Genomic DNA, 72089 nt, shown 5'->3' on the forward strand with positions numbered 1-72089 from the left:
TGTGACTCCCGATGATGTGGACAGGATTTTGGGGAGACTTAGTGCGGCCACATGTTTACTGGACCCGTGTCCCTCCTGGTTGGTACTGGCCTCCCGGGAGGTTACACGAGGCTGGCTCCAGGGTGTTATCAACGCTTCATTGAGTGAGGGTTACTTCCCCGCGGCCTTGAAAGAGGCGGTGGTGAGGCCTCTCCTCAAGAAGCCGTCCCTGGATCCGGCAATATTGGCCAACTATCGTCCTGTCTCCAACCTTCGCTTTCTGGCGAAGGTTGTTGAGAGTGTGGTCGCGCGACAGTTTCCGCAATTCCTGGAGGAAACATCCTATCTGGATCCGTTCCAGTCTGGTTTCAGGCCTGGGCACAGCACGGAAACGGCATTGGTCGCGTTGGTTGATGATCTCTGGAGGGCTCGGGACAGGGGTTGCTCCTCTGTTCTGGTCCTATTAGACCTCTCAGCGGCTTTTGATACCATCGACCATGGTATCATGCTGCACCGGTTGGAAGAGTTGGGGATGGGGGGCACTGTGTTACGGTGGTTCTCCTCCTTTCTCTCCGACCGGTCGCAGTTCGTGTTGACAGGGGGGCAGAGGTCGACCTCGAGGCCTCTTATATGTGGAGTGCCTCAGGGGTCGGTCCTCTCGCCCCTCCTGTTCAACATTTATGTGAAGCCGCTGGGCGAGATCATCCGTGGCTTTGGGGTGAGATACCATCAGTACGCTGATGATACTCAGCTGTACATCTCCACCCCAGGCCACCCCAATGATGCCCTTGAAGTGATGTCCCAGTGCCTGGAGGCTGTACGGATCTGGATGGGGAGGAACAGGCTCAGGCTCAACCCTTCCAAGACTGAGTGGCTGTGGTTCCCGGCATCCCGATATAGTCAGTTGACTCCATCACTGACTATTGGGGGCGAGTCTTTGGCCCCCACAGAGAGGGCTCGCAATCTGGGAGTCCTCCTGGATACACAGCTGTCCTTGGAGGAACATCTGACGGCTGTAACCAGGGGGACCTTTTATCAGGTTCGCCTGATCCGCCAGTTGCGGCCCTTTCTTGATCGGGATTCCCTGTGCACAGTCACTCATGCCCTCGTGACCTCTCGCCTTGATTACTGTAACGCTCTCTACATGGGGCTCCCCTTGAAGAGCACCCGGAGGCTCCAACTGGTCCAGAACGCAGCAGCGCGGGTAGTGACGGGAGCAGCATGGCGCTCCCATGTAACACCGCTCCTGCGCGAGCTGCACTGGCTCCCAGTGGTCTTCCGGGTGCGCTTCAAGGTGTTGGTTATCACCTTTAAAGCGCTCCATGGCATAGGGCCTAGCTATCTCCGAGACCGCCTGCTGCCACCGACGACCTCCCATCGACCCGTGCGCTCCCACAGAGAGGGCCTCCTCGGGGTGCCATCAGCCAAACAATGCAGGCTGGTGACCCCCAGGGGGAGGGCCTTCTCTGTGGGGGCTCCCACCCTCTGGAATCAGTTGCCCCCTGAGATAAGGAGAATCCATGACCTCAGTGCCTTCCGCCGTGCCCTTAAAACCTTCCTTTTCCAACAAGCCGGACTGGCCTAATTCTTTTTAAGTGTTTTTAATTGTTTGGTTTATTGTTTTAATTAATGGGGCCAAATTTATATATATTTTTTTAACTGTATTTTAATATTTGTATCTGATGTTTTTATTTGGCTGTTCACTGCCCTGAGTCCTCAGGGAGAAGGGCGGTATACAAATTCAAAAATAAAATAAAATAAATAAATAAATAGAACCAAGAAACTATGAGTTCTAGTCCCACCTTAGGCTGAAAGCTGGCTGGGTGATTTTGGGCCAGTCATTGTCTCTTAGCACAACCCACTGCACAGATAGGTTGTGTGGAGAAAATTGGAGGAGGAAGTAATATTAAGAATCTTCATCTCCTTGGATTATTTATAAGAAAAAGAGTAAAACTGAATGAATGAATGAATGAATGAATGAATGAATGAATGAATGAATGAATGAATGAATGAGATAGTTCCAAATAAATGCAGGTATGTCCCAAAGGTGCTTTTTCAAGAGGCAACTAGATTTTCTGATTTTTCTTTGAAGATATTTCACTTCTAATCCAAGAAGCTTCTTCAGCTCTAACTGGATGGTGGTGAATGGAAGGATTTATACTCCTTGCAGACAGCTGGTTATTTGCATTCTTTTAGAGAGTCGTTAAAGTCACCTGGAGGTTTATCTGTGTCATCAGGGTCACCTGAGTGGTGTAAATGGGAGCCTTCTTGGAACCGTTGAAAGGAGTGTGTTGTAGATTGTAGACTGTGTTGTAAACTGTGTTTTAGACTGTGTTGTAGACCATGTTGTCCTTTCAACAGCTGCAAGAAAGCTCCACACCCATTTGCACCACTCAGATGACCCTGATAACACAGATAAACCTCCAGGTTTTTACTCCCAAATTTTCACATACAACTATTTTTGTAGAATTTCTCTTCTACAGATAAGTTTCTTATTCAAAAAAAAAGCTGAATATTCCATTTATGAAATATCAAAAACCAATATGTTCTATGACTTAAGAAAGAATTCAGTAGTTATCATTACATTGTGACTGACAACATTTGAAAGAAGAAATTTCTCCTGTTAAATTTTTTTCTTATTCCAGTCAGCAACAAGCCACTATGTAAGAATGAAAAGCCAGGAGTATTGGCCTCATTATCAGCCTAAATGCAAAGGCATATAGATGTGTACTATAAACTGGAACTGAAGAAATAGGGAGCACAATCAAAATAAATTTAACAAAAATGTCACTTCATTTTCCTAACTGAAAAACATGAATATATCTCTGTGATGTTTAAAATTAGCTTCTGAAATTTCTTTGCAGCAATAAAAACATCTTTTTTTAAAAAAGTGATACTAAGATACTTTAATCAATCATTAATTTTATATTATAGTTTATACTGTGCATAAGAACAAATGGTGTTTCAGAAATAAGGTAAAGTACATGAATTGTTAATGATGATTTTTCTGCATTTTGTTTTTATTTTTATAGAGTCTGTTACAGAATTTGTGCTCTGTTACAAAATTGACCTCCCCAAAACAGTGGAGAACTAAAGTCCCCTTCTTGGGAAAGTCTACATCACTGTCAATGTCAGTATTTCCTTAACCAATTGTTAAAAAGTATTGAAATCTAGGCCTGTTGACCTGTAAGACTTGTTAACCAGACAAAGAGCTAAAACAGTCTGAAGAAAAGAGATAATTTTGGAAGTGGCTCAGATAGATGCCATCTTGATTCACTGGAATAAAAGAGTGAGGAAAAGGTATGGCCAAGAAGACTTGTAAGATTTTGTTATTATAGCCAATCCCAATAAAATCAGTTTTAGCCTTCCTGTGAAGCTGATATCCTGGTCTGGTCTACCTAGTGAGGCTGAAACTTCCCTTTTCTGATAGGTTTTTTCCCCTCATTTACTAGGCTAATCTAGAGGTGTATGGTTTCTTTATGGCCTCCTATCCAAGCATTGATCAAATCCAACTTGCCATATTCTTTGATTTACAACCAATGTTGGATTGATGCTGCTACCTGTACAAATAAATCAACCTGGACACAAAGAATACGGTAAAAGTGGAAACATTTCTATAATTATCTATAATTATAATTACCTATTTCTACTGGAGATCTTTTTCCAAACAAATATGGAACACATACATACACAGACACACAAGTATTACCATATTTAGCAGATTTTTGTTAAAGAATGTGTAACACAGAAAATAAAATAAATGTTAATTTAGTCCTAAGTTAATAAACAAAAAATATTCCCCCTTTCCCCAACCTTATAATTTAATTTAATTTAATTAGAACAGCATTAATTGCATAATTCAATGCAAATTATTATACTAATTATAAAGTATGGAAATTAATTTTTCATCAAGCTGTTTCACATCATAAACACACGCTGTAATATATAGATATAGAGAGATAGGGATTTTTGATTAGGCTCTCCACCCTATTGACGGAACTGTTCACAGATATCTGGTTTCTGAAATTTGTTCAGAAGGCAATTGAAACCCTGTTTCTCACTTATCCAGACCCATTCTCATCACAAGGATTGTAAACTTTCAAGGTTGCTGAGGTGACCCACTGGAACCATGTTTTGTCTGGCCGAATGAAGCATAAATTGACTTTTTCAGAGAGAATTGGAAGGAAGAAGATGACATGGCAAGTAATCGCACACAGAAAACAAGAAGAAAGGCTAAATATTCTCTTGGTCATTTATGTTCAGCAAGGGAAAACAAGAAGAGAAAGCAGTGGAAAGCATTCCACAAGGGCTAATTATTCTGGCATTTTCTCACTGCAACCCACAGAAAAGGACACCACTGAGACTTTGCTGGGATGAGATACGAATTAAATCTTCAGAAAGTGTCAGAAAATATTTGTAATATTTATAAATGGCTTGGGTGTATTTGCATTGTAGTATGGAAAGAAAGAATGATTGAGTAGGAATGAGTCAGGAATACTTTCATTTTACTTATTTTATTTTTAAAGACATCCCTGTTATTTTAAAAAATAAAAAATCATGTTTTAAGGACATCCCAATTTAAATCCTCACATTGAAGCACTTGGTCCTGAGGCCAATGGGACAGTAGTAAAGACATTTGCTGGGAGATTAGTGGCTTCCTTGTGGAGGTGATTGGTCAACAAACCTGCTGGACTAGATAGGGCAGGAGTCCAATCCAGCAGGATATGCTTATGTTCTAAGACCAGATATATCATTTCATCTGCTGATGCTTGGATTTAAGTTATGATATAGTTAAACCTGCAATCAGAATGTTTGAGACATGTGCAAATAATGGCCCCTTTTATTTTATTATGCTCTAAAAATATGCTGAGTGCCAGTATTATTATATGACATGAGAAGAGTTGTTCATCTCCCTGAACTTCCTTTGGCCTCCTACAGATATCCCAATCTATTTATCTGGAACTATAACATGAAATTAATTACAATACTGTTCTATGTCTTGCCCACAAATGAAGCATATGTTTTTGATGCTCTTGATGAACTAATTAAGACTCCATATTATCACACAAAGAAAATGAATGTGCTGGAGGGATGGAAGACAGGTTTTAATAGAATTGGCTTTGGGAAACATAACTCATACAATGTTATGTGCCTCCCTGAATTCTCATCACATTCATATAATAATATGATAATTAATATTAGTCTACATTAATTAAAACAGCATGCCAGAACTGCCTCTCCAAGCTTAATGCCTTCTTCCACGGGCAGAGCATTTAAGATATATTTGGTTAAGGTACCATACCTAGACTGCACAAATCTAAGTCACAACTGGATGGTGGCATAAAGTTTGAAAGAGTTTTTTTTTTAAATCTCTGTGCCATCATCTAGTGATGGTTGGGATTTTTCAGTAACCAAAACCTTAAAACTCAGGGGAACTCTATGGAGAAAAAGTAAACACACACACACACACACACACACACACACACACACACACAATCTATCTTAATAGATAATAAAATAAAGTTTGAGACAAAGTTAAAATACACTTGTAAAGCAACCTATCTAATATCTATAAGCAAGGTCCAGGAAGCAGCCTACAGTACATTAAATTACAATGTCAACAATAAAATTATATTAAATATAATAACATCTAAACTTACAACCAAGTGATATTATCTAAAAATTCAAATGAATTAAGTTACATAGAACGAGTTGTGAATGGAAGGCTCCAAGAGATCTGTGCTGTTGCACAAAACCTAGTGACGTGTGCTGTAACACAAGATTGTTTATGAGCAGCATCTGGGCATAGCCTGAATCTGGTGACCCACGATTCAGAGATGGGCAGAAGCATCTGTTTAATAATCATGTGGTTGCATGAAGTGAAGGAAGCCCCTTATTATTCTATTCTCACTGACAGATAAGATTAGTAATAGGAACACATTTTTATGCAATCATGTAGAATGATAAACTGGCATAAAAATAATTCAGGGAAGGGTCACTTTTTTTTGATAAATGTCAAAATCAAATCCTAATTAAAGTTGCACAAGCATTTCCTGCAGTTTGATAATGGGGCTATGCAAACAATGGTTCTAGGTCCACCTTGACCCTTCATGTGCTTTTCCTAAGGGCTTCAGGCTACAAGCAACCCATTCACAAAAGTTGTCTTTACATGGAAGAGGAGGAGGAGGAGGAGGAGGAGGAGGAGGAGGAGGAAGAGATGCACAGAGTGAATTTCAGAAAAAGAGGGAAAAGGGAAAAAAAAAACAGATGTGACCTTGCTCCCTTTGAGTTCTGTCATGTCCAGCCTTGGTTAACCCCACCACCACTGTCTTGTAACCCAAACATTTTTTTGCTTTTTTAATCAAGTTTTTTATTTTATATTACATATACATATCAATGCATGAACAGTGTGACATCTGGGTGTCATACATTTCAGTACAAATAAAATAATATTATTAATCATAGTGATCACATTCATCCATCTTATACATTTCTAATAGTAATACACATTTATATCTAATTATAATCTTTCATTATTTCATATTGTTTAAACATATATAATACTACTGCTGTTCAATTTCTAAACCTCTCTCTTATCATTACATTTTCTTATAAAAATTCTAATATCCCCCCTTTCTCTTATTTCTGTCTTTATTCTAACTTATATTCATGTGACCATTATATTAAAAGACGTTCCCTTTATATTACAATACTATCCTTCATTATTTCATTATTCAATATTTAAATATGCATTTCTAATACCAATCACAATATTATTTAAACATACAAATTAATTCTATTCATATTCTTCACATTCATCCAATCTATATGATTCTACTATTAATACACCTCTTTATACTAGTATTAAAATATGTTTCATCATTTTACTAGTCATTATTTATCCTTCATTATGTCATTATTCAATATTCTAATATATTATTCTAATGCCAATCATAATATTATTTAAACATACAAAATAACTCTATTCATATTCTTGCTTTCATCCAATCTTTATGATTCTAGTATTAATACACATTTTATATTAAAATATGTTCTTTTAATTATTTAATTGCTCAATATTTACCAATCACAATATTGTTCAAGCTTGCCTATTCTAATTTTTCCTTATAACACCATTATAAAAAAAGGAAAGAAAAAGAAAAAAGATTTTTTTCTTTCTTCTCTTTTCCTTCTTCTTTTTCCTATCCGCCTTCTATCCATCATCTCTTGTCCACATCAATACTTTAATTCTTATTCTTTTTTTAACTTGCCTCCCATATTCTTCTCTTAAATCTTTATCTCTGTCTGTATTTGTATCTACATCCTACCTAGCAGTGGTGAAATCCAATTTTTTTTCCTACCAGTTCTGTGGGCTTGGCTTGGTGGGCATGGTGTGGCTTGGTGGGTGTGGCTTGGTGGATGTGGCAGGGGAAGGATATTGCAAAATCTCTATTCCCATCCCACTCAAGGGAAAGGATACTCCAAAATCTCCATTCCCACCCCACTCCAGGGGAAGGATACTGCAAAATCTCCATTCCCACCCCACTCCTGGGAGAAGGATATTGCAAAATCTCCTTTCCCACCCCACTCGGGGGCCAGCCAGAGGTGGTATTTGCCGGTTCCCTGAACTACTCAAAATTTCCGTTACCAGTTCTCTGAACTGCTCAAAATTTCCACTACCGGTTCTCCAGAACCTGTCAGAACCTGCTAGATTTCACCCCTGCTGCCTAGTCAATCTACAGTAAGTGTTTCTCCCATCCCTACTCTTTTCCACTGTCTAGCTTTAAAGTTATCAGCCCTAACCTTTGTCTCCCTTCCCAAAGTATCTTCCTGCTCCTTCCGTTCTCTTCAGATCTCTTAAATTATTTTCCCCCTGGTTTGATTAATCAAACATTATTAATTTTATTAATGACTCCTCATTATCTTCTTTCCGTTGATTCCTCAATTCTGTTTTTCCCTCTATTCCTTCTGCTAGCTCCTTCCTTTCCTGGACATCTTGTTCATTACTCATAGTCCTTTGTATGATGTTTTCCAATTTTTGATCTATGCCATCCATTAATTCCATCATCACTTTATGCTCTTTCTGTATAAAATTCTTTATGCTTTGAAACTGTCAGATGTAAATGCCTTATTCTCTAATGTGTAAATAATATATGAACGGGGTATCAGGGGTTAACCTATTCTTCACTTCTTAATGTATTCATAATTCACCACTCCCACTTATAGCTCCACCCATTGTATATATAAGGAGCCACCTACACCCTTTTCCTCGCTTCTATCTGTGAATATTCAGTGAATATAGAATGCCTATTGTAAATAAAGGAAATATATTTAAACCTTTAACTCTTACTAATATTATTGAGTCTGATCCTGAAAATATTGCAACAAGCTGGTAGCAGAGGATGGTTAATTGACTCAATAAAAAACTTAAAAATGTCTAAGAAAGATAGGCCCAACACCAGGGCCTACAGCAAAGAAATGGAAACAGAACAAGAAATAATCAACGAATCCACAAACGCAATTTCGAGAGAATCCGAAGAATACACCACTGAAGACGAAGAAATAATAGATGAAATTGATGACCAGAAGGAAATCAAAATAGAGAATAACGAACTCAGGTCAGAGATATTAAAACTATTAAAGAGCCAGAAGAATGATGAAAGCCTCATCGCGAAACTCCAAGATATGCTGAAGAACAGCGGAGCAGCGAGAGAGAAAAACATCACTAATGAAAAGTCTAAAGACCCAAAAATAGTGAGTGATATGACTGCAGAGAAAGTCATTACGAAGAAGAAAAACGGTGATCCCGCGCGAAATTTTGAATGGCAGCCATCTTGGTTTCAACAGGCCTCCAGGGTGAGCGAAGCAGAGCCAATCAAAATGCTCAATTCAAAATTTCTGGCGCGAAAAATGTTATCAAACAACGAAAATGAAAAAGAAGATTCAAACTCCTCAGAAGAATCAGAATCAGAAAGTGAAGATGATTCAACAAACTCCCAAATAAAATCAGCAATGAAAACGCTTTTTGCTGCATTTGGGCCAAAACTAAAAATTAACAAACAGCTACCGAAGAAGCGAGCGAGCAAGCCGATGCTTCAAGACCTGCCCGCTCCCATCCTGACTACGAGAACGCCGACGCCCGAACCCAGAGAGCCCTGCCGGTACCGCCCTACGCCACAGACCGAAGTAAGCACCAAAGCCCTCAGGGGAAGAGGAAGAGCAGCCGCCGTCGTCAAGACTCCCAAAATCGAACCAGAGACCGATTCATCTGAAGAGGAGCAGAACGAGCGAGCCACAATGGAGAGAACCTTCCACGACGACTCCAAAGAAGAAATGGACAACGCGCATGCGCAAAACTACGCAGACGGTCCGGGAAGACATGAACTGGCGAGGAGACCATGCAGACTCGTTGCGAGCATCCCCATGCCGTTTTGCAATTTTCTACACTTGCGAGACCACGGACTACCTCAGGTTGTAAGTAATGGACACAATAATGTCGGAAATTTACCCAGTGACTTCCCAAAGCTAAGGGTTGATGGCGTTAATTTGCAAGAATGGTATCAACAGCTCCAGGTTGTCTTTATGAAGGAAAACTTATTATTTTTTATCACTAGTCCCCCAAAAAGACCTTGGACTCTAAAAATAGATTGTTTACACCATAGAGCATTTTTCTTAATAATATCTAGTGTGTCTCCTGCAATGTATCATAGCATTAAGCCAAATCTGACTGTTTCAGAAATCATTCAATGCATGTTTAATTTGTTTCACAGTGACAGTGTAGCTACCACCACAAGGATGTCTAAAGATTTCTTTTCATCTAGGGTAAAACCAGGGGTTTCCATAAGTGAGCATTTAATATATTTAAACAAAATAAGAGCTGAGCTGCATTTGAGGGGGGAGGTGATTTCAGACCAAACAATGAAAAGTGTTATTATCAACTCACTTGATTCATCATGGGACAATTTTATGTCACATTTAGACACTATCAATCTAGGATATTTATCCATAGAAAGTCTATCCAATAAATTGATAGCAGAAGACAATTCAAGAAGGAATCGTTCTAGCAATCACACAGAACACAAACCATATAGGAAAGTAGCTTTCCAAGAAAAATATAATGAAACATTTAAATGCCACAATTGTAGATCCAGGGAACACAATAGAAGAGACTGTCCCAAAATTTCAAGAGAAAGGCATAGGTCAGAATATAGAAACAAATACAATTATAGACAGTCTTCCATAGATAGACATAGATATAGGAGCCCACCAAATTACAAAGAAAATAGAGGGGGCAGAGATAATTCAAAGGATAGAAAATCTGGCTCACTGAACGGGCTAAATAAACAAGACAACACTAACATACAGCAAAATGAGAACAATAATTGGCTTATTGATTCTGGAGCAACTAATCACACCACTAATAACAAAAATATATTGTCTTCATTTGCAGAAGATAAATTTGTAATAAAGGTAGCTAACCAAGAAAAGGTGCAAGTATTAGGTAGAGGGAATGTAACCTTGCCTGGTCTAGGAAAAATAGAGGGGGTATTGCTAATACCTGAGATACCTCATAACATACTAAGTGCCATAAAACTAAGTAGAGATTCTGACATTAACATTGTTTTTTCAAAAGGAAAAGCGATTTTGGAGAAGAATAAAATAAATATAGGCACAGTGATGATTAAAGGAGGCCTACCTTATCTGATAACTAAGGAAAAATGGTTGCATAACATTGACTCAAATATGGAAGATTGTATTGAAGTAGATGATGAAAATATTAGCAATAGTGACAATGATGAGTGTAAAACATCTCATGATCACAAAGATGCACACAATGAAAAAAAACCAAAAATAGGTAAGCCAATTCATGATGAGTGTGCTCACATCTTACATAGGAAGTTAGGACATGCCAGTTTTCCTGTAGTACAAAAAATGACTGAACACGCAGAAGGTGTTAGAATAAAAAATTGTGAAAACTATTTGGAATGCTCAGTATGTAAATCTACAAAACTAAAAACTAGCCCCAGGCCAAGAAAATCTACTAGATCAATTAACAAAATTTTTGATTTAGTACACATGGACTTAGTTGGTCCATTAACTCCATCAATCACTTATAGAAAACGTTACTTCCTGACAATAGTGGACGATTATAGCCGCTATGGGTTTGTTTATACATTAAAACACAAAGATGAAACATTTCAAAAATTTAAAGAATTTTACAAACGCATAGAAACACAACACAACATCAAAATAAAACAAATTATGACAGATAGGGGATGCGAATTCATGTCTAAAGAATTCTCCCAATGGTTAAAAGACAAAGGAATGTTACATTACACATCTAGTCCATTTTCTGCGTTCCAGAACGGGATTACAGAGAGGAAAAATTCCACATTACAAACCATGATTAGATGCACATTGGAAGATGCTGGCTTAAGCAAACAATTCTGGTCAGAAGCCTTACATTATTCAAATTACACACAAAATAGAACATGGTCCAGCATTGTAAATAAGACACCATATGAAGTGATGTATAATAGAAAACCAAAATTAGCACACATGCATATATTTGGAGTCACTGCAGACGTACACATACCTAAACAATTAAGAAGAAAGGGAGAAAACGTATCCAGAAGACTCAGATTTATGGGATATGAAACCGGTACTAAAGGGTACAGATTCATTGATAACAATAACAAATTTATAGTCTCCAGAACAGCTGTGTTCCATGAACAGGCTAACTGGTCTAAATTACATCTTAATGAAATATTTCAAAATAAATATAAAGGTACAAAATCTCATGAAGAAGGGATCATAGAAAAGCAAAATATCAACAAAAATAAGAACAAAACCAAAATTTGGACAAATAGCCAACACAAAATTAAGACAGACACATTAACAAAAAAGGAAGCAAGATATTTGCATGATAACGATAGTAAACCTGAAAAAACCATTAGAAACACCAGAAATCAAATGCCAAATAAATACAAGGATTACATAATGCATATGGATGGTGAGCCAACAACACCCAATACATATGAGGAAGTGTTAAAACTCCCTCGTGAAGAAAAGGAAAAATGGGAATTAGCGATGAAAAAAGAGATGGAAAGTTTACAAGGATTAAATGTATTTACACCTGCAATTGCACCTAAGGATAAAACAATTATTGGTACCAGGTGGATATATAAAATTAAGAACTTAGAGGGAGGCAATACTCTATACAAAGCTAGACTAGTTGCACAAGGTTATGCACAGAAATATCCGGAGGACTATACTGACAAGTATTCCCCCACAGTAAGAACAGAGAGTGTCAAAACAGCACTCAACCTTGATGTATTTCAATACGACATACAGACTGCGTATCTACACGCTAAACTAGATAAAGAAATATACGTAAGAGCACCTCACAGTCAATACACAAACAAAAATGAAATTTGGTTGTTAAACAAGAGTTTATACGGGTTAAAACAATCTGGTAAACGATGGTATGATTGTTTAGTGAAAGTACTTAGAACCATGGACTTCAACGCTACTACTGCTGATAACTGCTTTTTTGTCAAAAAGGATGATGATTACATTGAATTTGTATTGATTTATGTGGATGACATTTTATACATAGGAAAACATAAAGAGAGAAGAGAAACCTTTGTAACCAAACTAAATGAACATTTCTCGTTAAAATCTCTAGGTAAAGTAAACAAATATCTTGGTGTCCAAATTAATAAGACTAGAAGGGGATTCAAACTTACTCAGAGAGATAAGATTGTAGAACTTTTAAATAAATGCAATTTAAACAATGCCAAACCTTGTGATACTCCTATGCAAACTGATTTTCTAAGAAATACTGATGAATCTTCCCCCGAATTCAAGGATAACACATTTTATAGATCAATCATAGGTTCACTTCTTTATATATCTAATTGGACTAGACCAGATATCGCCTTACCACTCAATCTATTATCCAGACATGTCAGCAAACCAACAATGTATCACTGGGAAGCTGTTAAAAGAATTTTAAGATATCTGAAAAATACACTAGACTTTTGCTTAATATTAGAACCTAAAGACAATAAAGAACCAAAGCTTACATGTTATGCAGATGCAGACTGGGCTGGAGACACCTCATGTAGAAAAAGTACATCTGGTTATATATTTCTCTTAAATGACTGTCCAGTTTACTGGTACACTGGTAAACAAGAACTAGTGGCCACTTCAATGACAGAAGCGGAATATGTTTGTTTATCCAAAGCTGCAAATAACCTTGTATGGTTTAATGATTTAATTTCAGATGTTTGGAAAAAACCTGTTTTGCCTTTTGTTATGCATGAAGATAATAAAGCAGCCATTGAAATATCTAGATCTGATGCCATTGGACAAAGGTCCAGACATATAGATATAAAATTTAAACATGTGAGACAATTATCTCAGGATGGATTTATTAAAGCAGTGCATTGTGATACCTCAGAACAATTAGCTGACATATTGACAAAGCCTTTACCTTCTAAGCAACACAAATATTTAACTTCTAAGTTATATGTATTGTATTGTCCTGAATCTGAATGTAATTGGTGTTGTATAACGAATCGGCATTTAGAGGGGGATTTGTCAGATGTAAATGCCTTATTCTCTAATGTGTAAATAATATATGAACGGGGTATCAGGGGTTAACCTATTCTTCACTTCTTAATGTATTCATAATTCACCACTCCCACTTATAGCTCCACCCATTGTATATATAAGGAGCCACCTACACCCTTTTCCTCGCTTCTATCTGTGAATATTCAGTGAATATAGAATGCCTATTGTAAATAAAAGGAAATATATTTAAACCTTTAACTCTTACTAATATTATTGAGTCTGATCCTGAAAATATTGCAACAGAAACATCAAATCCATTTTGATCAAAGTTCCGCTCATTTGCTCCTTCTGTTGCATCTTATCTTGTTTTAATAAATTCCACTTTTAGTCAATAGCCCAAGAACCATACGAGACTGCCTGCTGCCAGCAACAGCCTCCCACGGGCCAATACGCTCCCACAGAGAGAGGTTCCTTAGGGTGCCGTCGGCCAGACAATGCTGACTGGCGACACCCAGGGGGAGAGCCTTCTCTGTGGGGGCACCAGCCCTCTGGAATGAGCTGCCCCTTGAGATTCGTCTGATCCCCGACCTGTGTACCTTTTGCCGCGCCTTGAAGACCCTCTTGTTCCAACAAGCTGGCCTGGCCTAATGCGAATTTTAGAATGGGTATATGTGTGTTTTAATCTATGGGCCAAATTTTTATATATTCAATTTTAAATTGTTTTAAATTTTGTATATTTATATGTGTTTTAATATGGCTGTACACCATCCTGAGTCCTTTGGGAGAAGGGCGGTATAGAAATCAAATAAATAAATAAATAAATAAATAAATAAATAAATAAATAAATAAATAAATAAATAAATAAATAAATAAAATAAACCATGGGCTTATTCCAACCTGAGGTTACTCTTCAAAGTCTCCGCTGATCACAGTTCTTTATGTTCCATAAATAATCAGTCAGGTCCATTTATATACTCCAGGGAGTTATCCAAGCCTCTTTTAGTCACCTTTCTAGATTCAGTCAGATAGCTTAACATTCAGAGGTCACTTTAATTAAATGTGTTCTCATGTTTAAATCTCCAGTGGTCATAAGGTAGATGTATGTAGTCCTGTAAATATTTTCACAGTCCTTTAAATAGGTATTCCCAGGCTTGTATATTTTCCTTTCATCAGCAGGTGGCACTCTTAGGTTAATTTTCACTATTACTAAGAATCTGATTTTAATTATTTTAAATTGTAATTCAATTATAGAACCAGTGTTAATTTTTAAATCTGTAATTCCAATATTTTAAATTGCCTTCCCAATGTCACATCTTCCCAATTTGAAAGTCTAATTTCCTGCATTTTTAAAGAAAAAAAAGTTTCCCCCCTCTCTTTAATCCTTTCCTTCCAGTCTGGTAAATTTCTTAAAGTGTCTGATCACCACGTTCAATAGTTCTGAGTAAATCCTATTTCTCTTTTGGGGTTAACATTTTTTTAAAAAATCCTCTCACCCAGTTCCACACTGTTCACGAAAATTCACCCCAGCTCAAACCTTAGGTGGTCATCAGCTATCCCAGCTTCATGGCAGCCATCTTAGGCTGCCTCTTCTCCTCGTCATGGCTGAGAGGAAAAGTAAGCCCGGGTCAAGCAGGAGAGCTGCAACTCTCTGAGACCTTGCAGGGCGGTCCTCTTGGCTTCACTGCCCCTCCAAAGCGGCTTTGGCTCCTTTTGGAACCCATCAATGGGGAGAACTCGGCATGGGAGCGCGGAGACCCGCTCTCCATGTCCAATCTCGCTGCGACATCAGCCGGAAGTCTTGTAACCCAAACTTTTGTTTGAGGGGAAAAAAATATAAGTAGTTTCTCCAAAGAAAACTCAATAAATGCCTCTCAAGCTCTTCATCAAACCATTATCTTGCTGTTTTCGTGTCAATTTAAAACTATTTAGAAAGGATTGTCTAGAAACCTTTAACAGTATCCCCAAATGACACCTCTTCACTTTTAATGTTTCTTAAATAAAGTACAGGTATATTCAGAAGTAAATCCACTGACTGCAAATGTCAAAATATTGCAGAAATTGCCCCAGGCTTTTTGTTTGGAACAGCATCTACTTACAGGTGTTGGGCAGATGATGCTTTCAATCATTACCAGTTAGTTTTGTAGCAACTTGAAAAATCTTCATAGTTACCAGGTGACATCAGATGTCTTGGCACTTGGTCATAGTCTTACTGTTATTCATTTGTAACCTCATTTCTATTCTTTCAACTCATCCTAAGAGCTTCTTCAATAATCATGACTGCAATGTAACTAAATGCAGAAATGATTTAGATGTGGGCACATTAGTTTAGACATGGGCACATTTTTAATTTTGGGCCTGTTTCTGCTAATTGCTGAGGTATTTGGAAAATATGCAGAATTAATTGTCTTAATTTGGAAAGTTATCTAATGACATTTGAATTAGCAGATGGAGTCACTTTGAGATAATGCTTCCCTGATGAGAAAAATTTTTGCTTTTGCTACAACATAAAAGGTAGAAGTTGAATATAATTGGTTGGCTGCTTCTCATTTGATAAGCAGTCACATACATCAGGAAAAATAATTAAATATACCAATCTCAGCATGAATCTCTTATTGTTGATAACTTTGTCTTTTGCTGTTAGTTACATCATTACGGTGAGGTTTAATAGGTATGTATGGTCTTCTTGAAGAATTAGTCTTCTTCTTTACTTCCTCTTTTATTGCTTCAGGTGTTGAAGGAGATACAAAATTTCCGTTCTTACTCTACCATTGTTATTTGATGCTGTTGTAGGTACTCTATCTTCTTCTGGGTTTGTCTCATGTTCTTTGACCTTCTTCTCTTTTTATATATGTCTTGTACAGTATGGAATTCAATGACATCTTCTTCAGATGAGCAAATCACTTTATTTGCTGTTTTTGTATGTAGTTTAAGTATGGTTCTATGCAAATGTTTTCTCTTATGATTTCATTTCTGATTTTATATCGTCTGGTCACTCCAGCAGTTTTCCACAAATATCTCATTTCTATGGTGACTAACTTTCATTTATGTTCTCTTGTAAGCGTCCAGGTTTGCCACTGGTAACATAGGGTAGGGATGACCATACTTTGCATGAGATGCTTCTTGGTGCTGATAGGTACTATCTTATATTGTAGGAATGGAGCCAATATTTGGTTTGCCTTACAACATCATTTGGTACCAAGAATGAGTATCAAAGGAAAATAAATCTTGTGTGAATTGCTTTTATGGTTAATGATAAGAATGCATGAGAACTGTTTCATTTTACCTGCAAAATAGAACATAGATATGTAGATTTGCCCATGTTTTTATAAATGGTTCTGCACTATGCCCATGCTTCTTACAGTTTAACATTTTTTTAAAAATTGTCTGCTTTCTAAGAATTTCTTAACAGTGAATCCCTCTTCCTGTCAACCAGAGGCTCAGCATTGCTCACAAATGCTTCTAACAGAGGATCCCCAAGTAGAGACCATAAAACCATGGCTTCCAGCTAGTGGCAGAATTCTGGGAGCCTGTCATTTTGCCAAAGCCACAGTTTTATGTTTCCGAATGTGCACCCACTTCCTCTCTTAATCACTTCTGGAAATGGCTTGTTAACTGCTTTTTTTTTTTTTTTTTTTTTGAATATTAAGAAACTTCAGAGGGTCAAGTTTGATTACAATGGTGATTCTTCTTTCTCTACAATCATTAGAGAAAGAAGTTTCATGTAACTTTACGAACTTAAAGAAAATTAAGGAAATTCAAATAAACAGCCAAGGGGGGCTAGGAGGTTGAGTTTTGAAAGTTACAAATAGACTAAAGAACCAGATTGAGCAGAAATAAGATCCTGAAACTAAGGACAAGCCTCCTTCTTGTGATTTAAAATCCTACTAAAATATATGGAGATTTTGAATCTCGATGTAAGAAATCTTTCCTTGAAAAAATGTTGTGGATTAGAGAAAAACACAATAAAAGGAGGCTTTAAAGGTTGGATAGTAAAGATAACCAGAAACAACTGAAGTTTACAACTAAAAAAGAGATCCCATGATATGAAATGGAGAAAAGTGAAAGAATTTAAGGCTATTTGACAAAATTAACTCAGAACTTCCCATTATAAAAATGGCTTTAGGAGGAGAGATAGAAGAGGATTCAACTAAGGAAACAATAGTCAGACTGTTGTTTTGGATATAGATTTTACAATGACAGGCAATAAGAATAACATGAACAAAGATGTCACACAGGGCTTATAGACAAAACTAGCTGATTTTCTTAATAGCTAAAAAGGATTCACAAATAATAAATTTGAAGAATGATTTGTATGTGTGAATTTCAACTCCGAAAAGTGAATTGGACAACTTTCTTCTCTGGAACTTACAGAAGAGATGTATTAGGAAGGAACTCCTGAATAAAGATAAAGATAGACTTTTGCTGATTGAATAGGAGACTTTATTATTTGTTAAGAGATAAAAGATGAGACATGGGATGGGGAGATCTTGGTTGAACTGTTAGACAGAAATTTACTGAATTTACTGAAAGTTACTGAAATAGTTTATATTTATCTTGAAGGGGGAAGCCATTTCTTTATATATCTTTCTTTTATATTTTCCTTTTTCCCTTTTTTCTCTCTGCACATTTTATTTTTTAAATATTTATACTAGTTTTTAATCTTTGTATTTTAAATTTTTAATAAAATTATTATATGCTGCTGCAAAGAGGATCACAATGATAACAAACGCTGGAACTTCTAGTGACATAAAAAGTTCTAATGCAATGTAATTTCTAATTAGGCAAAGAACTTGAACAATAACTTGGACACTTTGTTGCTTTTTTAGGAATAGGAATTTAGACTTGAATATTTAACAGTAGTTCTATGCTAGATTCACTTTTGAAAATTAGACCTTGTAACTTTCAATATTTCTTTCTCTTGTCGAACATTAATATTTGATTTGCCAAAAAGGTCTTCCATGTGTGCTAGAGGCATCAGCAAGTGCTAACTAGAAAGCTACACTGTGTTTCATAGCATATATATTTTAACAAGCATTGGCTGTAATAATTATTATTAATGAGTTTGCAGCTCTTACATTGAATTGGTATCTTTAAAACATTTTCTCCTTATTATGTGGTTATTTCTGCAAATATATAAGAAGGAAAATTGAGGACTAGCTAATAAGCCAGGGGTTATAAGAAGGTTATTCCCAGAAAGGACAAGCTTACATATAAGCCTTGTCAACTTTTTTGTGTGCCCTCACCCTCTGCAAACAACCCATGTTCAGATCCAGCATAGTTATATCAGTTCACAAGGGCAAGTGGTCATCTGGTCATGACAAGCCCAGAACCACAGAAATGCAAGTGTAAAAGTAAGAACTAGTTGTTTAAATAGACCAGAATTGGATATTTTTTCCTTTGTTTCAGTGGAATTTCTATATATTATAGGCTTCTTATTGGACATTTAGAAGAATGCTATGCTATGCTATCTTTTCCTTTTCCTTCTCATCTTAAAGGGATAGAACAGATATGTTTCAAATATCCATTGGAGTGACACCATTGAAGATATCCAGCTGATGCTTGATGTAGTTAATGTCTTCTAAACAGTCTAACGTCTTCTCTAGTTTCATCCTATCCAGCCCATAACAAAACTGCTGCTTGGAAATTTGATGATTTCTTCATTCTAGCATGTGATGAATTTTGAACAGGCTTGAACTGAATCAGTTTGTCCATGAAAATCAAATCTCAATTTTGAATCAAATAACATCCTCTTTAAATTTTCAATCTCCTTTCTGAAACTGAAGACAATCCCCAAACAGTGGCAACTAACAAGATTATTGAGTAACTGAATTGAATCAGCAGTTTCTGAAGGACTAAAGTTTAACAGTCACAAAAATTAGCATTTACTAAATTAGCATCTTTTTTTCTCCAATGGATAATACTGCCATTGAGGTAGCACTTAAATATGTTCAGAGCACAGTGTTAAAATACCGTTTCCCTGTGTTAAAATTATGGTCTTCTGTTCTTATATTAATTATTTACAATGGAATTAGACAAATTGTGATGAGTGTAAATTTTTGGGAAGATAATATTTATTTATTTATTTATTGGTTCGATTTATATGCCGCCCTTCTCCGGAGACTCAGGGCGGCTTACAATGCGTTAAGCAATAGCCTTCATACTTTTGTATATACCTGCTTAGTAGGGCTTTCGGCTCCCCTTAAGCAGTGTTCTTTTTTATACAAAGTCAGCTTATTGCCCCCACAATCCGGGTCCTCATTTTACCTACCTCGAAAGGATGGAAGGCTGAGTCAACCTTGAGCCTGGTGAGATTTGAACTTGCAGTAATTGCAGGCAGTTGGTGCTACTTAATAGCACTTTAGTCTGCTGCGCCACCATGTATTTTTCTATGGATGCATTTCTTCTATATCAGGGCTGTCAAACTCACAACAACATGTTGTCGGCACATGGTGTATTGCAACTTTTCCCTGTTTGTTAAACTGGGAGTGGGCAAGGCCAGTCTGTGACACATCCGGCCCTGAGTTTGACTTCCCTGTTCTAACAAGACAGACACAAACTTCAATGGATAATTAGAACTGCAGAAACAATAATTGCTTGTCTACACTAGTAGAACCCTGCTTCCATTGATCTGATGCTTAGTGCCTACTCTTGTATTGCTATGACCAATGCTGAGCTCAGAAGCTAAGCATATTTGGCCTTCCTTGGTGAGGAAGACTGAGAAGACAAACTTCCTAGAAGAGGAAAGAGGTAACCTTTATTCATATTATTGCCATGGAAATTATGCAAACATTTTGAGATTTTTAATCCTTCTCCATCTTATCTGTATATGAAGATAACTTGTTATTTATATGAATATATGAGTTAACAGGAGAATGGTTAGTTTCTGTTATAGTACCGGTATACCTCAACTTACAACAGTTTGTTCAGTGACTATTTGAAGTTACAATGGCACTGAAAAAAGTGACTTATGACCATTTTTCAGTTTTATGACTTGCAGCATCTCCATAGTCACATGATCAAAATTCAGACACTTGGCAATTGATTCTTATTTATGACATCACCATGTCTGGGGTAAAGTGATCACCTTTTGTGATTTTCTGACAAGCAACTGCAGTGATTCACTTAATAATTGTGGCAAAAGGGGTCATAAAATGGAGCAAAACTGACTTAACAAATGTCTTTCCTAACAACAGAAATGTTGAGCTCCATTGTGGTCATAAGTCAATGACTACCTATATTTCCTATAAATCTTTGGTTTCATGTTTTAAAAATCCCTGCTTATAAACCAAAGTTCAGGCTGAAGTAACTTGGCCATTACATAAAACTGGGAATATCCTTTTATTATAAAATAGATTTTTTTCCCTCCAAGAGTGGTAATAAACTATGTATATCTGTGGACATCTGTAGGTTGTCCAAAAATAAATCAGCTAATAAAATATTCATTTCCCCAAAGCTACCAGTTTTACCACCAACTGTGAGTATTTGATGGAAGCATTTGAAAAAACTGAAAGAAAATATATTTGCTTTATTCTAGTAAATCCTTCACACTTAATTCAAGTATCAGCGTATGGCCTTTTGAAGTGATTTATAGAACATTGGAAATTGGCCTCTTTCCTAACAAGTGATTCAGCTTCTGCATTACTTACTCTGTTGCAATCTCATTGACTTTAATTTGATCACTTACACCTTTGGCATTAGTTTCAGATCACTCCCTAGTACAGCAATATTCGAGTTGAAAGCTCAAAAGGGATTTTTCATGCTACATTGTCCTCCTCCTTAGTGTCCTTCAGCGTTGTTGTATATCTTCAGCCATTAGACTGGGTCATTGGGGCATTTGTGCAGAATTAAGCTATCGAGGACAGAAAAGGTGAAATGTTATATCAGTCAGACCAGATCAGACTAATAATCTATCAAGCACATCTGTTCCGTGCTTCACAGTAACTGGTTTCAGATGCTACAAGGAAAACGGGGGCCAGAGAAGTCGGCAGGCAGATTATCATCGGAGGTATTGCTTCTCCTTTCATTCGCTTTATTGTGAAAAGGAATGAAAGATATCCAACATTAGGGGCTTGCTGTATAAGAAAGGCCCAGGGAAAGGGAAGATGCAAATGTGTGAGTAGGCAGGGGAAAAAAAAAAAAAAAGGATGCTTTTAATAAAAACATAAGATAGCTAGATCAGCAATGATGATATCACAAATTTTGTGTCTGTGTACATGACATTAGAAAACAATTTAAAACATCTACAATAAATTTTAAAAATAGACATAATGCCTAAATTAAAAATTCCCCCAATCCTGTAATTTTGGCATAATGTATCATAATGTGGCATAAAACAGAGATACATAAATACGGTGCAACCTTTTATTTCTCTTTTACATTACACTTTGGGATGAATAATTTGCCTTTCATCATGTTCTCTCTCACATGTGACATTGGACATAATTCAAATAAAATTGCATACATCAGTCTGAAATTTTGAAAGACAAGAAGCGATTCTCAGCATGAATACACCATGAACTGCATTTGAAAATATTTTAAAATTTATATTGAAACCTTTATTTTCTTATTATACTTTTTAGTTTATGCACTGGGAAGTGTCTCCTTTTTTAAGCCTTTCAAATGGCTCAACTGAACAAAGCTTATAACATTTTTCTTTAAATAAAAATCTGTAGAAAATGTTTAGTGTACTTTAAAGAAATTACTTTTAAAAGTACCACCTCTTCTGCAGTTTCTCATTAAGTTTGCATTACCCAGTGTTTTAAGTACATCCCTTTTTCAGTACTTAGATTTAGATAATAGAATAGAATAAAATTCTTTATTGGCCAAGGGTGATTGGACACATAAGGAATTTGTCTTGGTGCATATGCTCGCAGTGTACATAAAAAGAAAAGAGACATTCATCAAGAATCATAAGATACAACACTTAATGATAGTAATGGGGAACAAATAAGCAATCAAATCATATTAGGAAACAGTCAATATAAATTGTAAGGATACAAGCAACAAGGTTACAGTCATACCGTCATAAGTGGGAGGAGATGGGTGAAGAAGGAGGAGGATGAGGAGAAGATTAATAGTAGTGCAGACTTAGTAAATAGTTTGACAGTGTTGAGGGAATTATTTGTTTAGCAGAGTAATGATGTTTGGGAAAAAAATGTTCTTGTGTCTAGTTGTTCTGGTGTGCAGTGCTCTATAGTGTCATTTTGAGAGTGGGACTTGAAACAGTTTATGTCCAGGATGTGAGGGGTCTGTAAATATTTTCACAGCCCTCTTTTTGACTCATGCAGTATAAAGATCCTCAATGGAAGGCAGGTTGGTAGTAACTGTTTTTTTCTGGCATTCTAATTATTCGTTGAAGTCTGTGTCTGTCTTGTTGGGTTGCAGAACCAAACCAGACAGTTATAGAGGTGCAGATGATAGACTCATTAATTCCTCTGTAGAACTGAATCAGCAGCTCCTTGGGCAGTTTGAGCTTTCTGAGTTCGCACATTTTTTTCCTTGTTATAAAGTTATGTCCATACATGAAACACACATTGAGATCAACATCTTAATCAGGGGTGAAATCCAGCAGGTTCTGACAGGTCCTGGAGAACCGGTAGCGGAAATTTTGAGCAGTTTGGAGAACTGGTAGCAGAAATTTTCAGTAGTAGAAGAACAAGCAAATACCACCTATGGCTAGCTCCAGAGTGGGATGGGAATGGAGATTTTGCAATATTCTTCCCCCAGGAGTGGAGAGGGAATGGAGATTTTGCAGTATTCTTCCCCTGCCATGCTCACCAAGCCATGCCCACCAAGCCACACCCACAGATCCAGTAGTAACAAAAATTGGATTTCATCATTGATTTTAATGCTGTAACCTTTTTTTTTTTAAAAAGAACCATGTGTCACATATAGCTCCTGAAAGATATAATTAAGTAGCTTTGAAACCTAGATTAATGATTTTATGACTTCCCCACTTTTTTTGGTGACCAAGTTTATTGTTTGGGAATTAATAAGTAGCAAGGACATGAAAACAGATATGCAGGAAAGCAGCATCAAAAAGTCTATAAGAGTCTATAAGCACTCCTATTGAAAAATCTTTGGAAATTTGTGAGTAGGATTGTGTCGAGTATCTCCTGGGGTTATGCTACTGTCTGCCAACCTGAGAATTGTGATTCAGTAGAATCAAAATACATTGTTTTTGTCTCTCATCTTGTGCCTGTTCACAATGCGCTCCATTGAGTCAGTGTTGACTCCTGGTGACTGTCTGGATTAATGTTTACACTTTTCTTAGTAAGATTTTAGAAGTGGTTTGCCGTTGCTCCCTTCTTAGGGATCAGAGAGCTGGCTCAAGGGCACCCAGCTGATTTTGTGCCAGAAATGGGACTAAAACCCCTCTCCTCTCCCATTTCTAGCCCAGTGCCTTAATATCTACACCAGACTGCTCCCTAAAAGTAAGCATAAATAGGTGTCAAATTGATTTTTTTTTACTTGCATAGTAGAGCAGTATGTCTCTATATGTGTATGCAGGATCAATATCTTTATCTCTTCATTGTCCTTACTATCAACTTAAATCAACCACTGCAAGATGAAGGCCTCTTCATTAAAGGGTATGGACCGTATTCTACCATTTGATCCAAAGAAGGTTGTGTGGGAAGCCCCACTCCTAGAAGAATGAAATATTTTGAGAAATATTAAAAAGGCAGAATAATATATTTTCTTAAATGAGAAATGGAGAACCATGTTTTTTTAGAGGCAGGAAGCAGCCCCCAAGTCTCTCTGCCCCCAAGCAGAAACTGAGGAGGCAGCTTTTAGAAATGCAAATTTGGTAATCCATTCAAGACAGGACAGAAACTCTGAAGTCTGAACAAAGGCAGAAGGGTAGGATTAGAAGCAGCCTCTAGAAGCCCATTAAGACACAATAGGAATTGCCCAATTCCATTTCAGAACACAAGGTCATTGCATGACACCCCCCCCCAGACCAGTCCAAACTTTACCTGGGAGCTCAGATAAACAATAAACCGGATTAGCTCAGAAAAACACCTAGGATTAGCATTTCCTCTTTTGCCTATAGACCCAGATATGATCCCTATATGACCCCATATGAATCTGACAACAGCCAATAGAATAGTAGAGAACATGTTGTTGCACAGGAACAGGAAGCTCAAATACAAAGCCCAAAGAAGGTATAAACCACCCCCCTCAACTCCATTTTGTCAGATGCATCAGAACCACAAACCCTGGTGGTTCTGTTCATCATTAAACCATCTTTCCAATCCTCCATGTTTCCAGTATCTTTATCTCAGCTTGGAACTGAACCAGATGGATATTTCTTCCAACATTTTATAACTACAGTAGATGTTTTAATAATTTGCCAGTCTAGTCCTGAGACAGAGTAATTGGCCTAAATCAGAGGTTGGGAACTATGGCCCCTTTATGATCTGTGGATTTCAATTCCCAGGAGTTGCTGGCTCAGGAATTCTGGGAGTTGAAGTCTACAGATCATAAAGTGGCCATTGTTCCCCACTCCTAGCCTAAAGTCACCCAATTGACTTCTATCCTTAATGAGGATTAACATTGAGATATTTGCCCCTAAGGCAGGAGCTTAAACACTGCACTACACAGGCTCTCATATCTCTCTTAGATTTCTAAACTTAATTTGTTTAACCATATATATTTTCATCTGCAAATTTCCACAATGTACATGGATCTTAATAGACAGCTCACATACAACCCCCTACAACCCATCCTGCCTTTTCTGATGCTTTCCAAAGGGAAATATAATTGTGGAAACAATACATGGTGTGTAAGTTAAGATAGAGCAGGGGAGGGCCAATTAGAGAAGACTTAGAAGAAAAGTGAGAAGATGTAAATAGTGAATGTGTGAAGAAGGTGAAGGACTCAAGCGTGGGAGAAGGTAAGACTGAGGAGAAGGGAAATGAGCTGGAGAAGCAAAGGGATGGGTGGGAAGAGCAAATGAAGGGAAATGTACCAAACATGCAGAGAGAATGAATGCTCCCTGTTACTTTTTTCACTCACTGATATTTATCCTCCACATGCTAACCTTTTGTGCCTCATTGTATTGCCAGCTTTTGTGTTGTTACATGAATAGTTATTGCAGCCATAATTTAACTACAAGATGAATCAAGCTTTATTTGCTGTAGAGCAAAGAAAATGTTAGAATCATTACTATCTGCATTTTGACAACTATATCTAGCTTTAATTAAGCACCTTGGGCTAGGTCAATGCTTTCTTATGGTTTTTCATATTTTTTCTATGGAAAAAAAATTCTTATGGTTCTTCATATTTTTTTTATATTATGTTACTGAAAAAGGGATTTCTGTCAACCTGTGCCATTGTGTGACGACTGTGGCTGGAACTTTCTAAAGTGTTTCAAGCTATATTTTAACAGAGAATACTACTGTAAATTTTAAATGTAGGTTATATTCAGCATCACTTAAAACAGGAGAACACAAACTGGGGGAAAATAAGATACAACAGAAGACTGCAATACCCCAAATGTCATGTAGCTTTACAGTCAAAGGAGAAAAACAAACAAAATACATTTCTTTCCAGTTATACCTTCCATGAAAGCTATGAATCTTGGGCTGGAAGAACATTGTTTACTGGGAACTCTTTTAAGTCTGCTTCCTTTATATCTACACGGAAACAAATTTTGGAGTATGAGGATTTTATAAAAATAAATTGGCAAACAGACAATGAACATTTTTCAGCCTATTATTTCTGATCCTAGTTGCAAGATGCATGTAGATATTAATCAAAAGAACTTTACAAATCAAATTCTTTCCTCTGTACCTCCTCGCCCAACAACTGCCTTTCATTCAGGCTCGTTTCCCAGTACATAATGATTGATTGATTGATTGATTGATTGCTCCGTTTGCATGACTCCCCGCTGCCCTAGATCCATCTCTCCTCCTCTCTTTCCATACCCTGCCTGCATCATTGACTTTCTGCCACCCATTTTGCTGGCAGGGCCTGAACTGACATTAAATGATCTTTAAACGTCCGTAATGTCACATTCATCACTCTTTATCAGTTGTGACAGACCTAAATTCAAATGAAAACATGAAATGTAGACTGAATCCAATCCAAATGCTGATAGACTTTTGAATGGCATCCATCAAGAAATGCTGAGGTGAGGAAAAAAATAAAATGAACTGCTATTGCCCTTGGTAAAATTACACCTCTGAAACATTTTTTCCCCAGCTATGAGTATTTTCTGTCACAGAATTTAATGAAGAGGATCACAGCTTAATTTTTGTCTCAAAGTAAATGTTCGTGTAAGTGTGATGATATATGATGAGCTCTTCATATTTTTTCACTCCAGTTTTGATGAGGTGTAACAGACTTCTTTTTTAAAACTACCAACTAAATGAAGCTACAAAACTGATTTTACTGAAATAGTGCTGAGGATCATACAAATGCAATTTAAAAAAATAATAATAAGAAATCCAAATTTGTTGTATCCCAAAATTTTATTGTGCTTTTCTTTTGAGCAGAACTTTTCTTCTAGGAAAAAGAGGGTTCAAACAGAAGACCACTTAAGCTGCTTACAATTTTTATTCCTAAATGTATCACTAGCTTTCAAATCGATTGGTTTCAGGGCACTTGTGATAACTGTAGAAAAATCGTGGAATAATTGCCAGGAATCTTGGATGTTTATCTGATACAAAGAAAAATAAATTGTAGATATGTAAGGAAGGTCTTTCAGGAAGAGATCAAAGATTTATGTAATTCTATATTTTACTTTCTGCCAAATGTATCTGGGAAGCCCCAAAGCTACAACAAAGGACTGATCATCTGCTACTGTCGAACCCAGCAATTGGTATTTGTTATGCTGCCTCTGTATGCAGAGAATCTATACTGCAATCATAACTAAATAGCTATTGATCATTTAATCAAATGGGTCATATGTAATAAGCTGCAGGAAGATAAAGTCAGGAGCCCAGCTATCCCACTTTCTCAGCTGCAAAACCAGTTCTGAAGATCTGAATTCGGTTTTCTTGAATTGCATACATTTCAACTGGTCTTTGTAAAAAAAAAAAAAAAAAGTGCACTGTTTAATATCGAGAACTAATGCTGTGTTGTTTTTTTTGTTGTTTTTTAAATTTGATTTATATGCCGCCCTTCTCCGGAGACTCAGGGCGGCTTACAATGCGTTAAGCAATAGCCTTCATTCTTTTGTATATTTTATACAAAGTCAGCTTATTGCCCCCACAAACTGGGTCCTCATTTCACCTACCTTAGAAAGGATGGAAGGCTGAGTCAACCTTGAGCCTTGGAGAGATTCGAACCAGCAGAAATTGCAAGCAGCTGTGTTAATAACAGGGTGCACTAAACCCCTGTACTATCAAGGCTCTTTTCACGATGGACATTTATTCATTGCCAAACAGTGAGCAAATATATTGCTTAAAGAAAAGAAACAATAGTGGACAAAGATTTGGATGACATAGAAAGACTATCTGCCTTATATCTAAAGCAGGGGTGGGTTCCACTTACCTTTACTACTGGTTCACAGCTGGAGCGCGCACACTTCTGCGCATGCACAGATTATCCATGATGACATCATGGGCAGAGCCTCCCACCGGTTTTACTACCGGTTCTATAGAACCGGATAGAACTGGGAGCAACCCACCACTGATCTAAAGGTACAAATTTTAAAAAATATTTTAAATATGAATGTGATGTAACACATATTGGGAAAGCCACTTACCAAGTAATTATGTATGTGTTACCTAACTTTAGTTGTTCCAGACAAAATCTAGATGCTCTTCCCTTTCTTTTCCTTCCATATATTAAACAGGCATTGCCTATTGCACTGTTTACTGAACATTTTGTTCCTCAGCCAAATATTTAAATATTCAAATCTGGGTCAAGATGTAAATGTATTAAAACAATAATATGCCTCTTATATATTCTCTACTAAATCTCAGGGTCTCACAGGTCTGCTTTTTTGGTCTTAAGAACTACTATATGATATTTTTAAAAATGCAGAGATTAAAAAAATATTTTAAGAATTAACCTTCCCATAAATTGCAGTTCGATTTATTACAATTAAATGTGCTTAGTTGGCTATTAAAAAGATTGCATTTTTCTTGTGTTCTTTCCAGTCAAGATAGCACCATGTAACTTACTTAATTTGTTACATGGCAATGGGGAGGGAAAGCAACTCTGTGGAAACTACTCAGGCAGGGAGTGTCCAACCTTTGGCAACTTTAAGACTTGTGGACTCCAGCTTCCAGAATTCACCAACCAGCATGGAATTCTGGGAGTAGAAGTCCACAAACCTTAAAGTTGCCAAGATTAGACACCCTAAGTTAGACAATGGAATTAAAAAAAAAACTTCTTTGAACAATAATACAGATACTAGACACAATATAAAGCTTCACTCGTACAAGTAATTTTTTAATAAATGTTCTTATTTATTTTTTTAAGTGGCATTATCACTTCTGAAGGAAGCCAGTTCAACCTACTTCACTAAGAATCTACTTCTTTTTTTAAAAGGGGGGAAATCAACTATTTCAAAACTATCTGTCCCTCAATGATCAAAAGCAGTGGCTTTAACTTTTCTATTTAGAATTTTTGTTGGTTTGTTGACTGAACCATTAAAACTAAAGGGAAGTAAAATCCAGTCAAAAACTAGTTATTCCCATGACTTTTTCTGTCAACATTTGCAATGACATACAACGAAGAGGAAATAATAAGATGAGAAGAGCCAAAGGCCTTTCAACAAGCCTAAGGGAAGCCCACAAGCAGAACATGAACAGAATTGCATTTCCCACCATTACCAGGCATTTTCCATTCATAGAGATATCTGAGTGTGTGTAGAATCATAAAATTGGAAGGTGACATTTAGGTTATCAAGTCCAGCCCCTTATTCACTCCAGATATCTAAATTAAAGCATTCCAGATAGATGTATGCCTAGTATTTGCTTGAATATATCCAATATTGTCCAAGTAAGTGGTTCTACTGTCAAACTGCTCTTCTCTTAGCAAGATTCCCCCCTCCCAAATTAAATGAGACTCTGCTTTCATAAAATATAAAACCATTATTTAATGTTCTACACTCTGGAATAAGAAAAAACATGTCCAAGTGAACATCTTCACTTGGGTGAAGAGATAAATTTGCGGTAAGAGCCCCAAGGACATGTTAATACACACTTTCCAAACATCTGAAGAAAAGCATTCCAGGCTGCCATCACTGAAAAGATCTCCTTATATAGTAATATTTCAATCAATCAGAATAGAGCTGGAAGGAACCTTGGAGGTCTTCTAGACCAACCTCCTGCTCAAGCAGGGGATCCTATACCATTTCAGATAGGTAGTTGTCCAGTTTTTTCTTAAAAACCTCCAGTGATAAAGCATCTACAACCTCTGAAGGCAAGCTGATCCACTGGTTAATTGTCCTCACTGTTAGGAAGTTTCTCCTTAATTCCAGTTTGCTCCTTTCCTTGATTAGTTTCCATCCTTTGTTTCTTGTCTTGCCTTCTGGTGCTTTGGAAAATAATTGATTCCTTTTTCTTTAGTCCCTTCAGCACCTCAAATACTAGAATTCTATAGTATCATCCCTAATCCTTCTTTTCTCTAGACTGGCCAAACCCAATTCCTGCAACTGTTTCTCATATGTTTTTGTCTCCAAGCCCTTAATCATCTTGGTTGCTCTTCACTGCTTTATGAAGATATTGAAGAGTATTGGGCCTAAGAAGGAACCGTGTGGTACCCCATTGTTTATTTCCTTCCGTGTAGATATAGTATGATTAAGGACTACTCGTTGAGTCGTACTTAGTACTTAGTTGAGTATGGTTTGTCAGACAGTTACAAATCCATCTGGATTTCATAATACTTATTTATAACTTATTTTCTATGAAAATGAGCAGCTCTAATTCTGATATGGTGCATCCAGTCACTAGGACCAGCACTCACTCACAATGAGAAAATATTAGCACACATTAGGATTAAAGTTTTAAAAAGTTGACAAAATCTGTTTTACACACACGCATCAAGTATGGAATAGCAATATATTTCAGATGTAAAAAACACCTTAGTTAGCATGCCTATGTTCCAGCATATGGAGTGTGAGGGAGAAAAAAATAACATTTTATGAGCATGGAATGAATGATTGCCTTTGCCTTGAAAATTTTCTAATTTTGTCATTTAAATAGTTTACTCGGGATACAGGTAGTCCTCGACTTACAACAGTTCATTTAGTGACAGTTCAAAGTTACAACATCACAAAAAGAAGTGAGTTATGATGATTTTTCATACTTACAACCATTGTGGCATCTCCATGGTTACATGATCAAAATTCAGATACTAGGCAACTGACTCATATTTATGATGGTTGCAGTGTCTTGGGGTCATGTGATCATTTTTTTCTACCTCAATTCCCCATAGTCAATGGGGAAGACTGATTCACTTAACTTAACAACTACAAGGTTCACTTAACAACTGTGGCAAGAAAAGTTGAAAAATAGAGCCAAATTCACTTAACAAACATCTCATTTAGCCGCAGAAATTTTGGGCTGAATTGTGGTCATAATTGGAGGACTACCTGTACTTTATTTTTTACTGTAATCTGTGAGGAATATTGTAATTGTGGTCAGTAGTAGGAGTGAAATTCACTTACCTTCCTTACCGGTTCTCAAATGTGTGCATGCCATGTGGGTGCACTCCCTTCGCTCGCACGCGCCATCGTCTGCCCATACGCAAAGCCTTCTGCGCATGCGGAGAGGCTGAAAATCATCACAAAAAATGGACGTCATGATGTCTGCATGGTGGATGGAGCCCCCACAGCTGCCACTACCGGTTCGCCCAAGCCGAATAGAACCGGCTGAATTTCACCCCTGGTTAGTAGCAAATCCAAATAATGTTAACAAAATCAATAACAGCAGCAATAATTAAACAAAGAATAGAAGGAGGCCCGAGAGAAATTAGGAGAATGGGCTGCTATGTAAACCCACAGACAGAGAGGAGGAACCCAGGAGTGCAACTGACAGACTCTGAGAAGAAAACTAGAAAAACAAAATAGGAGCAGTAATTCTCTGCTCTGGGAAAAAGAAAGAAAAGAAATCTCTGACTGTTTTATCCCGCCAGAACTTTAGACTGGACAATTAAAAGTTTTTCTCATAGATTTTATCACCAGGATAGAAGTGGGTGATCAGATAGACACCGCTAGGCATTGACATTTCTTGGCAAAATTCCTTTTATTTAATTAACAGAATAATCATGTACCTTCACTTAATTCAAACAACTATGAAGGCCCAGAACATCTTTGCAGTTTTGCAAGTTCTCATGCTTGGCTGCATTTTTTTTCCTGAAAAAGGAAATGAAAATGTTTTGCCAAGACATCTGAGAAATATAGAGAGAAAACATAAAATAGAAAATATTTCTTTTTCACAGAATCTGATATGCGCATGAAGAGGTATGTTGTGAATCAGCCATGAAGTTACACTTGTTATGTTTACACTTGATGCATTTCTGAAAACCATTGGGAGTGTAAAAATCACATTAATAAATTATGTCATAAAATGGGAAGATTTAATTCCAATTTCTTCTCTGAGATTCAAATACAACAAGTTTTGTTTTGAGGTTCAGTATGTGATCAAAGGGTGTAATAAAACAGCATGAAATGTGGGCAGCTCCTCCATTTTTGAGGTAGAATAGAATGAAAATAGCAAAGATGGTAAATAACATTAAAGGATGTTTATTAGTCATCCAACATCAGGATTTTCAGTGTAATGTATTTTTTCTATACCTATTTTAAAGTATAAGTAGCAAGGATAAGGAAAGGACAACACAAGATTCTCCAAATTTTCCAAGAAAAAGCCGGAGAAAGTGTTTCAATCAATTTAGAAAGTATCCTTCTCCAACTTAAAAAAAAATGACTGTTTGAAAAGCAATCTTGTATTAAAATTTTAAGAATCCACCACTCTTTGGCTGTTTGTTTTACTGGGCTGACAGTTCATTGGCATAGCTCATGGACAAAGTTAGCTGGTTCTGGGAAACACAACTTCTAGAAAATCAAATAAATGCTTAAGAAAAGTATACTATCACTATTGCGTATACTGTATAATACACTAAATATTTAAAAATGAAACAAACTCTATGAGAAAACCTTTACCTTTAGGAGGCACGCCATATCATTAAGAGAAAAAAATTACCTAATGAAGGTGCATATGATCCAATTCATCCTCAGGTCACTTGAATTTTCTTAAGTGCTGCACACTCCCAGGTGAAATATGAAATGAAGCAATTCAGAAGCTTTGCTCTGCTTTTTAGAGCTGAGGTGAGGGTACCTCTCTATATTCCTATAAACCAGCCTAAACAAATTCTACTAGAAAATGAGAAAACAAACAGCCAAGCATCAAAATAAGCTTTCAAGGTTCTGTTATTTTACCCTATGACAATGGTAATTTGGCTTGGCCTACCTCAAAGGGCTGATATAAATCTTGAGAGCCTTTTGGAGTTTTTCTCTATCCAATCCTTTGCCAGAAAAAAGAGGTTCAGACCAGGGGTGAAATCCAGCAGGTTTTGATAGGTTCTGGAGAACTGGTAGCGGAAATTTTGAGCAGTTCAGAGAACCGGTAGCAGAAATTTTGAGTAGCTTGGAGAACTGGCAAATACCACCTCTGGCTGGCCCCAGAGTGGGGTGGGAATGGAGATTTTGCAATATCCTTCCCCTGCCACCCCCACCAAGCCACGCCCACAGAACTGGTAGTAAAAAATTTGGATTTCACCACTGGTTCAGACCTGAATATGGAATGGAAACAGCATTGGTTGGGCTTTCTGCTTATCTCTGGCAGGAGCAGTGGGGGGGGGGTAGTGCATCTACGTGATCTCTCAGCAGCCTTCAATACCATCAACCATGGTATCCTTCCGGAGTGGCTTTAGGAGTTGGGATGGGGGGGGGTACTGTGTTGTCCTACTTCACTTCCTTCCTCAGCCGTTGCTCTCAGTCGGTGTTGATAGGAAGTGAGATGTCTGGCCCTTGTCCCTTGCCTTGTGGTGTCCCACAGAGTCAGTACTTTTTCTGCTTCTGTTTAATATCAACATAAAATTGTTGGGTGAGGTCACCCACCATCATGGGCTAGGATGCTCTTAACACCAGTAGTGGGTTCTACTGACCTTCGCTACCAGTTCAGAAATGGGAGCGCACGTGCATGCTTGCTTTGTTTGCATGTGGCTCTTCTGTGCATACGCAGAGCATCCATGATGACATCCAGGTGAGTGGGCAGAGCATCCTGCTGCTGCCACTACTGGTTCTCCCGAATTGGGGTGAACCTGTAGAAACCCACCACTGCTTAACACCCAGATGTATGTCTCAGCATGTGGTCAGTTAAATGATGCCATAATCTCCCTCTTACAGTTCCTGGAGGCTTTTAAGAGCTGGATGGGGACAATAGACTGAAACTGAACCCTAGCAAGATATAATGGCCCTGGATTTGGGTTCTTTGGTCCATGGAAAATTGTCATCTCTGGCCTTGGATAAAATTGCACTGCCTGACAGACCCAGTGCATAGCTGGAGATTTTCCTGGATTAACAACTCCTGCTCAGGGAACAGAGGGCAGGGATGGCCAAGAGGGCCTTTGCACAATTGTGACTTATGCATCAGTTATGCCCTTTCCTGGATCAACAATCCCTGCTCACAGTTATGCATGATATGGTTCCCTTTCATTTTGATTATTACTATGTGCTCTACATTGGGCTGTCCTTGAAAAATATCCAGAAGCTTTAATTAGTTCAAAATGTGGCAGCCTGCATGGTTTTATACAAGCCTAGATTGTACATCTCTTGCAGGAACTGTATTGACTGTTGATTTACTTCTGGGTCCACTTCAAGTGCTGGTTATCATTTTCAAAGCCCTACATGGCTTGGGACCAGGTTATCTGAAGGACCGTTTTTCCCCAGTCACATCTAACTAACCCGCCTCTTCTCCCTTAATGTTTTTTTTAATTCTCCCCAGGTCAGTTTACTCTCCCCAAAATTATCACCACACCTACTTCGAGACTCAGTTGCATTTTTCAGGCTGCAGTTTTTCCTTCTGTCACCCAAGGTCATTCCCAATACCATTAGAAGAACATTCTCTGGACAAACTAAAAACTATGCAACAGTGATTTTAAAAAATGTTGCAAAATAATCCACTGATACACTGAGTCCTGAGGAATGTCACAGATTTGTATTTTCTTGAATCTTCATTCTTTGCCCCAAGTTCACTTGTATACCACCACTGAATTTAAAGTTGTTATTTATTTTTCTGGCAGGTATTATTATCTTGTGTGTGTGTGGTTTTTTTTTTTTTTTTTTTTTTTTTACTATTAAATGAAGTCCAGAAAGAACTTCAACCTACTTGGGCTGAGAGTGTTTTATACCAATTGGTTTTGGGAATGCACATGAGTGCTTGATTTAGTTTACTTTCATATGACAAAATGGCACATTAACAAAAGTTTCATTTTTAATAACAAAATGGCAAAGAAATTAAAGAACCATAAACTAGAAGGCAATTCATTAAAGTCAATGAGTTCCAACTCTTTGTTCAATGCAGGATTTTAAATTAAAACACTCTGATGACACTTTCTTTTAACAAATTCAGAGAAGCAAAGATTTCTATTTTTCTGGGTAACTAGTTCCACAGTTGAACTGTTCAATTAGGAAAATGTTCTTGCATTTGAAACTGGAATATGCCTTCCTGTACCTTAAACCTATTGTTTTGTATTCTGCATTTGACAAAATAAATAATAGATTTTGGCCTTATTCTTTGTGGCATCTTTTCAAGCATTCAGAAATGCTATAATGTCACCCACTAGTCTTTTCTTCCCAAAAATAAACATTGCCAGTTCCTTCAGACTCCCTTCATGGGACATATTTCTACATTTGTCTACTGCTCTTCTCTGAATCTGTTCCAGTTTCTGAAAGAAATTGCATGATAAATAATCATGGTGGCACAATCAGAAGTCAAAAGCAGCAATAAAATTTAACTTTATATAAATCAAAACAACAGAGGTTCAACTGACATTTCTCTATTTTTTTCTGTAGAATCATTTTCAAATGATTATTTGAAAAGTTCCTTAAATTAAAAGAGGGAGGGAGAGATGGACAGACGGACAGATGGACGAGAGACAGAGAGAGGCAGACACACAGAGAAGAAAAATGTTTTCCCTTCCTTCTAAGATGTTTTTTTTTTCTTAGAAACTAAATGCTGATGACAGTTTGAATATAAATAAGATATAGAAATTGTTCCAGAATGTTTGGCATCACCAAACAAATTTCTGCAATATTACTAATTTATTTTCTTTTACAAATCCAACATTCTGCATAATTTTGTTCTTCTGTAGAATTTGTAATTTTCTTTCAGACCTATGATGCCTGCTAAATGACAGCAGTAGCTTGACATCTAATCATTTTAAAATGATTTAATTTTGAATATTGCTATAGAAATAACCTATTCTGAAAGATCTTACATTTCAGTTTGCTCATAGATGGCATAAAATAAGAATGCCTACAATCAGACCACTTTCGTATATGTTTCCTGATGCACAGAGGTGGATCTGTTAAGAAAGTCTATAGATTCAGCTAACGTCTTACATGCTGATAGTCAGAAAAAATATTTCTGCTATAAAGAGAGATGATCACAGTTTCCCACCATGCAAAATGTCCCTATTGTGTATGGCCATTGCGGTGTACTTTTCATGACAAATTAAGTTCGTTCCACATCTTTACAAATTCTGCAAGAAACATATGTGGGAATATTCAAATGAGCAAATTCTTCCTGGACACTTAGCTAATCCTGGACATTTAACCTGTATCAAAGTTTGCAAAACAGGAAAATCTCTTCCATACATGTTGCATGTGTAAGGAAGCAACTTGTTTGTCTGGGCAAAGCAGCATGGCCACTTCACTATTGAGAAACTAGTGACAGGTCATTGTACACTTTTGCTTTAACAATACATTTTTCCCAAAGCTGTATTCAAGCAAAGTCCCCATCAAAGCTTGGCATGCCCCTAGTCCATACACTTTTTTTGTCTGCCCTGTTCTTAATGTTCATATCCCCAACATGCAATCCATAGAAAAGGCTGTTTGATGTGAAGTTTTGAAACCAATCAAGGAGAGAAGCAAGCTAAAACTAAGGAGAAATTTCCTGACAGTTAGAACAATTAATCAGTAGAACGACTTGCCTCCAGAAATTGTAAATGCTCCAACACTGGAAGTTTTTAAGAAAAAATACTGAAATACTATAGGGTTTCCTGCTTGAGCAGGGAGCTGGACTAGAAGACCTCCAAAGTCCCTTCCAACTTTGTTATTCTGCTTTCTTTAATGTATGAATACGCATTCTTGAGAATATTTCCTCTAATAATACACTGCTTTGTATTTCTTTTTGAAAGAAAATGGTTTTAAAACAAGCACGCATGCTTTGAGGTCTGTAAGTTGTAAAGGCTTGAAATTGGTAGATTCATCTTAAATGAAAAAGAAATTGTGAGGTGGTTTAATTTCTTACCTATCCTTAGGCCAACGTCTTTCATTGCTGCATTATTTTATATGGCTTGAAGCTTATATGTGACTAGCACAAGAAGCTTCTTTAAATTACTTTACATGATAACTCTCCCTGTGTGATGTTCTGTTTACATTCAGTGAAAGACTGAGAGCTTTTCTTTATACCATCTGAGGCTTCCCCCCATCCCCATATGAAATAGCGTAGAGAAAAATTACCCAATCCATGGTGCAAGTTGCTAACACGCTTTTCATAAATAGTTTTGTTTGCATTTGACGGCTGCTGTTTTTTATCATAGTCTAGTCATATTATATCCACCAAACCAAGATATATTTGTTTGAGTGTGTATACATGTATACATATATGAATGCACGTGTGTGTGTGTGTGTGTGTGTGTGTGTGGCGTGCTTGCAGTTATGTGTCCTGTAAAGAGGAAAACAGTATTACAAAGCCTGAATGATGTTCAGCTAAAAAATGAAAAGATTACACCCTTTATCTCATTTTTTCAAGAAACAGACTTGGTTATTCAGTCTTTTAAAAACAGCATCTCTCCTTGTATAGATTCGAATTATAGCCATTCACAAAAGTATACAATAGGACCAGAAGAGATCAAACTTTTATATATCAAAGGACAAGAAAACTAGTTTTTTTTTTTTTTTTATGGTGGGTGAATAATATATAGGCAATGGCTTCAGGGAACATTTAGAAAAAGTAGAAGTACAGATTGCTAAATGACTCTGACAATTCAACCAGAACAAACAGAAATCTTGAAATAGTCTCGGCATTTTATTCAAAGCCAAATAGACATGTTCAGGTACTATGGCAGTGTATCCATTCTACATTTGAAATTTATCTGGCCATTTCTTTTCAATAGCTGCAGTTTTGTGACAATCAAGCTCAGCATGAAAGAAACCCTATTTTGATTGTTTTGTTGAGATTTGATTGTTAAATGGTCTATGGCTCAAAAACTAGGGTTCTTTTGAATTAATAGCACGTTGTACTTTTTGACATGACAGGATCAGTCGGTGTGGTCCTGCTGCAGTATTTTAAACAATTGTATTGAATTCAATCCTGCTCTCAAGATAGAAAAAGTAGGCAAGAAAAATGCAGGTGCGTTTGTATGGCTGCATATTCATTTTTTCTCTAAACTAGAATTATTCTAATCATATTTATTGCATTTTGCAAATTCATTGTCACTTCTTTCTAACTGAATGGCATGCTTCTATCTAGGTCTTTGGTCTTGAATGTTTCTGGAGATGATGTACGTAAGCAAATAACAGAAGGACACAGAAAAGTAATCTATAAATAGTCCAATCACTGACGTTCCATTCAAATCAATACGGTTATCTAGGCTAGGATGTATAAGCACTAACACATTTATATTTTACTGTATATTCACTTTTCTTTGGGTTACATCCCAAAAATAGTATAAGGAGCTAGTGTAGCAAATAATGCTATATTATTGCGAAATCTCACATTGCTACCCACTATTAGAGGGGTAATTCACATCTGCTATCTAGAATCATTTTTACAAGTTTCTTTTAAAAGTACTCTTGAGTTTCTAGAAATGGTAGTTGGTTGGTCCTAAACAACACAAGAAAAAAAGGATATTTCAGATTTATAAAGATTAACAGAGTTGGAAGGGACCTTGTAGGTCATCTAGCCCAACTCTACCTCCCAAGCTGGTCCTACACCATTTCTGATAAATGGCAGTCCAGTTTCTTCTTGAAATCCTCCAGTGATGAAACTCCCGCAACTTCTGAAGGCAAGCTGTTCCGTTGGTTGATTGCTCTCACTGTCAGAAAATTTCTTCTTCTATTCAGGTTGAATCTCTCCTTGTTCAGTTTCCATTCATTATTCTTTATCTGGCCTTCAGGTGCTTTGGAAGATTTCATTTCATTCCTTTCTCCTTACTGTTCCAGCTATCTCTCCAATTTCTCAGAATCAACTTTATTCCAGAAAGATGCAGAGACTGGTGGGGGAAACTACAAGCACAGAAAAACAAGATCATCCAGCCTGGGAATCAAGCTTTTACTGCTCTTTGCAGCTTCTGTTGAATCATATTAGAATAGAATAGAATAATAGAGTTGGTAGGGACCTTGGAGATCTTCTAGTCCAACCCCCTGCCCAGGCAGGAAACCCTACACCACTTCAGACAAATGGTTATCCAACATCTTCTTAAAAATTTCCAGTGTTGGGGCATTCACAACTTCTGCAGGCAAGTTGTTCCACTTATTAAATGTTCTAACTGTCAGGAAATTTCTCCTTAGTTCTAAATTGCTTCTCTCCTTGTTTAGTTTCCACCCATTGCTTCTTGTTCTATCCTCAGGTGCTTTAAAGAATAGTGTGACTCCTTCTTCTTTGTGGCAATCCCTGAGATATTGGAACACTGCTATCATGTCTCCCCTAGTCCTTCTCTTCATCAAACTAGACATACCCAGTTCCTGCAACCGTTCTTCATATGTTTTAGCCTCCAGTCCTCAAATCATCTTTGTTGCTCTTCTCTGCACTCTTTCTAGAGTCTCAACATCTGGTGGTGACCAAAACTGAATGCAATATTCCAAGTGTGGCCTTACCAAGGCATTATAAAGTGGTATTAACACTTCACCTGATCTTGATTCTATTCCTCTGTTTATGCAACCCAGAACTGTGTTGGCTTTTTTGGCGGCTGCTGCACACTGCTGGCTCATATCTAAATGATTGTCCACTAAGACTCCAAGATCCCTCTCACAGTTACTACTATTGAGCAAGGTACCACATATACGGTACCTATGCATTTTATTTATCTTCCCTAAATGTAGAACCTTGCTTTTTTCACTGTTGAATTTCATTTTGTTAGATAGCGCCCAATGTTCAAATCTGTCAAGATCCTTCTGTATCTTGAGCCTATCTTCTGGAGTATTGGCTATTCCTGCCAGCTTGATGTCATCTGCAAATTTGATGAGTTCCCCATCTATCCCCTCATCCAAGTCATTGATGAAGATGTTGAAGAGTACTGGGCCTAAAACAGAGCTGTTGGAGTTGGTGGAATTCTTAGAATCCCTTATTTAAAACATTGCTTGATGATATTTAATATTGCAGCCATTGAGGGTGATGATAGAGTTTGGAAAGATACACCAAGGAAAGATCCACTTACAGTGGCCTAGTCAGGTCTTCAGGGATGAAGGAACTAAGGAAGGGTATTACTTGTTCTGTATAAGGAATTCTGAGGGGAAAAATGCTTGAGGAAAGTTTGAGAGAAGGCTCTGCCTCAAAGATTACTTGGCAAAGATTACTTGGCAATGTCAAATAAAGTTTATTTTCTAACTTGATTTATGGTACATAGCAGAAAAGAGAATACTTTTGGGGATGGTACAACAAATACATTGATATTGATGCCTGGCATATAAGAGTGGCCATAGAGCAGTGGCCTGATTTAGTTTTTCTGTCTGGTATGCTGGTATGCTGATAATACCCAGCTTTATAGCTTTATATCTCAAACTCATGCTGGCAGGGACCACAAGACATGCCTTCTCTGTCACAGCTCCAACCTTCTGCAACCTTCTCACTCCAGCGATGAGGACAGCCTTGACCCTGCTGGTCTTTTAGAAGGCTTTGAAATCTTAGTTTTATGCCCTAATTCACAGTCAAAGTTATGTGATGCTCTCTTTATTGTTTTAGATATTTATGGATAACTGTACCAAAGACTAAGATAATCATTTTCACTTGAAGAAATGGAACGAATGATTGCAAGTTATTTATAAATGGTAAAAAACTAAACAACACAGATGTATTGAATCAGAGTTAATACCCAACAACTTAATATGTTTTCCCTTGCTTCCACTATCCCAAGAATAAGAGAAATCAATGAATTTGTGAGACTTGGTAAAACATCTCCTGAAAATGAGAATATAGATGAGAAAAAATTCATACATCCAAATAGTAGTAAAAATATACCGAGTAGTATGTCATCTGCTGTGAGAAATGAATGTTTATCAACAGAAGCAAAAAAATGTAAAAATGTGCTTCTGTCTACTTCATTATATAGAAGTGAGAATTGAGCATGTCAGGAAAAACATAAAAGTAAGATGAAAGCAGTCAAAATGGGGTACTTAGAAATGTGCGTGATTAAAGAAAAAGAATAAGTGCTTAAATGTATATGGATTGGGTACCGATGTACGTGACAATTACTACAGTACTGTGTTGTGGTGGTTTGATCATACAGCATGAATGAAGATCAAGCTTCAAACAAATATATGAAGAAAGAATGAATGAGTCAAAAAGAAGACTGGTGAAATTACAAATGGATGGATAAAGTTGATTAAAACTTATAAGACAGCAATGTATAAAGAATGGAAAAGGACAAAGTGGGTCTCTCCCAAACCTCCTCCCACAATGATTATCTGGCTTTTGAAATGTGAATACTCCATTGGTTCAAAGGAGAGGAACTGACAACAGGTTCCACTATACTGAATTGATCTAACTGCCAGTAACTTGCTGCAGTCAAATAAATCAACTTGGGGTTTTGTGTTGTTGCATTTCCCTCCTTCTAGTCCACCCTCCACAAATATAATTACTCCTTTACAGTCTCTGTCATCCTTTATTCTATGACTTCCAGGCTGGAAGTTTCTGAAACATTTTTAACACAGAGAACTCTATCATTGCTTCAATTGACAACATATTGATAACTCTGACAGTGAATACCGCCTGATCCCATCAACTATCCAGAGCAAACAGCAAGTTAATCAGATTTGTTTTTAGAATTTATTAAAAGATGACCATAGAAATTACTTCCAGCTAATGCAATTTAAAAATGCATCTGAGTTTTCATTTGAAAACATTATGATTGGTCACACAGTCAGATTGGATTTGGCATTCCGCCCCCACCTAGCGAATCCTTCCCAAGGACCTGGGATAGCCAGATGTTGATGTTCGATGGTATTAGAGGTATTGTTGCAGGATGTTCCAAGTGAAGTTGCTTTCTGCAATTGACTGATGGTGATTTTGTTGCTGCCAATGGTGTTCAAGTGGTGTTTTCATTGTTTTGGGATTTCACCCACAGCACCTACTGTATGATTATTAGTATAATCTTTGCTTTCTTTTTCCATAGTCATTCTGTGTTACTTTATTTTATTATCTCACCAGTTCTTGCCTCCAGGTAAATCTCCTGAAACACCATTCTGGCTACTTTATCATGCCCTTTTTGTAGTTAATGTATGTGATATTCTTGCATCAGCTAACCAAGTGCTCCACTGTTTGTTCAGCTTCTTTGAGAGGCAGTGTTTGCTGTCTGTTGCTGTCTTTTGAATTCTGGCTCTGTATATATTTGTTCTTAAAAGTTTGGTCTTGTGCAACCAGAATTAGCCCTTCTTTCTCTTTCTTTCCTGCTCTTAGCCATTGCCAGGTCTTGTTATTATTTGTGTTCCCTGCTATTTGTTTGATGTATTGGCCATGTAATATTTTGTCTTCCCATATCAGTTTTCTGTTCCCCATTTAGTCTTTTGTGTAGGCCAGTTTGGTCTCTTCAGTACTCAGTAAGCCTTTGTGGTATATTAGTTCTAGTGTCTGTGGAGATTCTCAGTCATCCAGGTCATGGTTGTCCCAAAGATCCTTTTTCAAAAGGCAACTGGACTTTTTGCTTTTTCCTCGAAGATATTTTGTTTCTTACCCAAGAACTGAAGAAGTTTCTTGGATGAGAAGTGAAACATCTTCAAGGAAAAAAAATAAATGAAGTCCAGTTACTTTTTAAAAAAGCATATTTGGCATTAGCTCTAGTGCATTGTCTTTACTGTCCTTCAGATTTTCTTTCAATGCCCTTTCTTCTTCTTCTTCAACTGTCTAGTGTTGCCCGCCCTCTGGAACGAGCTACCTCCCGGAATACGGCTGATCCCGGATCTCCGCACTTTCCGTAAGGCCCTGAAGACATTTTTATTTCAGCAAGCCGGCCTGGCCTGAATAGGTTTTATGGGTTAGTTTTTTAATTGTATAGCTTGGGGTTTTAAATTGGGAGGCTGATTAATTTAATTTATTTTTAGTTATCTTAACTTTTATATTGTATGTTATTTTAATTTTCGGCTGTTCACCGCCCTGAGTCCCTTCGGGGAGAAGGGCGGGATATAAATCAATTAATTAATTAATTAATTAATTAATTAATTAATTAAATAAATAAATAAAATAGTGTCCTTGAACCATTCCACGCCCACCTCAACAGAGCATATATTAGATTTATTGTCTTCTCTAAAACCTACAGTGTGCATGCTGGCACACTAGGTTTCAGAGATTAATCATTGCTGTACTCTCACTATCACTTAAAAGCTATTTCCCCGATGCCTGTTACTTTTTCATTCATGACCATTTTTTTTTTTCGGATTTATATACTGCACTTTCTCCCAAGGGACTCAGGGCGGTGTACAGCCAGATAAAAACATACAATACAAACATTAAAAACAATTAAAAGAATATATATTAATTTGGCCCCAGTTTAAAATGACAAACCAATTAAAAATTTAAAATTTAAAAATATGTTAAGCCAGCCCGGCTTGATGAAAAAAGAAAGTTTTAAGGCACGGCGGAAGGCAACGAGGTCTTGGATTCTCCTTATCTCTGGGGGCAGCTGGTTCCATAGCGTAGGTGCCCCCACAGAGAAGGCCCTCCCCCTGGGAGTCACCAGCCTACATTGTTTGGCTGATGGCACCCCGAGGAGGCCCTCTCTGTGGGAGCGCACGGGTCGATGGGAGGTTGTCGGTAGCAGCAGGCGGTCTCGAAGATAACTAGGTCCTATGCCATGGAGCACTTTAAAGGTGGTAACCAACACATTGAAGTGCACCCGGAAGACCACTGGGAGCCAGTGCAGCTCATGCAGGAGCGGTGTTACATGGGAGCGCCATGCCGCTCCCGTAATTACCCGCGCAGCTGCATTCTGGACCAGTTGGAGCCTCCGGGTGCTCTTCAAGGGGAGCCCCATGTAGAGAGCATTGCAGTAGTCCAGGCGAGAGGTGACGAGGGCATGAGTGACTGTGCACATGGAATCCCGATCAAGAAAGGGTCACAACTGGCGAATCAGGCGAATCTGACAAAAGGTCCCCCTGGCTACAGCCGTCAGATGTTCCTCCAAGGACAGCTGCGTATCCAGGAGGACTCCCAGATTGTGCGCCCTCTCCGAGGAGGCCAAAGACTTGCCTCCAATAGTCAGCGATGGAGTCAGCTGACTATATCGGGATGCTGGGAACCACAGCCACTCAGTCTTGGAAAGGTTGAACTTGAGCCTGTTCCTCCCCATCCAGATCCGCACAGCCTCCAGGCACTGAGACATCACTTCAAGGGCATCGTTGGGGTGGCCTGGGGTGGAGATGTACAGCTGGGTGTCATCAGCATACTGGTGGTATCTCACCCCAAAGCCATGGATGATCTCACCCAGTGGCTTCACATAAATGTTGAACAAAAGGGGCGAGAGGACCGACCCCTGAGGCACTCCACAAATGAGAGGCCTCGAGGTCGACCTCTGCCCCCCTGCCAACACAAACTGCGACCGGTCAGAGAGAAAGGAGGAGAACCACCATAACACGGTGCCCCCCATCCCCAACTCTTCCAACCGGTGCAGCATGATACCATGGTCGATGGTATCAAAAGCCGCTGAGAGGTCTAACAGGGCTAGAACAGAGGAGCAACCCCTGTCTCGAGCCCTCCAGAGATCATCTACCAACACGATCAATGCCGTTTCCGTGCTGTGCCCAGGCCTGAAACCCAACTGGAACGGATCTAGATAAGACGTTTCCTCCAGGAATTGTGGAAACTGTCGCGAGACCACACTCTCAACAACCTTCACCACGAAGCGAAGGTTGGAGACAGGATGGTAGTTGGCCAATACTGCCGGGTCCAGGGAGGGCTTCTTGAGGAGAGACCTCACCACCGCCTCTTTCAAGGCTGTAGGGAAGTAACCCTCACTCAACGAAGCGTTAATAATTCCCTGGAGCCAGCTTCGTGTAACCTCCCGGGAAGCCAGTACTAACCAGGAGGGACACGGATCCAGTAAACATGTGGCCGCACTAAGTCTCCCCAAAATCCTGTCCACATCATCAGGGGTCACAGAGTCAAACTCAGATAACGTTCTCAAGACTATTCCTCGCCACCCTGCCCAAATCTACCCAGTCAGAGTCTAAATCCCCCCGGATCTGAGCGATTTTGTCATACAGATATTGTCCGAAATTCTCAGCCCTGCCTTCCAGGGGGTCCTCCCGTGCTCCCAATTGGAGCAGGGAGTGGGTCACCCTGAACAGGGCAGCCGGATGATTCTCTGATGATGCAATAAGAGCAGAAAAGTAATTAAACTTTGCCGCTTTTATCGCCACTAAGTAGGTCTTAATATACGACCTTACCAGTGTTCGGTCAGATTCAGCGAGACTGGCCCTCCAACTGCTCGCCAGGCGTCTTTTCTGGCGCTTCATCTCCCTCAGCTCCTCGGTAAACCAAGGAGCCACGAGGGATCGACACCGGGTCAGAGGCTGCAGAGGCATGACTTGATTCAAGGCCCCACCAGGTCCTCAGCCGAGTCATGTGCCAGATCTTCAGGAGGAGGCCCAAGCTCCATCTGGAACCTCTCAGGATCCATCAGGTGCCTGGGGCGGACCCAACTTATTGGCTCCGCCTCCCTGCGGCAGGGTGTAGCGGTTTGAAGGTCCAGGCGAAGGAGCAAGTGATATGACCATGACAAGGGTTCCATGTCTATATCCCCTATAACAAGACCACTCAACCACTGGCCAGAGACAAAAATCAAGTCCAGAGTGTGACCACCCCTGTGGGTGGGGCCATGAACTAGCTGGGTCAGGTCCATGGTCGTCATGGAAACCATGAACTCCCAAGCCATCTCGGACGTTTCACCAATGGATGGCAAGTTGAAATCACCCATGACCATAAGCCTAGGTGTATCAACTGCCACCATGGCTATCACGTCGAGAAGCTCTGACAGGGCTGTTGCCACGTGGCAGGGAGCCAGGTAAGCAAGCAACAAGCCGATCTGAACCCCATGACCCCATCTCACAAAGAACGATTCACATCTGGCAATCTGTGGCACAGTGGTCTCCCTCGGACCAAGACCTTCATTAATAATAACCGCCACCCCCCCCCGCACCTCCCCTGGCCTCGGCTGATGGAATGCTCTGAAGCCTGGTGGGCACATCTCAACCAGGGGGACCCCTCCCTCCGGGCCCAACCAGGTCTCCGTAATACCCGCCAAGTCCGTTCCCCCCTCCTGTATAAGATCGTGGATGAGGGGGGCCTTATTTACCATGGACCTGGCATTGCACAGCACCAGCCGAAGGCCCAGGTCCTGAGTATCTGAGCCACCTAGTATCTGAGAGGAGCCTTGGAAACCGGGGCGTGCAATAGCTCTCAAACAGCGAGTGCGCTCCCCCGACATGTGATATGGTCTCCTGCTCCCGCCATATCTGCCCTTCCCATCCACTGTGCTAATGGTCCATCCCTCATTATTAATTATTATTAACAATTAATTTACCATTAATTGTTACTTTCTCAATTGAGTTCCTTTCTTACTGTCCCTCCTTTTCATGGACCAAAAGGAGGAAGGGAAAGGATGAGTTAATAATAGTAATCGTAACAATAATCATAATCATATCACCATTAAAAATCTGTACATTGTATCGAAGAAAAACCAAAAAGGAGAAAATGCTAGAAATGTAAAGCTTTGACAGTGGACTAAATGCAAATGATCATCAGGTCAGTTAAAACTGTAAGTCACCATAGATCCCCCTTCTCCGGGCCTGATTGTTGGTTGCTTACTGGTGCCGCTTGGGTCACTCACCGGGACCATTCAGGGGTCTGTCGTGGGCTTCCGGTGGTCCTTCCAGGGTTGCTGCCTTGTGGCTGTGGTTTCGGTTTTGGTGACTGCGGCCCTGGCGCCATACACTCTGCTGCTCAGTGGCCCAGTAGTTTGCACCAGAAACAGCGTAGCAATGGGTGACTGAGCTGCTTCATGAGTCCTGGGATGTTGGAACTATCCTCACTCCATCTGTCATTGTCGGCCTCTCTATGGGCTTCTGGAACCCAGGGCCCACATCCCCCCTCGGATGGAACTCTTGTAACGCAGTGTCCAATTCAACGACTGCCTGGAACCAGACTTGCAGCCGGTGGAGAAGGCCCCAGTAAACACAGGCTTGATGGATATCATGGTCCAGCCCCACCCTGAATTGGTGGACCAGCAGATGCTCTAGCTATGACCTCAGCTTACCAGCGCCCCAGCAGAACTCCTGGACATTCTGCTGGGGCGCTGGCCGGCCAGCCTCATTGTTTCAGTGACATGAGCTCCCCTTCCACCTGTTGTGCCTGGTCAGAGGTTCACTCCAAAGATGGAATGAACACAAGTGAGCATTGGAAGTTAGTGTCTTTTCCTCCTATATTCTGATGAAGGGGCTCTATTTATAAAAAGGAGAGCAGTTCTATATTGTCAAAGAGGCCTTTACTTCTGTTGTATGTTTGCTAAGATAAAGCCAATGTGAGCAAAGTTCTACATATCTAAGCTTCCTCTGCTTGGTTGAACCTAGATTGAATGAGGACTCAAAGTAGACATTTGTATGGTAAATCATGCTTTAAACTAAAGTATGGATATGGGAGGGGGGGGGAAGAGCATTTTCCTCATCCTAACTCTACTGTGGATGTATAGTCTCATTCAGCCCTGAGAAGGACTGCTTCATTAACCAATAATATAGCTAGACAATCATCATTTTCAGCTGAAAAGTTGTGCCAAGAAAAAAATTAGCTATTGCCCGCAAAGAAGGAAAATGCTGGTTAAATAACTAGGGGAATAAAAAACAATAGTACTGTTATTTCTTTGTAGTGATTGATAGATGGATCAGAATCCAACATTTTTGAAAGAGAGACATGGCTATAGAGTTAGAGGTGGTTCAAAATACAGCTGCAAAAACTTATAGAGACCCATCTAACATTGCATAAATCCATTTGATGAGACCCATGGCATGGGCCCGGGGTACTTGCAGGACCACCTCCTACCGGCCTCCCACCGCCCAGTGCACTCACACAGGACTGCTCTCTTCCAGGTGCTGTCGGCCAGACAATGTCTGATGGCAGCCCCCAGGATGAGGGCGTTCTCTGTGGCCGTACCGACCCTCTGGAATGGGTTACCCACCAGGCTCCAGACGGCCCCTGACCTCCACACTTTCTGCGCCAAGCTGAAGACATGGCTTTTTCAGCAAATTCCCTGATCTGCCGCTGGGTTTTAATTGTTTGGGGATTTTAAATTGACTAATTTTTAGTATTTGGATAGTTGTGTTGTTTTTATTTGTGAGCCGCCCTGAGTCCTATGGGAGAAGGACGGCATATAAATTTGAAAAATAAATAAATAAATAAATAATATATATATATATATATATATATATATATATATATATATATATATATATATATATATATATAAATGAAATATAAATGGTTTATATAAATCCGTGGACTAATCTAATCCACCTTGCAATGAAATTGCAATGTTTTGAAAATTGCAATGTTCTCAATAATTTTAATTTACAGCTATTTTTTACTTCTTATCCTATGTGTGTTTCATTGACACTGCATTTTCTTCATAAGATGCTTTGTGTTGAAAGGCATCATTGAAAGTGTGAATCATCCTTCACTGTTGTTACAGGTTCAGATAAAATAACAACAAAAACAATGACAGCTGCTTCATGGACCTCAAGTATTTCTCTGCTCAAAAGAATATTCCTAAACCAACTGCTCTTGAAATTATTTTAAATTGCATTGAGCTACAGTAAGGTTTCTGTATAACTTCTACTTTATTTGCATTTGAAAATGAATTAATTTCTGTACAGAAGAATATTTAGAAGTACAAATAAAAATTCAAAAAGTAATGAAAGTATGGTAGTAAAGCATACATATGTAGTATAAGGAGATTTGAGATAAATATATCCCCCAGGTATAATTTTTACAACACTAATACCTTAAAATAAAAATAAATATTTTCTTAGTCTATTGAGTGGATATGCTGAATTAATACACAACAGGAATACCACTAGAATTTAAATTGCATTGGTTTTTTAAAAATGGAGGAAACAACATCCAGCAGCCTCATTATTATGGCAATCAAGCTGTCATTTTCCTGCATCATATATCATCACCAGTAGAACTAATTTCAGACTCTCAATGTGTTTCCTACTCTCAGGAGATAGTTGTTGCTGGTGGTGATGAATGAAAGCAAAAGAGAGAAAAAACTCAGAGTGATTGAGCTTATGAACCTGCAGAGCTAAAAGTGGCAGAAGGGGAAAAAAATGGTTCTATTTAGAATGCAAACTTATTATGGATGACACCAAGCACCTTTGAAAATGCCACTGGCAGCAGTTTGTGTGTAAGGCTATATAAAGAGCACTGACATCACTAAAGGCATATCGCTCTCCTGGCTCTAAAGCCTAAAATCATTTAAGTGCTATCCTAAATATATTTACTGGGCGATTATAGCTGATTCATACCTTTATGCTTGTTCTCATTACTCATGTATCATTTCCCTATGACTAAGAAGTCAATGTTTCATTCCTTTTATGTCAGCAATTGGCACGTTGAATGTTTCGACCTTGGAACATGATTGTGTTACACCTGGGAGCATGCTAATCTTCTATGTCCTGTGTTAGACAGTAGCAGCAAAAACAACATAGCAACTGAAAGAGTGAGGAGGTGGAGAGATGGGTAGTTTTAAATTTCTGGGCATTTATATCTCGGAGGACCTCTCATGGACTATGAATGCTAACATGCTTGTGAAGAAGGCACAGAAGAGGCTGTGCTTCCTGAGAATGCTCAGGAAGATAAGTCTATCTCAGCATCTACTTCTGTCCTACTATCGCAGCACCATTGAGCGTGTCCTGACATACGGCATTCTTTCATGGTATGGGAGCAGCTCTGTAGTGGACAAAAATGCTCTACAGAGAACCATTAAAACTGCCCAGAATATCATCGGACTTCAGCTACCAGCCCTGGACAACATCTTCGAATCTCGCTGTTTGAGGAAGTTGCATAACATTCTCAGAAACTCTTCCCATCCTGCTTACAATCTTTTTGGACTCTTGCCTTCTGGCAAAAGATACAGAACAATTAAAACCCGGACCACACATTTACTGAATAGTTTTTATCCCAGAACTATAATTGCATTCAACAATGAACTAAAGGGCCACCATCAGTGAGCTGTTGGACAGTATTACTTGGTCTGTTGTGTGGATGTTTGGGTGGTTTAGGGGTGAGGAATTGTGGTGGGTAGGAGTGTGTTTGGGGATTATTATGTGTGTTGGACCTGGTCTTTGGGTGTTAAGTGAATTTCGTTGTATGAGTATACTGTATACACATACAATGACAATAAAGTTATTTATTTATTTATTTATTTATTTATTGTTATTTAAATTAGACAACAATGAGTTCTCATGATATTTCCTCCTCCTTGCCCTGGCAATTCAAAGAACAGGAGGTGGGGAAAGATCAGGGCTGTAGTCCACAGACAGAAAAAAGGAAATCCCTTATCGAACCATCTCATTTCCAAGCATCAGTCCAGAGGTAAAACCTGATTTACAGTCATAAGGGAATTCTTCCTGTAGCTGAAAATGTAGACAAGCTAGGAAGCCTACAAAGTTATGGAACTGAAAACAACATCTTCCAGAAGTAGTATCTTCCACAATCTCCTAAAATAAAAGCTTTAAAATATTGCCAAGAGAAATTTGCAAATAAGTCTCAGACACATTGAAATTACATCCCCTTGACTTGTCTCAGAAAACTGCCTCTTGGGCATCTTGCCATAATCTAAAGAAGAATATACACACTCACATACTTCAGAGTGAGTGCTTTACTTACAAGAACATTTAAAACTAAATGGCTGCATATTGTTTCATCTACAAGTATGTGAAGTATCATGGATGTGTGAGCTTGCTCTCTCTTTGGATCCTATCTTATAATTTTAGATGTAAGTTTTATACAATATTCCAACTCTGTTGACTGAATTACTATGACCAGATGGATATCAATCAATCAACCTTTATTGTGGTCAAATTCCAGCTTAAGGAGTGGGGGGTAGAAAAAAAATTAAAACACGAAAAAATACAAACTACACAAAATATATAAAAAGCTAAAAGTATATAAACTTGATCAATACAAATTGGAAGATGGACTTCAATTGATAGAACATTTTTTGTATATAATTCTTTGCTATAGAATTCTATATATGAAATGCTGACAATATTCACCCTGACATTAAAATATCAAGGTATGGAATCTCTAGAAAGTATCACTACTTTGTGAGAAGTATCAACATTACATCATGGAAAGATGACCTAGGCTATAGCTGTACAAATTTTTGAAGAGGCGCTTCACTGTGATTGAAGGTTTATCAAATCAGTTCTATCCAGAGCTGGAGTGTGTCATTTCCTAAAGGAGGAACAGATTAGTTCTCCTGCTTTGCTTTGCCTATAAGAGTGACTTCTACATATGTTAATAAGCTGCTCTTACTGAATCAAGGTGCCTATCTGAGTCACATTAGCCCTTTCCTGATGCTTTACAGAGATAGAGCGTTTCACTTCTGTTAAATAAAAGACCTTTGCAGAGTTAGATACAATCTACACAGTACTGTAGAATAGATGAAAAATAAATAAATAATAGGGTAACTGACAAGTTCTTCTGGGTGGTTGCATGGGGACTTTATACCCCATGCCCACTCCATTCATTGTACCACTCTGATATCATACCTGGGTTTCACAAAAGAATAAAGTATATTTAGAAGCTGGATTGCAAAACAGATAGATTAATGGTGTTTATGACAATTTGCTGAATTTGCATTCTCAGACTTCTCCTCTCATATCTTTACACATCTTCACACAAGCAAAAAACCCTCCATTTGCCTCTTTTTGTTTAAATTACTTCTCTGTGGTGTTAAATTATGAGCTCAAGATCAAAAAGACAAAGAAGGAATCAACCTTTCCTCAACTGAGGGACAGCAGCTCTACCCAAAAGAATTTATTCCTGACCCACAAAAGAAAATACAAAAAAGAAAAGTAATATCTCAGAAAAGCTATGTGGAGTTAGTTTGGTGCGGGTTTTTTTTAATCATTTTAGAATAACTCAGTTAATATGGATAATAAATGCAGGTAGATGTGCGATTCAATATTTTTCGAGACAAAGCAGCTTTTGATTCTCATGTCTAGAAAATGCAGAGTTAAAAGCTTTAGAAATTGATTCACACAAAAGATGAAACGCTTGAAAATTCTGATAAACAATGTGACAGAGATATAAGAGTTTTCATAAATTATTGGGTTACTCATTTAACTGAGGTAAATCTCCTTTAGACTTTAATATATCTATGGAAATCTATATATGTAATAAGCTTGTGAGAAAAGATTACAGATGATAAAATGAATACTTCAAGAATGATATAGATGGATTTCCTTAAATGTTTTAAAATATTTCAAGTAGGTTGAAAAATTATTAAGATATAAATGTAATTTTAAAATATACATAATGAATAACTGGATTTATCAAGCACAGGGTATAGCAAAAATTATTACTTTTTTACATTTGAAAGAGTACTACACGAGAATTACAATCTTGGATTAATGCTAGCTGTTTTTTTTTTTTGCTTATGGCTAGTTCTTTAACAATGTAATGGAAAGCGTAATCAATATCACTTAAGTGGCCAAAGTTTAATTATATACTTAAAAACTGAGCTTTTTTATATGCATGTTTTGTCTTCTTTTGTTTCTTTTTTCTCTTTCTAGCCCCTTTTTTGTATTTTTTGTATGGTCTTTTCTTTCTGTATTTCAAACCAAAACACACAGGTATTTAGATTTTTCTTGTTACTGAAATCTCTGGGCTGATTTAAAATTCTTTAAACATACTACACTGAAATATATGATATTCTTCTAATGAATTTATTTCTAAAAAATGGTTGTTACCAAGGGGCTCTGAATTAGCAGAGTATTGTTATATTGTCTTTGTTCCTGAAGAACATACATGGAATATCTGATTTGATATGAGACATCCATAAAAAGAACACCCTTCAACAAGCAACTCTTTAAACTTGGCTGTACCAAAAAAATAATAATAATAAAAAAATCAGTAGCCATTGATAAGTTTATTTTAGACTTCAGTAATAATTGTGTAAAATCAAAAATGTTTTATCATTAAATAAACCTTTCCCCCCCCCAAATATTCAGATTTCAGAAAGGACATTTATTATTATTATTAATAATAATAATAATAATAATAATAAGAAGAAGAAGAAGAAGAAGAAGAAGAAGAAGAAGAAGAAGAAGAAGAAGAAGAAGAAGAAGAAGAAGAAGAAGAAGAAGAAGAAGAAGAAGAACTGGGTGAAGTTGAAATTAAACGAGGCATTTTCCAGGGTGATTCCCTTTCACCCCTACTTTTTATACTCTCAATGCTACCACTGACAATCATTTTGAAGAAGATGAACTGTGGATACGAACTTGCAAAGAAAGGACTGAAAATCTCGCACTTGATGTACATGGATGATTTGAAGCTGTTTGGTAAAACAAAAGCTGAACTGAATTTATTAATTGAAAACACAAAAGAATTCAGCCAAGACATTGGTATGCAGTTTGGAATTGACAAATGTGCAACAATAGCAACCAAAGCAGGCAAGATCATAGAAGAGGATGGAATAGAACTAGAGAATGAAGAAATGATAAAGGCAGTAAAATCAGAAGAAGGATACAAGTACTTGGGAATTTTAGAAGCCTCTGACTTAATGCATAATAAAGTCAAGGAATTAACTTCAGCCAAGTACATTCGACGAATTCGTAAGATATTAATGTCCAAATTGAGTGGAGGAAACATCATAAAAGCCATAAATACCTGGGCTATACCTGTGATTAGATACTCTGCAGGAATAATTGACTGGACCCAGATGGAGTTAGACAATTTGGACAGAAAAACAAGGAAGCTTATGACAATGAATCATGCCTTGCACCCTAAAAGTGATGTTGACCGATTATATTTACCAAGAGCAGAGGGTGGTCGAGGACTCCTACAAGTAAAGCAGACTGTGGAAGAAGAAAAATGCAGCTTGAATGATTACATCCAGAAAAGTGAAGAACCAATGATTAAGGAAGTAAATAAAGGAGGCCTTTTAAAGACAACTAAAACAAAAGCAGAATATAAGAAAGAAGTAACTGAGCAGCGAGCTGAAAATTGGAAACACAAAGCTCTGCATGGCCAATACTTGAAAAGTATTGAAGGCAAAGCTGACCAGAAACTAACTTGGAACTGGTTAAGATCAGGAGTACTGAAAAAAGAAACAGAAAGCTTTATTTTGGCAGCTCAAGAACAAGCCCTAGCCACAAACTGTATGAAGGCAAAAATTCAACATGTTACCACCAACAGCAAATGCCGCCTCTGCAATGAAAAAGAAGAGACAGTTGACCACCTGATCAGTGGGTGCAGCAAAATTTCACAAACTGACTACCTACAACGCCATGACCGTGTTGCTAAAATCATTCACTGGAAATTGTGCCAGAAGTTTGGATTTGAGTACAGCAAAAACCACTGGGAACATCAGGTTGAGAAAGTTTTAGAGAATGAGAAACTCAAGATCTTGTGGGACTTTAGGATTCAGACTGACAGGCACTTGGTCCACAACACACCTGACATAACAATAGTTGAAAAGAAAAAAGTATGGTTCATTGACATTGCAATACCTGGTGATGCACGAATTGAAGATAAGCAGCAAGAAAAAATCACAAAGTACCGGGACTTACAAATTGAAGTTGAGCGACTGTGGAAAAAGAAATCGTGTGTTGTCCCAATTGTAACTGGAGCCCTCGGAGCAATACCCAAAGGGCTACCCCGCTATTTAGAAATTCTAAATTTGCCGGACTTGAACATTTTGACTCTACAAAAAACCACCTTACTCGGAACAGCTTACATCCTCCGACGATACCTTAACAGTTCCTAGGTCCTTGGTTAGGACTCGAGCTGCTGAGCTATTAACCAGCCTCAAAGGCTGTGAATCTCACTAAAGATTAACCAATAAATAATAATAATAATAATAATAATAATAATAATAATAATAATAATAATAATAATAATAATTTTATTTCTATACCGCCCTTCTCCCAAAGGACTCAGGGCGGTGTACAGCCTATTTAAAAACACAGAAACAAAACAACAGTTAAAATTTAAAATCATTAAATAATTAGGCTCCAATTAAAATCCCAGAAATTTAAAATACCCCAATTTAAAACGTTATGTTAATAGCCCGGCCTGGCGGAACAACAGGGTCTTCAGAGCGCAGCGAAACACTCGGAGGTCGGAGATCTTATGTATTTCCGGGGGCAGTTCATTCCACAGGGCTGGGGCTCCCACAGAGAAGGCCCTCCCCCTGGGTGTCGCCAGCCGACATAACTTGGCCGATGGCACCCTGAGGAGACCCTCTCTGTGGGAGCGGACTGGTCGGTGGGAGGCTATTGGTGGCAGAAGTCGGTCTTGAAGGTACCCGGGTCCTATGCCATGGAGCGCTTTAAAGGTGGTAACCAACACGTTGGAGATTCAACATAAACTATGAAGAATGTTTGGGATCGGAGTGTCTTTTTTGCCATTCTTCTTACTTTTCCCAAGATATATCTCTGATTCTAGCACATTCTTGACATACTCAGAAGATTTTGCCAGTCCAGCTTTCATAACCAATTGATCCAAATTCCTGATCTCATCAAAAATGTGTAAGATTTCTAACTTTTCAGTTGAGTGTAAGAGATGATTCTCATTGCATAGATATTTGCAGGTATCCCAATTTTTTATTCCTTAGGATCCTGTTTAGTTGATTTGACATTGACAGAAAAGTACTGTAGTATTATCTATAGGGAAATTATGTGGATAGACTCAACAATTGCTTTTATCTTTTCCCAGGTTGGTTCACTTGAGATCTTTAGAGAAATCAAGTTCCAAAATAGAATTCCCAGGCAGTATGGCCATGGGTTATTAACTCTTGAAGATATAAACCATTTCCAATATTTGTGTTTCCGCAGTGTACAGATCTTCACATGGCTTACTTCATGTACTGTATACATCACATTGCTCAGTTTGTGTCTGGATGTTTTATCCTTGGGGTGGACAAGCTTATGCCTTAGTGTACTCTTGGGTCTGAAGTGCGCACATATGTTGTGTTTGGCTGAAGATCCTCCTGTGCTTTTCCGACATTCCTGAAACGTATGGAATGACAACATTGCTTTGTTTATTGTTCTTTTTGTTGTCTATTATTATGGATTGGATTGGTATTTTTTGAGATTTGATGAAGGCCCACTTGGAAGAGCCACATGTTCTGAGGGCTTCCCTGATATGTTTTAGTTCTTTTTTTCCCCCATCTTTGCTGGTAGGCAGGCCTTTAGCTCGGTGGTGTAGGATTCTGACAACTCCCATTGTGTGCTCAAGTGGGTGGTGAGAATCAAAATGTAAATATTGATCTGTGTGGGGGGGGGTTTCCATAAACTTCAGCATTAAGGCTTCTGTCTTCCTTAATGTGTACTGCACAATCTAGGAAGGCTAAACTATTTTCCTTAACAAACTTTTTTTTCCTTAAAAAACTTCTGTGCATGCTCCAACATGGCGGTGCCGACCTGAGTCACTGTTGGAATGGGCAGCGTTTTTGGTGTTTCGGGTTTCCTGGGGCTGCCAGGACCATCGGCAGCCTCATCCCCGCTTGGGAGAGTTCCTCCTCACCCCGTTGAGGGATTTTTTGCCCTCCGAAACGTCTGAGATGAGGGGAACTGAAAGTGAAAGAAGAACGCCATGGGAGGCTGCAGGACAGAGGAGGATTAGGGAGGCTGGCCTGCAGCGATGCCAGCTTCTTCCCCGCTTGCTGGGTGGCAGCTGTCAGAATGGCGGTGCCGACGTGGCAGTACCGACAGTGCCAATGGTGGACTCAGGGTGGCCTGGCACTGGCGTGCAGTTGCAGAGTTGCGGCGGCAATGGTGGCTGCCGCGCAGTGATTGGGAGGGGATGATAGCTGGATGAAGATGGCTGTGAAATGGGTGAGGTGGATGTTGCTGGACACTGGCAGAAAGGCGAAATGGAGGTTGCCAATGGAGGCATGGCATGGCTGAAACGATGATAGGGGATGGATGGAAAGATGGATGGGGTTGAAGAGTCCGGTGGATGGCTCTGGGATGGGGCCTCCCTGGGTGGCCTCTCCTCCCCCACCCTCTTCTTTCTGGCCCTGTTATCGGCTTGGGGGTCAGCCTTCCTCCCTCCCTCACCCTCCTCCCCTTTTGTGTACATGTATCCTCCTACGGAACTGCTGGGCTGCTTTTATTTGTACCCCACTTCAAATCAAATCAAACTGAATTATTCCCATTGAAACTCCCTGGCAGATGGGGACTTGGACAGTATTGTGTGGACCCTGAGGGAGCTGGCTGTTATGAACCATCTATCACCAGAGGGGATGATACCATCAAATTCCTTGCCTTTGGACATCTGGCTGGCCACTGGGAAAGGGTGGCCGGGAAACATTTTTCCCTCTGAGTGACTGTATAAAATGACTCCTTCCGCTGCTGTGACAGAGCAGGGGAGCCTGGGCTGCTACTTATATGAAGACCTTCTGTCCTAGGACTCTGTTGGACCCTACAAACTGCCTTCCCATTCTGGTCTTACTGGATGTACTTGGCGATGGAGCTATGTGCACTGCGAGACTCCCCCCTCTCGCAGGTTTGGCCCTCCACTCTATCGAGGGCCTACCTTGATGACGGGTTTTGGAACCCCGAGAGGTGGCATGGTGCGAGAAGGGGGTTGAGGGGCTTCTTGACTAAGATTTTAGATAGTATTTTAAGGGGTTCTGGGAGGGATAATTTATGGGGGGTTGGGACTAGCCCGGCGAGGGACGGCATTACAGGGGATGTGCGGTCCGGGATTAAGGAGGGGACCAGTGTCCATACTGTGGAGGGTTGTTCCATCGGTACTGTGGTTGGGAGGGGCAGATATAGCTGGAGCAGGGGGCCATATCATGTTCGGGGAGCGGGCTATCTTCAAGCGCGCTCCGGTCCCCAAGGCTCTTGTTCCCTGGGTAGTCCAGATCCTCAGGGCCCAGGTTTTCGGCTGATGCTGTGCAACGCCAGGTCCGTGGTAAATAAAGCCCCCCTCATTTGCGATCTCATACAGGAGGGGGGTGCGGACCTGGTGGATGTTACAGAGACCTGGTTGGGGCAGGAGGGGGGTTCCCCTCGTTGAACTGTGTCCACCAGGTTTCTGTGCATTCCATCGGCCGAGGGCTCAGGGTAGGGGCGGTGGGGTGGTGGTTACTATTAAAGAAGATCTGAGTCCGAGGGAGGCCACTGTTCCTCAGATAGCCGGATGTGAGTCCCTCCTTGTGAAGTGGGGTTGTGGGGTTCAGATGGGCCTGCTGACTGCGTACCTGGCTCCCTGCCACATAGCAGCGGCCCCGCCTGAGCTGCTTGATGTGATAGCTGGGGTGGCGGTGGATACCCCCAGACTTATGGTTATGGGGGATTTTAACCTGCCGTCTGTCGGCGAGACGTCGGAAGCGGCTCGGGAGTTCATGGCTTCCATGATGGCTATGAACCTGACCCAGGTAGTTCATGGCCCGATGCACACAGAGGGACACACTCTGGACCTGATTTTTGTCTCAGGTCAGTGGCTGAATGATCTAGATATAGGGGATGTAGTCATCGAACCCTTGTCATGGTCTGATCATTCGCTCCTCCGACTGGATTTCTGTACCACTGCCCCCTGCCGCAGGGAGGCGGAACCGGTTAGGTGGTTCTGCCTCAGGCACCTGATGATCCGGATGGATTCCAGAGGGAGCTTGGGCCATTTCCTGAGGTTCTGGCTCAAGATTCGACTGAGGACCTGGTAGCCACTTGGGATAGGGCGGCTGCCAGAGCCTTGGATTGCGTCGTGCCTTTGCGGCCTCTGACCCAGTGCTGATCCCATGTGGCTCCCTGGTTCTTCAAGGAGCTCAGGGAAATGAAGCGCCGGAAAAGACACCTAGAGAGCAGTTGGAGGGCCAGCCAATCCGAATCCGACTGGACACTGGTGAGGTATCATATTAAGACCTACCTAGTGGTGATAAAAGCGGCAAAATCTGAGTATTTCTCCGCTCTTATCGTGTCATCAGATAATTGCCCAGCCACCCAGTTTAGGGTGACCCGCTCCCTACTCCATCAGGGAGCAAGGGACGATCCCTTACATGGAAGAGCTGAGGACTTTGTGCAATATCTGTATAACAAAATTGCTCAGATTCGGGAAGGATTGGACTCTGACTGGGTAGTTTCAGGCGGGGTGACGGAGGCGGGCCTTGAGAATGTCATTTGGGAGGAGTTTGACCCTGTGGCTTCTGAGGACGTGGACAGAATTCTGGGCAGGCTTAGCACGGCCACATGTTTACTGGACCCGTGTCCCTTCTAATTGGTACTGGCCTCCCGGGAGGTTACACGAGGCTGGCTCCAGGGATTATCAATGCTTCTCTGAGTGAGGGTAACTTCCCTGCCGCCTTGAAGGAGGCAGTGGTGAGGCCCCTCCTCAAGAAGCCTTCCCTGGACCTGGCTGTATTAGCAAATTATCATCCTGTCTCCAACCTTTGCTTTGTGGCGAAGGTTGTTGAGAGTGTGGTGGCATGACAGTTTCCCCGGTTCCTGAAGGAAACGGTTTATCTAGATCCATTCCAGTCGGGTTTCAGGCCTGGGCACAGCATGGAAATGGCATTGGTCGCGTTGGTGGATGATCTCTGGAGGGCTTGGGACAGGGGTTGCTCCTCTGTCCTGGTCCTATTAAATCTCTCGGTGGCTTTTGATACCATCGACCATGGTATCATGCTGTGCCGACTGGAGGGGTTGGGGGTAGGGGGCACCGTGTTGCGGTGTTTCTCCTCCTTCCTCTCCGACCAGTCGCAGTTCATGTTGACAGGGGGGCAGAGATCAACCTCGAGGCGCCTTGTGTGTGGGGTGCCACAAGGGTTGGTCCTCTCGCCCCTTCTGTTCAATGTGAAGGGGTGAGTGTGAAGCTGCTGGGTGAGATCATCCATGGTTTCGGGGTGAAGTGTCATCTGTACACTGATGATACTCAGCTGTACATCTCCACCCCGGACCACCCCAACAATGCCTTTGATGTGATGTCCCGGTGCCTGGAGGCTGTGCGGATCTGGATGGGGAGAAACAGGCTCAAGCTCAACCCGTCCAAGACCGAGTGGCTATGGCTTCCGGCATCCTGATATAGTCTGTTGGTACCATAACTGACTTTTGGGGGGGAGTCGCTGATCCCCACAGAGAGGGCTCACAACTTGGGTGTCCTCCTGGATACACGGCTGTCTTTGAAAGAGCATATGACGGCTGTGACCAGGGGGGCTTTTTATCAGGTTCACCTGATCCACCAGTTGCATCCCTTTCTGGATTGGGATGCCTTACGCACGTCACTCATGCCCTCGTCATGTCCCGCTTGGACTACTGTAATGCTCTCTACATGGGGCTCCCCTTGAGGAACACCTGGAGGCTCCAACTGGTCCAGAATGTGGCCGCGCGGGTGGTGATTGGGGCGACTCGATGCTCCCATGTAACACCTCTCCTGTGCAAGCTGCACTGGCTCCCAGTGGTCTTCTGGGTGCTCTTCAAGGTATTGGTTACCACCTTTAGAGCACTCCATGGCTTAGGGCCCAGGCATTTACGAGACCGCCTTCTGCCGCCAGTAGCCTCTCACCGACCAGTACAATCACACAGAGAGGGGCTCCTCAGGGTTCTGTCGGCCAAACAATGTCGGCTGGTGGCCCCCAGGGGGAGAGCCTTCTCTGTGGGGGCACCGACCGTCTGGAACGAGTTGCCCCTGGAGATACGGTGGATCCCGGATCTGCGCACTTTCCGCCGTGCCTTAAAGACATTTTTGTTTCATCAAGTTGGGCTGACCTGACCATATTTTTTAAGTTGTTTTAATTTTAAATTGCTAAATTATGGGTTTTTTAATATGGGGGTATTTTAACTGTGGGCCAAATTAATTTAATTGGTTTTTAATATTGTTTTAATTTTTGTATTTTCTGTATTTTATCTGCTGGCTGTTCACCGCCCCAAGTCCTTCAGGAGAAGGGCGGTATACTAAATAAATAAATAAATAAATAAATAAATAAATAAATAAACAAACAAACAAACAAACAAACAAACAAACAACAACAACAACAACAACATCTTCCCGTGTGAAGCTTCTTGGATGAGAGGCGAAACATCTTCAAAGAAAAACCAGAAAGTCCAGTTGCCTCTTGAAAATGCACCTTTGAGATTATTGTAGAGAACTTTATATTTCCCACTGGTTCCAGTCAGAATGTAGTTTTTTTTCAGGAACTGAAACAGGCAAAAGAAAATAGCAATGGAAAAGATGCCAGATAGGTCTAACAACTTCTTACATGTTTATGCTACACAGATAGAAAGATGTATGGATGGGGGAAGAATTCAACTTGTGTTGATAATACTCGATTTACAACAGCTCATTTAGTGACTGTTCAAAATTACAATGTCACTGAAAAAACTGACTTATGACCGTTTTTTCACACTTACAACCATCACAGCATTCCCCCATGGTCATATGATCAAAATTCAGATGCTTGGTAACTTTCTCATATTTATGATGGTTGCAGTGCGCAGGGGTCGTGTGATCACCTTTTGCAACCTTTGAGAAGCAAAGGTTGCCAGTTTCGCTTAGCAACCATGTTACTAATTTACCAACAGCAGTGATTCATTTAACAACTGTGTCACAAAATGGGGCAAAACTCACTTAACAAATGTTTTCCTCAGCAACAGAAATTCTGGGTTCAATTGTGGTCATAAATTGAGGACTACCTGTTATCACTATATCATACACACTCAATGCTCTTCTTTTTAAAAAAATTGCTGTCAGTCCTACCATTGTAATTGTGGCATAAAATTGAGTACCAGCCAGTTAGTTGAGTTTTCTGTTTGCTAAAGTAAAATAAGCACTCAATTTTTTTCTCCTTCCACACACAGTTTTTCTTCTCATTAAGCACAGAAGACTATTGTCTAAGCATTTTTTTTCAAAAGCATATCAGTCCTTAGAGAGTTAAAGAAAGGAAGAGCATATTAATTGTTTGCCCTAACATTTTATGCATCAGTGGAAAAACAGTTTACATATTATAGCTCAGCTGCTCCTTTAAATCAAATGAAAATAATCTAAGGACCTTTTTTTAAATTCCATATAAATCAAACTGTTTTCTGTGTTCAGGAACAGAAGACTAAAGGCATCGTTAAAATACAAAAAAAAAAAAAACCTTTGTGCTAATGAATGAGCAGATACAGAAAAGTAGCTACCCTGTAAAGAGCATGCATTTGAAACGAATGTGGTTAGTATCTTCCATTTTCCTTCCATGATATGAAAATGAGTGCTGAACACAACACTATTCATTTACATGATGACTCTGGGGCCTGACTTTTGTTAAATATTCTTTAGGGTTACACTCTGGAAAGAGAAGATCCTCTCCTGCCTTGAGATTAATGTGCTGTGAACCTCTTTCCCGGTTATCTATTTCCAGAAAGGGAAAGCATGGAAGCATTTGAAGATAATAACAAAAGCTTAATGTAATTTTAAAAAAGAAATCTTTCAGAGGATTACAGATCTCAAGAGGCATAAGACTTGGGGTTTCCTGTGGCTTTGCTGTTGAAAGGTTGACATGAAAGAATGGTTAAAATGAGGACATTATGTCTCTTCTCTTTATCTTTAGAGCCTTCCAAATCCAAGTCTCTAGTTGAGACTGATTTGCTACAAAAGTTGAATGTAAGTTTGTAGAGAATTTAGCAGCTGAAAACAAAGAGATATTTGCTGAACTTCGGGAACAAAACCAGGACTTGACTGTGGCTGCAGCTGAAGAACATGGGGGAATACTGAGCTTAGCTGGATTGACACCACTGCAGATGGGTTATTCATTTATTGATTTGATTTGATTTGATTTGATTTATATGCTGCCCTATCTCCGTAGGACTCAGGGTAGCTCACAACAATAAAATATCCAAATAAAAGCATGTTAAAATACATGTTAACCCCTCCAGTCCAGGCTAAACAGCCATGTCTTTAAGTCGCGGTGGAAGGTGCGGAGGTCAGGAGCCAACCGGAGCCCCAGAGGAAGTTGATTCCAGAGGGTGGGAGCACCCACAGAGAAAGCTCTGCCTCTAGGGGTTGCCAGTCGACACTGTCTAGCTGACGGCACCCTGAGTAGGCCCTTTCTGTGAGAACGTACCGGGCAATGGGGAGCTGTTGTTGGTTGCAGATGGTCCGACAAATATCCTGGACCTAAGCCATGTAGGGCTTTATAGGTCATCACCAGCACCTTGAATCTCACCTGGAGGGCAACCGGCAACCAATGCAAGTAGCGCAGGAGAGGTGTAACATGGGGGTATCGGGAACCACCCATCACGACCCACGCGGCTGCATTTTGGTTATGCTATTTTTAATTCATTTGCTTCCCCTATTCTTATTTGATGTGCATGTAAAATAAACCTAAAACAACACAAGGGAAAAGTTTTGCTATAACGGGAGTTAAAGCATGATTTTGTAATTTTTTTAAAAAATATAAAAATAAAATTTGAATATATTGGCCTACTTATCTTCTCAAATATTTATGGATATACTGTTTGCTTTGTTAGTTTGTAAATGTAGGGTAATTAGGTTTGTTCTAAACTATAAAATAGTTGGGAAACTTGATAAATCTTTTTTCTAGACTGGTTATGTTAAAACAAAGGAGGAGGAGTATAGACAATTTAAAAAATGTCAAACTATAATTTATTTCACGAGTGCTGGCAACTTAAACGAGGGGTGCCAAACTCATGGCATCATATCGTTGTCACATGACATATCGTGACTTTTTCCCCCTTTGTTAAACTGGGGGTGGGCATTGCCATGACGCATCTGGCTGCGGGCCCCGAGTTTAACACCCCTGGCTTAAACAAATAGTGTTCACAGCTGTAACTTTTCACACAATGTGTGAATCTGAAATTTGTATTTGGGCCTTTAAAATCTTACCAGCAGTTCAATTTTTCACAGCCCTGGATAAATATCCTTAACTATTTATCTCACCCAGTATTGCTAGTTCTTCTTTCTAACTATGGACAAAGAATTATGGGACAATAAATAAGAAACAGTTTTAAAATGTTTTGTCTTTAAATTTCTAACATCTAGCTGAACTATACAGATTCACTCTGCATTATAGAATAGCCTCAGCCAGCAACCCACTGCTAAAAGAAGCGGCTAGTTCTGATCCTAGATTTGAAACAACTCAACTAGATTTGAACAATAAGTATATAAATAATGCAGTATTTTCTTTTCATGTTAATGGATTGCCAGGACTCAGTATGATGTAGTCTGTTCCTGGTACATGCCTGGGTAGGTGTCAAAAAGGAAAAATGGTCATTGCTTCAACTATGTGATATTCATAAAAAACAGGGCAGGGCTCAATCAAATGATTGAGGGTTGCAGACACCTGTTGCAGACACCTGTTGACTTTTATGACTCGCCCTGCAGATGGCCCTGTCCTTTTCTCCCATTTCAGTGGTAGGCACATTTCATATTAAGCATAGTGTCTGACAGGGCTAAAGGAAATTGTCTTTAGAATGTAAACTTGGCAAATACTACAACTAACTTTACTGAAACTGTAATTGTTTATTTAGACAAAAGCAAAAGGACAAGAAGGAAGGAGTCTAGATACTGCGTTTTAATTAAAGCATTGATTTCCTATACCTAGAAATAAAACCCATTGAACTTACATCGAGAAGGAGATATGCAATAGGATTCAACTCTCTGAACATGGACAGTAGAAATATATTTGTAAAAAAGCAATTTCAAGGCTAATTAGCTCATGTTATAAATAAGCACAGAGACTGCCACGACTGTCTATAAACATCACCTGACACACTTGCTCTCATTATTGAATATTACCTAATTTAGAGCATTGGCACATAAATCATGAGCCATAAATTTAACATCCACCATTTTATTTATGAAGAATCCTTAAAGCTATATGTTGGTTACAGCGGCCAAGTAGAAATTTGCTGGTATGAATAGCAACATGCTTCTGAAATGATATTTCATTCTGTTCTTCACAAAGAGGAAAAACATAGATTAGAGTTATGCAAAATCTCAGACTGGCCAGTTACTTCAAATCTTTAAGTCACTTCAACATATTATTTTAGTAAGGTAGGTTCAAATTGCTGTAGAGATATTTTTTTATAGAGTTCCAAAGATTCAGTAGACTTTTTGGCTATGTGCTCATTTTTGGGGGGTGGTGGAGAAGGAAGGGATCAACTTTCCTCCACAAAGTTTTGATTGTGGAGAGGACTCTGATATTGACATGAATAACCAATCACTGAGTTTAACTAGTTCTTGCAAATTCTGCCTGTTGCAGTGCCTGATAAAATGCTGTTATAAGTTTCCTTGATCAGGAGGAATCAAATCACTAATTTCCTTTCTTAACTTGGATCCTTAGATAAACTAATCAGAAATTTCACAGCCATAGTATGGCTAGGTAAGTCTATTGCAGGAAAGACTATTGTCACTGTCATTGAGAGAGTGCAAAATACTCTTATTCCATCATAGTATGTGGATTGATTTGTGTCATAGAGAATGGACCATAAACATGCCTTTCAGCTTCTTAGATGGTCATGTGGAAGAAAGAAATCTAATGGAAAATAAGTTGTGATCTCCTTCATTAATGAAGTATCTTTCTGATTATGTAACTCAGCAAAGACCACACAAAAGTTTCCATGAGACATAGTTGATTCTTCAGGAGCAAATGGGAAGAAGGTGAAATTGAGGAGCACTGGGAAACAGTTAGAAGTAGGCACATATAGTAACTGTAGATGACCTGAAATGGTAGCAACTTAACTTAAACTTGAACTGAATTATATATGAACCTAATCATGTGTAAAAGATCAGGCTAATTGCCTTGCTGGTGGTTTATATTGCACCAAAGAGTTTGCATTAAGGTAGTATTTCTTTTTTATGTTGATTTAGTTAATTCAGGGAGACAGGTGAGTTTTCATATCTAGTAGCTGAAACAGTTTTTAAACAATGTGCTGTGAATGGTCTCTGTCAGTATGTATTTATGTTTTGTGTGTATATGTGTATTTGTGATGATAGACAAGACCTAAAAGACAGCAGTAGTGATAGATGTACCAAGTGACAGCAAGATAAGAAAAAATAGTTTGAGATGCTGGAAAAGTATCGAGTCCTGAAGGAGAAACTAGAGAGGCTATGGAAAGTAAAGGCCAAATGGTTCCAGTTGTGATAGGAGCACTTGTGGCTCTGACTCCTAAGCTAGGATAGTGGCTCCAACAATTTCCAGGAACAACGTTGGACCTCTGTCCAGAAGACGTCAGACCTCTGTCAGTCCCAGGAACAGCAAAGATTCTGTACAGAACCCTAAAACTCCCAGGCCTCTAATCAAAGACTTGAGAATGAGGAAGACACTGGTCAACCCAAGGAATGAGAAGGGAATTACATGGCATTCAGACAAACAGTCTTGAAGTCTTCATTTCCAGAAATCTGTTCCAGAAAACTGAAGGTTTTCCAGAGCAGATGTGGGCCTCAAAATAAGAGAATGAGAATTCATGAATATCAAGTAGAAGTACAGTATATTTTCTTGTATTTATAGAGCTAACTATAGTTCTATATCCTCCCACCACTCCTTGAATCATCCCTTTTAGTCAAAGCTGCAGGAGACAGCTTGGGGGAAAACAATTGCTGAGTTTCCAAATTGTTTAAGAGTAGCTTCTCTTCCTCTCACAACCCAAACAGAAAATGGCAACCTGTTTTGGCTCTAGTGGTATCAATCAAACAATTATTTGAGTTATAATTTTGAAAGAAATTGGAAAGATGTTAACTATAATATAGTGCTACTTTAACCAGAAGATTCCTTTTTTTCATTCCCCCTCTTTTTTAAAAATGTAAACTTTATATAACATAGTCATCATTGTAGCTTTTAGTGAAATTTGTTCTGTACAAAACATTTGATAGATATAGATATATATGTGTGTATGTGTTAATATAAATTTGTACACACATAGAGAGGAAACATCGTGTGAGCATGTATTATCATACATAGCTCTATGATGACTAAGTTCACTGGCAAGGTGACTTCTGTGTGGCTGTGTAATTGTTCTGTTATCAGCCGATCATTTTTGAAGAAGAAATTGAAATGTAGGAGTGACTAGAGGCTTTTAAAGAAAGATGATTGATGAGAAAGGAAGTTCACTTTCCTTGCCCTGCCACTTTAATTATTCTAGAAAGTCTATTACTCACTATTAAATGGCTGGAAAAAAACCTGCTTTCTTTTACTGTAAATAAGAAACCAAAGCATTTGAAGATAAATACAACAGGGATTTTTTTAAAAATTGGCATATACAAACCTATAATGATCACTAGGTTCTGGATCTGGATTCCTTCCCTTTCAGGATGATCTGCCCTGATAGATCTCAATTTGTAGGATCAAATTGTTTTTAAAGGGAAGTCATTCAAAGTACTTTTTATCATTTCTCCCCCATTAGTAAACAATTTTCCAGGTATTGTATGCCTAATGTTACCCAGTATTACTGCTGCATCTACTAACAAAGGGCAAGTCATACGTGCATAATTATGGTTGATCAATACAAAGCAATATATCAAACATTTGTAGTGGTACTTTATATGTAAATATTCTAAATTTACACAACAAATAGTACTTTGAATTCTATAGATGAAGTAAAGGGTATCCTACTTCATTTTCTACTGTAAGGTCAATGAAGAGAATTTTTAATATGTATGTATGTATGTATGTATGTATGTATGTATATGCATATGTATATGTATATGTATATGTATTTCTCTTTAGCCAGGTTCTACCTACGTAAACCAAGATATTATGCAGCCCTAGTTCAGTGAAATCACAATTCACTAGTTTATAAGGTGTGTGTCAGACTTAAATACATTTTCCATTGTTGTACACTTCTAATGACAGATTGTTATGTTTATACTGACAATGAAGGCCATGTCTGAGGTTGCTTTCTGAGTTCATTAGTTGCTATGGAAACAACAATGTCATATAATTTCTAAGTTATTCGGGTTTTTGTTTGTATAGTAAAAAAGGCAGTTAAGGCTGTATTTTAAAATTTACTTCAATGTAAGTTCTATTAAAATCAATATACACTCATATGTATGCATGTATACATACATATTAATTCATTGAATAGCTATGGAAATCTTTTAAAATAATGACAATCATGTCCTCTTTTTATTTTGTTGTGTAGCTACATTGGCCACAATCCTGCTAATAGTGTATTTTTAAAATCCAATTGTTGTCGAAGCTTTCACACGTGAGGATTTCTTATTATATAACAAAAATAGAAACTCCATGAGGTCCATTCACATTTTGTCTTTTGCTTAAAACAACAGAAGTTAGTAAATGTGAAAGGACCACTATACAGTCTACAGTGGATTTTGAATTAGACTAACTGGGGGGAAAAAAGCTTTCTTTTATAAAAATAAATGCTTTACTACAATCTTAAATTTTAATACCTAGAGATGAAATAAAACTGATTTTCATAGTTTAATCCAAAAGCCATACCTTGCTTCATGGTTATCTCCCAATAACCCAGCAAATCGCAATCAAATATACTCTACAATGATGACTTTGTCACAGGCAGTTAACAGCCACAGCAGGAAGACAACATCTGTAGCCTCCCCAGACTCTTGTCAATGTGCCACATCTCTGTGACTTTTGCAAGGCAACCTTGTGAAAGCAAACTGAGCTTATTCAGCTATTACCAGAGCCTCAGTCTCTATAAGGCATCCATGCTGCTGACCTTCCTTTCCACCATATGGTATTTTTAGCCAATGGCGTGTTCAGACTGAAGTAAGAAAAAAAAAACCCTTCATTTATGATATGATCACGGATGAGAGGACTGATGAATGTTATATCACAAAGATATGCTAGGTAAATTGGGAAGGGAACAGATTTGACTCAGGTTTGCTTGGCCATCTATGACTAAGAAGGAGACGAAAAAGTGCAGTCATCTATCAGAATTGTATCTGCCTCCTTAGAAAAACAATATCCTTGCTGAGGTGACTTGTCATACTCAAGATATGAATTCATGGCACTCAAAGCAACCAAGGATCAGTTTAGACCATTATATGTCCAAAATGTATTGCAAACCTCAGGACTTGGGGAGATGGCACAGATTGGCATGGTGTGAGTCAACTCACTCTCATGGATATAGGGGACATTTGAGGTAGCTGTGACACTTGAAGTTTCATTCCTAGGAAGGATGAGGGACCAATTAAAATGACCTATCCTCAGAAATCAATGCTATTTGAGAGTTAGACCAAGATCCTTTGATTAAAATTATAATCAGATAGATCATTAATGTATGTTAACCGATGTATTTCTATGAGTCATTTGATAGCTATTATTTCACTGTAATGTACATACCTCAAATAATTGGGATACTTTGTCTTGTGAATATGTGCCAGAGACCTTTACATAAAGAGTGGTGTAAGCTGACAAAGAACAAAAAGCAAACACTGAAGTCTCTAACATGTAGAGTTTATTTGCTCTATTCCCTAGAGCTTTCAATGAAAGGGGCTGAAAACAAAAACAACTCTTTGGAGTCTCAGCTGTCCAAACCAAGAATTCAGAGTAACATTGAAAAAAAGAAAATGTCTAACTAAGAAAATAAACTGATCTAGCAACAGCAGTTTGAGGCTTGTTCTCCTGCTCTCACATAATACACCTTCCAACCTCATAGCATAGTCAGAGCATAGTCACTGGACCCTTCCTTCCTTCCTTCCTTCCTTCCTTCCTTCCTTCCTTCCTTCCTTCCTTCCTTCCTTCCTTCCTTCTGAATATTTTTTTTCTAGGCATAGGCAATGAGCCGAGTTCCAGACACTACAGAAGGTAGAGAGTTTGTTAACACAGGCCTGGATAGGGTAATCCATCAGGTCTTTTCTGTGCAGGCTTCTCTTTGGCATCCCTTGACACTTGCTATTTCCCTAAACCTTCTTCTCCCATCATAACTCCTTTTTCTAATATTTCTACCCTGTTTCTGCACTAAGCTTAACTGAGGAGATTCAGTTTGTGATGATAGTTTGGCTTATAACGTGGTACCCAGAAATAAGATTTCTCAGTGATACCCTAATTAAGGAGCCCTCACCTGAGGAATATTTGATGGTCTACAACAATTGTCTTTTTTCAGAAAACAATTGGATTTGATTATTTCCACAGACATTGGTAGGTTGACAATTATGCTAAGACAAGTGTTGGAAGAAATGTCCATCTGGGTTCAATTCCAAGTGGAGAGAAAGACTCTGGAAACATGGAGACTGCTTGGAAAGATGGTTTTAATGGTGAACAGGACCACATGGATTGAGGTCCTGGGCAGAAATGAGCAAGAGAGAGGGAGGGAGGGAGGGAGGGAGAGAGAGAGAGAGGGAGGGAGGGAGGGAGGGAGGGAGGGAGGGAGGGAGAGAGATATTTATATCCTCTCTTGGGCCCCGCCTTGGAGCTTCCTGTTCCTGTGAACAGGTTCTCAGACTTCCTGTGAACATTGGTTGTCAGACTTCCATGGGGCCATGCAGGGATAACTTTGTAGGTTGTTTTGAGTCCCAGGAGAAGAGGGGAGGAGGGGAAGGGAGGGGAGAGGACAGGACAGGGCAAGAAATGTACCCAGATTTTTTAATAGACACAAAAGTGAGTTTCAAAGAGCTTTGCTGCAAATAACGACACATTTCTGTGTAAAAGGTGCAAGTTGGTAATCATTTAGATCTTTTTACTTATTAAAATAGTTTTAACTGGTTACTATCCAGTGACCTCTATGTTTGCAATAATAAGAAAAAAATAATTTTAACCAGATCAGTAATGCCTATGTAAATACAGCAGAGGGCAGGTTAAAAAAAACTGGTTACCTAGTTAATGTGAAAAGGAGATTGATGTGTGAAAGAAAAAGATGGAGGGAGGGAAAGAAAGACTGCCAGCATGATAAAATAAGCTATAGAAAAAAAAATAAGAGTTATGGAATAGATTAAGGGGAAAAAAATAGACTACAGTAGGAAAATAAAATACAATAAACTAAAGATAGTGATTAAAGATATAAGTACTTGGGGCTTTGCAGGATCACCTGGTAAATAGGAAAATAATGAATAATTAGCAAATAAATATGGTCGTTTGTTCTGGTACTATTGTAATATGGAGAAGAGTACTTATCAGTCAATCTTCACTCCTATAAACTGCCTGGACAAATATCTGCAGTTTTCTTGGAAACATTTTCAAAATGCCATTGTCTTGTTCCTGGGGCTGAGAAAGAGAATGATTGTTCAAAGTCATCCAACTGGCTTCATGCCCAAAGCAAATCTAGAATTCAGTTTCATTTATATAATGTAAGGGGCAGGTTTTCTTCAGGATTTCTTCCCCACCTGGTCCTTCAGGTCTTCCAATGATGCACTGTAACTGAGTCTATCCAACTTGCTACTAGCTGTCTTCTCGTCTTTCCATCCATCTTTCTCTGCATTACAGACTTCTCCAAGGAGTTTAATCTCTACCTACTGTAATGTGTCCAAAGTATAATAATTTGAGCCTGATAATTTGCACCTCAACTCTGAGTTGGTGTTTTTGATAATCTAGTTCTTAGCTATCCATGATATTCTCTTCTCCCATACTAAAGTTTGAAAGTATCAATACTATTTCTATCCTGCTTCTTCCAGATCCACTTTATTACAAGCACTGACCTCCAATGTAATAAATCCATGCTTACTTTTGATTTACATACTTTGTTAACCTTGCCTGTTGTTTACATCTAAGTATATTTTTGGAACATGAGAATCAGAATGCAATTGTTTCATAAATATGAACATTTGATCACCATAGATAAATATGAAAAATGTAAAACAACAGTAAAAACAAAAATAACAGAGAAATATCAGTGCATGTTGTAAAACAATGGATTTTCCCTCGCTAAAGGCAAGGAAGTGCAGGACCTGATTCCTCTCTCAGAGGAATGCATGACACATCCTGGATCCCAGAAAGAG

Source organism: Pantherophis guttatus, chromosome 3, assembly GCF_059756535.1.
Source record: "Pantherophis guttatus breed Tessera chromosome 3, ASM5975653v1, whole genome shotgun sequence".
Taxonomy (NCBI): domain Eukaryota; kingdom Metazoa; phylum Chordata; class Lepidosauria; order Squamata; family Colubridae; genus Pantherophis; species Pantherophis guttatus.